The 72089-nt window shown below is 36.0% G+C and overlaps 1 protein-coding gene across 2 annotated transcripts; it reads left to right on the top strand.

The window, feature by feature from the left end:
- Nucleotides 1-35688: 35688 nt before the first annotated feature.
- Nucleotides 35689-70490, top strand: LOC129260477 (small ribosomal subunit protein uS11m-like). 2 transcript variants are annotated; one of them, XM_064099855.1, is made up of 7 exons: nt 35689-35927; nt 45870-45997; nt 47173-47198; nt 55091-55165; nt 65031-65096; nt 67149-67291; nt 69717-70490. In XM_064099855.1, the coding sequence occupies exons 1-6, from the start codon at nt 35914-35916 to the stop codon at nt 67254-67256; spliced, it is 417 nt and encodes a 138-aa protein (XP_063955925.1). In that variant the 5' UTR covers nt 35689-35913; the 3' UTR covers nt 67257-67291; nt 69717-70490. The 2 variants fall into 2 exon arrangements, with proteins under 2 accessions (XP_063955925.1, XP_063955924.1); XM_064099854.1 differs by having other exon boundaries at nt 35742-36042.
- Nucleotides 70491-72089: the final 1599 nt, after the last annotated feature.

The raw sequence follows: 72089 nt of genomic DNA, 5'->3' as shown, positions 1-72089 counted from the left end.
ATAACTAAAGACTTCCTTTCTCCCTGGTTCCCTCCCCTCTATCATCATTCATCCCTTATGACTGGGATGAGGGCATCCCATCTAAAACCATTTCATATTTTCACCAGGGGTTAAAAAACTTGATAATGAGTCGAGGCACCCCTCTGTGTGGTTTTGTGGTTGACGTGGTTTCTCTTGTATACAAGCCCCTCTGTAATACTACTTCCGTAATTTACAAGGTCCCTACAAGGTCTGCCTCAAGCATTGGGGGAATACATAACGGTATGTGTGTAAAAGCATGTGCCATGAGACATTGTCGACTGAAGAGCTTCGAGTGTAACAACAATTGAAAGCCAATACCATATATTATATTTGTGTACAGCGATTCACTTCCTAATAAAATGAACAATGTATCTATGTGGACTTCATTAGATCACATCAATCTCCGCACATTTCTAGTTATCACTCCGCTCATCATCCTTTTTAATTAAAAAAAAAGAACTATGGAATATTTTAGACTGGAGAGAGACATGGTGTAGATGATACATTCAACAGAACTTGTTTTGTTTTGTGTGATTTGATTGTTATACAGAAATCTTGATCATATTGGCTGAAATTATAATGGGGGGGGGGGAAGTAACAGACAACAAAGATGTGCTTGATATATACAATCGATTGTAACTATTGACCTAGAGTAATGTTTGACTGAGCAGTAGTTGTGTCTTTCTTTTATACAGGGCATATTTACAATCGATTTTAACTTTTCACATATGGGTAAATATTTACCTAGAATGATGCTTAAAGGACAAGTCCACCCCAACAAAAAGTTGATTTGAATAAAAGGAGAAAGATCCAACGAGCCTAACACTGAAATTTTCATCAAAATCGGATTTGAAATAAGAAAGTTACGATAGTTTAAAGTTTTGCTTAATTTCACAAAACAGTTACATATATGTGCACATTCTGGTCGGTATGCAAATGAGCAGACTGATGATGTCACCCACTCACTATTTCTTTTGTATTTTATTATATGAAATATGAAAAATTCTAATTTTCTCCTTAATGTCATGTGAAACAAAATTTTATTTCTCCCTGAACATGTGGAATTACCATTATTTTAACAGTTTATGGATATTAGTCAAGTTTGTCCTTATTGTCAAATCTGTAAAAATCGAAATATTGTGTAATTTAAACAATAAAAAACAAAAGAATTAGTGAGTGAGGGACATCATCGACTCTCATTTGCATATCATTGAGTTGTGCATATAACTAATTTGTGAAAAATAAGCAAAACTTAAAGATGCCATAACTTTCTTATTTACCTCGGATTTTGATGAAATTTCAGCGTTGAGCTATTTTTCTCTATCGATTCAAATCAACAATTTTCTGGGGTGGACTTGACCTTTAATTGAGCAGTAGTTGCATCTTCTATATTATACAGGGCATATTTACAATCAATTGAATTTTTTGCATATGGTTTACTAAAGAGTACTGAAGTGTGACGTCATCAATTTTCAAATTTGAATTTCAGCATTTTTTATACCATATTTTGGTAGAACATGAGGAAATACCCCCACTACCAAAATTTGACGCAAATCGGTCCATGGGGGCCTGAGATATGACCTCATGAATACATAATTAGCACCATTGAAGTCAATGTATTTATTGGCCTGGTTCCCAACTTTTAATAATAATGATAATGACAATGATGATAATGATGCATCAAGATTTGTATGGCATATAGTCATATATTTTTCTTCTTTAATGCAATGATACAATCTATATAAAGCCATACTGGTGTAGCACCATTTTCGCAAGTTCACAGGAGCAGGGACTGGCATTATATGTCCGACAAGAAGAGGAAAGTCATATCTTTTGTAGCTTGGGGGAGCAAGCCCATTAGAGAAGGGGAGATTAGACAAGAGATCCACAGAGATCCCCCAAGCATTTGTAATAAAGGGGGTCATCTCTGCGAATGGGATTTAATGACAACTGACAAGAAGGCATCACACAAAAAGGTCATATATCTCATCTTCCTTTAGGATGAATACAAGATGAAAATAAATACCGAGATCCCTTATTGATGTACATAGAGATGAAGAAATTGATATTTGAAAAAAAAATAGATATTGAAATTATCAGCCAAATATAATTTATCAAAAAGTTGTATGGAATACTCAGTTGGTGTTGTAATTAACAAAATTAGTTTGCATTTGGGATCTGCAAAACTCCAGTCTATTAAAAAAATGTATACATTGTTAAACCCATCGAAAGTTGGGGTCAAGGGTCAGTAATGTGAATTGCATTTGAGCAAACATTCCAATCAGAAAAATTTCACAGGGCTTGGGGCGAATTCCCCCACCCCCGAAACGCCCTATAAAGCCCTTGAAAACTTATAAAAGAGCCCCCCCCAAAAAAAAAAAAAACCCAAAAATTGCATAGAGTCCTATGTAAACTTTAATACAAATTTTGGCTGGTGAGCTCAAAAGCAGCCCTGGATAAAAAGGAAAAAATCCTTTATTTACTGATGGTAGACCAAATGATAGTAGACGAGATGGCAATTCGATGAATTGGCATTAGACCAAATGAAAATAAACCCATTTTACAACCACTCATGAGAGGAACAAATGTTTAGTCATCTTGAACCATAAAAATTTGAAATGTATGCATTTTATATAAGGAGGCTGCTCATACATGTATATGATATCACAAATCAAAAACTTCAAAGGACAAGTCTACCCCAACAAAAAGTTGATTGGAAAAAAAAGAGAAAAATCCAACAAGCATAACAACTGAAAATTTCATCAAAATCGGATGTAAAATAAGAAAATTATGACATTTTAAAGTTTTGCTTAATTTCACAAAACAGTTGTATGCACATCCTGGTCGGTATGCAAATGTGGAGACTGATGACGTCATCCACTCACTATTTCTTTTGTATTTTATTATATGAAATATGAATTATTCTATTTTTCTCCTCATTATTAAGTGAAACGATGATTGGTTCCTCCCTGAACATGTGGAATTAGCATTGTTCAATGTTACATGTATATGGTTCAGTCAAGTTGGTCCTTATTGTCAAATCTGTACAAAAAGGAAATATTGTATAATTCAAACAATAAAAAAAGAAATAGTGAAGGACATCATCAACTGTCTCATTTTCTGTCACTGAGTTGTGTGCATATCACTCTTTTGTGAAAAATAAGCAAAATTTTTAAACTGTCATAACTTTCTTATTTTACATTCGATTATGATGAAATTTTCAGCATTATGCTAGTTTGATTTTGCTTCATTTATTCAAATCAATATTTTTCTGGGGTATATTTGATGGATTCTCCTACAACTTCCACAAATATTTTATTCCTTTTTTTTCTGGTATTTTTACAATAAACTTTTGGTCTGGCCAATCAATCAAAAATATAAGATTGCATCTGGCAAGTTATTGAAAGTTCAACGAAAAATACATCAGTGAGCTGCTCTTGCACACTTTAATTTGAAATAATACTGATGGCATTTTGTCTCGCTTTGTTTATTAGATTTGAACCATCCTGAAAAGAATCAAAATGCACCACAAATTCCTTAAAGCTAAATGACAGTATTTGCAGTAAAACACTAATTTCGTGAGAAAGTCTGTAAAACCAAGGTTAAGTACATTGTACATGTATGACTATATAATCGTGGATCTAGATCTGGTACAGTTACATAAACTGAACTTTGTGAAATCATACAATCTATTAAGCTGAAAGACGATCACACTGAAGATCGCCAACACAGATAGGCACACGTGGGACAGTGTATTATTATTGCTGGAATAAAGACCCGACGGAAGTGACCGAATCCGCGCTTATTTTGCTTATTTCTCAGCAATTACACGATTTCTTCCAGAATCCTTTGGCACATATTTTTTATTCATACAAACAGACACTTGGGTGGTCATTATATTAGATTCTGTAAAAAGTCATTTTGAGATCGTTACCAGAACTGGAATTTACCTTTAAAGCATCAATAACAAAACAGAGAAGAAAAATGCAAGCTTCTCTTTGCTCTGTTTTCTATTGTCAGAAAATTGAAATAAGTGAAAAGAAATTACATAATTTTGATCACTAAATGCCTAAAAGTTTGTCTTATTTGTACAACTGCGCCCTAGAAATGCATATGCTAGGGAGTGTATTGACATAATTTCATTCCCTTTTCTTTTGATATTTCTTACACACTGCTATATAGCCATAGGCCATACATCATCATGAAATTTTGAACCCAATTATTTCCCCCACTCCAGCTATATCTCTATTTGTTCCTGTGTTTTTTGGCTTTTGTTGTTTACCCCTTGAGGCATTTATCTACTCAATTTTGCTCAATTTGGTAGCCGTCTTCTGAAAAACAAGGTGACGGTGCCTTCTGCTGCTAAAAGGCATGTCAAAGTCGTGTTTTTCTCCCCCTCACAAAAGCAATAATAGTTAAATGGTTTTGTCCAGTTTAATTAGTGCTCAGAATTTTGTTCGATTTGGAAGACAAATATGAATTTGAACGATATTGTAATTTATTAAAATATAATGCAATATGACTGCTTTCTTACTATAATTGCATACTGCAAGGCTTATGAAAGTCATATGTTTCTCCCTCTCCAAAACAAAAAATTATAATAGTTTTGTCCAGTTTTAGAAGTGCTCAGGTATTTGTTGTGCTCAGGTTTTTGTTAAATTTAGAAGACAAAATATGAATTTGAATAAAATTAAAAAATATTGTGCAATATATCTGTATTTTAGCTATAAATGCCTTGTGCTAAAAGGCCTGTTATAAATGCATTCTGCTAATATTTTATGTTTTTTCCAAAGATATCTACCTTCCCTCAATTTGTAAAAATGATTTTGTCCAGTGTTATTAGTGCTCAAGTTTCTTGTACGATTAAAGTAGACAAATATTCATTCAATGAAATTGAAGTTGCAGAAATATTGCAATATAACTGTTGGGGTTGTGTGATTGATGATAAAATCATTAACAACAAAAAGACAAGAGTTTAAGTTTTTAAATTTTGAGTAAAATGTACATGTATGTTAACTGGTAATTTCCTTTAAAAATGTTACTCCATCAATTTGATATGGCAATCAGATATTAATTTCCTGCCTTAGATTTCGGTATTCTGGGTGATCCATGCTTTGTAAAATCCTTTGCTACTGTGAAAGTTAAGAATGACCAAATTCATTCACCTATTTGCTGCTGACCATTGTCCATTTCAGAAGTTATTCACTTTTCTTGACAAAGAAAGGTCAACTCCAAAGACAGTTGTTTTGCCGAGTTGTCCTGGAGGCCATAGATAAATGAGGTCAATGTTTTCCCTTTATGAAAAGCAAATGGCCAGAGGAATATTTTGCCCCTTCATTACCATTTTACTATTCCGTCATTACTCTCTTAATGTCTGTATTTGCAAAGGTAAACTCTATAGTTATAATAAAACCGAGGTGGCATTGAAATTGCTTGAGAGTTCAAATAGTTTCAGACAGAAGAGCTTCTCTATTCAGCTCTGTTTTGTCTATCTTTATATCTGGTGCTTTTGAACTTGTTACAGTGCTTCAAAGGAACTTTTTTTAATGGGGGGAGGGTTCCGTGGCATTTGCTCCAGCGATGGAAAAGCTGCATGTTAAGCCAAACATAAAATCTTCACAACTAGATAAACCCTAATCATTATCTAACTATTATCCTGAACCAAAAGCTCTATAAATACAATCCTAACTCCAATCCTATGCTTTCTGAGATATCAAGACTGGAGCAAATGTCGCTGGAGAAATTGTTGTGTCAAGGGGGGGTGGGGCACTTAGCTATTTTTGAGACTGCAGTACTAGCATAGACCTATTGCTTGGTATTGTTGTGATGACCATCGGATGAGATCCACATTTTCCTTGAAATTCAACATTCCCTTTTTTCACTGTTACCCTATCATATTTTGATTTCTTCCATGTTTTGTTTAAATTAACTGCAATTTATAATTAAACCTTTAGTCAGGGAAATGCTTTTTGAAAGAATTTTTTTCTTTGCTGACCTATATTTTCATTCATTAACCCATGTGCCTATTCTGAATGGTATTGGTAATGCTTTAACTTAAAATTTAATTTTCTATTTTCATCAATTTAGGTCATTGATTAATTCTCATTTATATTTGATGTTTATATTGGAAGTATAAGAAGGAATGATATGAAATATATTTCAAAGGGAGACGCCCCATCTTAGGAACATCCTATGCATCTATTTTTTTTCTCTTTACAATGCATCCTGTCTGTTGAATCCATTGTGTGTGATTCTATAAAAGCATCATCTTGACCCGACAATCAACTCTGATTTTGTTCTTGATTTGAAGATTGATGAGATAATCTGTGCAAAAAAAAGTTGTTCTCAAACACATGTCCAACACTTGACCACTCATGACATTGACCTCTCAATGGTTGGTGGACAGAGTATGGTTTGAGTTTTTAGGTCAGTTGGAGTGGACAGGTCAAAAGTTTTGAAGAGGCAGTAAGACACCGTTCTCATTATACTTTCTAAAATTGGTTTATTGGCAACCGGTTCAGGAAACCAGTTTAGAAGATCGCTTTGCCAGCGTTCCCATCTGATCACCCGAAAGTGGTTTTCAAAACCACTTCAAGTAAAGCGGTCTTGTTGCTATGGGAACACTCTCAGTGGGGTGACATGTTCCGCGCAAATTTTGAAACCGCAGCATGGGCATTCCATATACAATGTGTAGAGTAGCACGCTTGAAGTGTGCGAAGATCGCTTCCCGAAGAACGGTTGTGTCCTCATGCTAAAACCAGTTTAACGAGGCAAAGCAATCTTTTCTGAACCGGTTTGGAAGATCGCTTCCAAGACTGCTTTGACCGCTCTCATTACACATTAAACTAGTTTCCAGTAAACTAGTTTTAGGGCGGTTGTGAGAACGGTGTCTAAGTCCCAGTTGCCCACTGTGGTAATGTATAGGGGAATGCATGAAGTCATGTACCTTGCATTACTTCAATCTTCAGTGAATTCCAGCGATGGTAACCACCACAAAGTGAATTGCAACAAATGGCCATTCAAGTGTGCAAATGTGCATGAATATTGTAAAATTATGAGCAAAGTGATTCTGGAAAAAAATGATTATTTGCTCAAATAACACATTCTAGTGCTGATCTTTTTTTTCTCTCCCGAGCAGCACTAAAACATTTGCCCATGTGTGCCTTTTTGTGTCGCAGATCTTCAGCATACTTGGGTTTTCAGCATCTAATTCTATAGATTTTATTATTTCACAAGGTTTTATAGTTTATAGGTATATTCATGTATAATCTATGTCAAAGCTTGATACAATGTAGATGTAGAACAAGTCTTGAAACTCTTTTAATACTGCAATTACCCGGTACCAAGTTTGATTTTGGTGTACAGGATCTTTTGTAGGCCCTTAGTAGTATGTAGTTTCTCTAAATAGATTGAAATAACTTTAATATCCAAATTGTTACATTCAATATCGAAGGAGGTATTTAATATTACCTGCTGACCAAACAGTCAATGCTTCCCAAATTTCTTGACAGTTCTTGTTACTGATGGATTAATATATTAGGGCCCTGTCTAACAAAGAGTTACGATTGATCCAATCAATCTCAACTCTATGGAAATCCATCCCTTCCATAATGTTTTTTACTGGAAATTTGCACTCCTTTAGTATTAAAACAAAGAGAATCACACTGAATCTTCAAGAGAACAATGAATGTATGCATATATACATCATATCTAGAAAATATTTTGAACAAATTTGCATTTTAGATGTTGACGTTGCTGGCCGTCCATAGTTGTGGTTGATTGGATCAATCGCAACTCTTTGTAAGACGGGGCCCTGTTCATGTCAATGCAAGAGCTACATGCATGTACAGTCCTACATGTACTTCCTTTTCACACCAAATTTACATTTAAAAATTCCTTTCCTTACATCTCATTTTAAGGATTTTTTTTCATAGTTATGCTTGTTTAACTTTCCTCAATTTGATAATGAACTACTCTGCAGTACATGTATCTTATTTGGCAATAAAGCTTATTGAGTTACATTACCTATTATAGGATAAGAAACTTGATATTGAAATTTGAAAATACGCTTTTTTGCATTCGATTTTTAATGAAATTTGCATTGTTATTCTTGATTAATTCTCTTTCCATGCGGACCAATATGATATTGAAATACACTGTAGTCTAGGCTCTGGAAATAGAGAGTTCTTTGATATTGAGAATCATTAACAAATAAAATAGAATGTACGTTGCCACATAAGTTTCTCATTTTGAGGTACCTGTATTCTTTCATTTTTCATATCCAGGAACCGCAATGTTCGCAAGACTGTTTCAGAAACGCATTCTGCAACTGTCCACTCGATTACAGAGCACCGACCCTAAGCTGTTGCTACGAACCCAGGCGCAGCAGACCTCGCCATGCACAGCCGTTCTCAGTTCACAACCTACCTGCGGACACCAAATGTGGCAGCAATCACCGCACTGTCGACCACAAGCAAGTGGGCGCAACTTACCTACGTGTTGCTTCCACTCTGTAGTTGGAACCAGGTACATGCAGGAAGACCCCTTGGTTACATCAGCTACAGAAGGCAGTTCTGGTATCCCTGACCCTTCTCTAGGAGGACTCTCTTTGGAGGATACTAGTACTGCAAGTGCTGAGGAAGCAGTGGAGGACAAGGAGGCCCTGTTTGAAGATGAGCGTGAAAGGTATCTTGAAATTTTATCTAATGCTTTCTCAACTCATACCTTTATTTTTCTTTTGTATCTGCCCACAATCTCTTCCTTTATTAGTCTATCTCTATCAAGATGCTTTTTCCATTCCCTACACAGGCCTTTCTCTGAAGTTTATACTTGAGCTATGAGAGTAGAGGACAGTAATAATGATATCCAACATTTATTTTGCGCTTTTTGCATAATGCGTATATGTTTCTAAGCACTTTGGTTTATTAATTATAATGGTAATAGGCTTTATATAGCACAATTTATCTAGAAATAATTTATTATGAGGTACACTATTACAACCCTAGCTTTGATAGCTGAAGCTGCCAATTCCAGTGCTGTGCATTTAAAGAATTAATCCTGCTAGGTACTCATTCAGCTCACCTGGGTTGAGAGTAGCACAATGTGGATCAATTTCTTGCTGAGGGAAATTTTGTTGGGGAGGCTAGGATTTGAACCCCTGACCCTCTCTTTCAAAGTCTGGAGACTTAACCACTGGGACACAGTGCTCCATAAAGCTACATTCATCTGGTTCTAGCACAGCTACATGGACCTAAACTGTTAAACAGATGGTCGTATCCCAGCCATGGTGTGATTTTCTTGTGCAAGAACTTGAACCACATTGTGCTGCATTCAACCCAGGTGATTTTAATGGCTACCTGTTTAGGATTGAGGACTAGCCAAACGACCAATAATTGGTGAGGTAGCTGCTGACGAAACTAGCAAAGTGACAGTATAGCTTCAATCTGTAAAGCAGAAACAATCTCTTTTTTGATAGTTTCAGGCTTTTTATCTCACTTTTCTTCTTTTCCTTTCAAAGATGTCTCTTTTACATTTCAATAGTCTTATTTATTATTACTTCACTTTTCTTCTATATATTCCGAAGATGTCTCTGTTACAGGTATTTCCAATGTTTGGGTTTTTTTTTTGCAAAGTCTGGGGTAAGCAAGTAATATCCACTCCTTGAAAGCTGACACCTATCTGACTTAAGATTCACCAGTGTTTAAGTTTCCCAAGGAATATTACTTGATAGTTCAGATTCCTTTCTTGACCCATTGTCTATTGGAACCATTTGATCCTGATCAGAAGCCTAAATGAATTAAATAACTCAATAGTCAACAGGTTAATAGATATACATGTAGTTTTATCTCAATGCCAACAATTCTGGATGCTCTTGACTTTAAAGATTCACCGAAGTATGAAATTTTCCCAAGGAACACTACTGAATACTTCAGATTTCTTTTTTGACCCATTGCCTGTTGGAACCAATCAATCGAGGTACAAAGCCTTAGGGAATCACAGAATTCGATAATCAACTGGTTATTATAGGCCTAATATGGTTTTATCTCAATTCCCAAAGTTCTGGATGCTTTTTATTCTAAAGATTCACCAGAGTGTAAGTTTCACAAGGAACACTACTGGATATTTTCAAATTTCTTTTATATACATGTATAACAACCTCTGAACCAGTTGATCCTGGTACGAAGCCTTGGGGAATTACAGAATTCAATAGTAACAGGTAATAAATATATACACTGTACATGTTTTTTTCTTCGATGCCCAAACATTTGGATAATTCTGACTTTAAGATCCACCAGAGCTTCCCAACATACTGGATAGTTCAAATTTCTATTATTTTTTTTACCCATTATATTGTCTATTTGAACCAGTCAATCCTGGTAGTGGTACAAAGTCTTTAGGAATTACAAAATTCAATAGTAACAGGTTAATATAAAATCTCAATGCCTACAATTTTGGACACTTTTATTTTAAAGATTCACCAGTGTGTGTAAAGTTTCCCAATGAATGTTACTGGATAGTTCAGACTCCTTTCTTGACCCATTCTCTATTGAAACCAGTTGATCTTGATCCAAAGCCTAAATGAATTATAGAATTCAATAGTCAACAGATATAAAATGCTTATAACTTTTATAGAAACCTCTGACTGGCAATGTGAAGCATGATACAACAGGTATTAAACAAGGTGGGAGGTATTCTCATTCAAAACAATGAAATAAAGGATTTCAGTCCTCATTTGTATAATGCTGTGTTTCATCTTCAGCATTCATGAAAAAGAAACCTCCAGTTAATTCCCATTCAGAAATATTTTAGAGGAAACCAACCAAGTACCAAAAATTCATGAAAGATACATGGTATACTCATAATCTCTTTTTTCTTTTCATTTGAGAGCAAAGTCATGTTGTTTTTGACAAATATTCACTGTGTGATTTTATCAGTTTATGTATGTTTGGTGAATGAGTTTGCAATAACAAGTAGCACTGACTAAACATGTTTTTTAAGTTACCTGATGGTATTAACTTTTAAAACCAGTGCTTTGAGACCATCAACCTTGTCCAGCTGATTATGTATATGAATTTAAAGTGCTGAAGTAAATTCTGGAACTGATGTTTAGACTCTAGAAGCTTATTGATAATTTTTTTCCACCAACATTTTCTACCTTTAGAATCGAATGTGAGCACATGGCAGAGAAAGAGCATTTCGTCATTGGAGCACACTGAACCTGAAAACTACCACGTATATTTAGCATTCATCAGTGGGCGGTCCTTCCTTTCTCAGAAATCTGACATGAATTTATTATTTCCTGTCTATTTTTATAACTTCAGCTCCTTTTTTTCTGTAATTGACTGTTCTCAGCGAATAGGCGCAGTACCTGCTGTTCCATCATGAACACCCAAGTAACGCTCTGGTTTGGCGGGTTTTTTTCTTCTTTTGTATTGTGTGGAATGTTCTCCGCGACATTGGATCGTTCAAATTAGCTTTGATATGTTAAGGCATTTCTCATAGTAGCATTAGCATGTGTTGTGTTGTGGAGTGTGTGCTAGAGAAACAGGCGGGGTATTGTCAAAGCTCAAAGTTTTCTGCAGGAACCTCTCTTTTGGCCCCTGTGACCCTTCCCTGGTAGGTCCATAGAGGAGGTCACCCCTGAGGTCATAGTCTTTCAGTTCCTCTGTTCTGCCAGTCTGATATACCCATGTAAGTTTAGGGGGAGTTTTCTGCTAGTGCCATGTGAATTCACACACATTCCACATTTCCACACTTTTCAAGGGGGGATTCAACTTGTTTGAATAATTAAATTCTGTACTCTATATCACTTTAAAAATAAGAAAGGAAAATAGGAAACTACAGGTGAATTTTTTTAGGTCAAATTTAGTTGGGACCACAATTTTTTTTTCAATTTTGATATTAGAAATTGGACTATAAAGAATAAGTAAAAGAATAACACATGGTTTGAACAATTTGGTTTGAAGAATTACTTTGACTTATGCAGACTTTGTTGTGATTCACATTTCAAATTGTATTTTATAATATTCTGCTAAATCCTGTTTCGATAAATGCTATCGATCTAGATGGGTGTCTCATAAAGCTGTTTGTCAGTTACTAATGACTTTATGCACGACTTGTGCCTTTCTTGTGCTCAAGTGTAAATGACATAGAAGCTCCCAGGACGATCCGGATGGGTGTTTCATAAAGCTGTCCATAAGTAACGATTAACGGCTGGTGGCTCCTCCTTCTGCTAAATGGTGTATTCGTATGTAGCTGACTCTACTATGTAGCAACTGAGAACTGATATTAACTTAACGAACAGCTTTATGAAACGTCCACCTGTTGTGTGTAAAGTCATGTGTAACTTTTATAACAAACATTTTGAACGAAACTCCCACCGGAACAGTTTTACTCCCTCATCCTATTCTACTTATCATACAAGATAGTTTGTAGCTTGAAAATTGACTTTTCTGGATAAAATCCCTTGTACCTTAGTCCTTACATTGAAATAAACCTCGAAGACTACTGTAGTTACAAGAATGTGACTTTCAGCTCAATACAACTTTTTCAATTAGATTGAATGTGAAAGATGTTATAGTAAACCTTTGTGACTAAAAATTAAAAGAGATGAAGATCGATTTGGTTTAGGTTTGTGAAGTAAAAATGTAAATCTTTGTGACTAAACATTGAAAGGGATGAAGATAGATGTGGGAGTGTAGGGTTGAGAGCATGGCTCCAAAACAGGAGGCTGATTAGATAGTAGCCAGAATTAGCAATGATGTAATATGAGGAGGTGGTTGTATCATCTACCTTTTTTTCATCAGATTGAGAAATACCAATTTTATCAATGAAGTTGGTTTGCCTAGTAATAGCAGGAGATAAACGATTACCGCAAGACTGATAAAAAGGGACAAATGACATGTGTGGGCATTCTATGATCATGGCTGTTCAGATACATGGAGGTAATATTTTTTGTTAAATTTGATATTATTGAAGTACGTGGGCCAGGGTCTCCATACTAATGTAGGTAAAAGTGAACAAATGCTAGTTTGCCTCCCGCTCCTTGTATGATGTCCTTTTTTGCTTGCAAATATTTTTAATCAGGTAGGCCTAATTATGAATTCCAGAATAATCAAAGTTTCAGGTTAGTCTTGATAGGCATTTGCATTGGTAATGACCACAATGTAGGTTTCCAATCAACTTCAACAACATGAGCACAAGGAATCTCTAGAGGTAGATATCATTCATGATTAATTGATTCTTGTACAAAACAAGTAGTTTGCGAAATAATTTGCAGAATATCATTGCGCTTTGTCATAAGAAGGGATTAATTATCTGATTATCTAACTAAGGTTTGGTTTGCGGGGTTTCTCAGCACCATCCGGCAATATATGAAATTGGTTGACACATAGATTTCATTATTTCATAACTTTGGCTGGATCGAACTATGATGATAAAGATGAATGACGTTCATCTTTATAAAGGACTTTCAAGCGAATACACATTTTATTTCAGGATTTGCGTTACAATTGATCAATCAAAATTCGTATATAGGCCTATATTATCGGGCTAGATAGAAAGACTTTGGAATGCCTAATCTGTTGTGTCGGTATGTAGGGGTCAGCGAGATCATGGTTTGAATGGAGTCCTGGCCCCTTTGGGGGGAAAGTTCGGAATGGCTTGTTTGAAGTTCAGCGTTTACATTAAATCATATCTAAATATGGCAAATTTGGACAAGATGGAGTTAGTAAAATTTACTTTCATGAACATTATCGTTTGTTTTAATGCAAGTAAAAAAATGTACATCCTCTCTTAAAATGTGGTTGATATGCTCTTTGCTCGTCGGTAAATATCATTAGCGAAGCTTTGACATTCTTTGCATTCAGAAATTCAGGCTTTGTACATGAAATACATTTTGGGAAGGTGCTTTCAGATGACCAATCTGTTTTATGTTTTACAGTCATTTTTTAGAGACCAAAGGGGAAATTAATCTCCTTATACTCTTGAAATAGCCAACAATTATTTTATCAAAATCGGATGTAAAATAAGAAAGTTTTGCTTAATTTCACAAAAGGGTTTTAATAATACATGCACAGCCTGGTATTCGAAATACAAAATATTTCAAGTATCTCCCCATTGTAATTTGAATGGAAAAAGTATGATTTCTCCCTGAAAATGTGGCATTGCCCTTCAACCTAGTGTGATTTGATGAAGAGTTTTCTTACTCGCAAATCAGCAAAAGTTGAAAAATTCTATATAATTTATAGTTTCAATGAAATAACAAGATAGTGAGGAGTTAAGTGATATCATCGACTCTATCTTTGGCATATCAATGTGATGTGCTCGTAAATGTTTTGATGTTTTGTGAAAAATAAGAGATTTTTAAAAATGTCTTAGCTTTCTTCATTATTCATCAGGTAAGAATTAAATTGTCAGTGTTACGCTTGTTTGATTTATCCTCATTTTAATCAAATCAAGTTTTAGGTCGGCTGGACTAACCCTTCAAAAATACAAATAATCATCAACACTTCTTTTGCATTAACAGAAGATAAGACAATTTTTCCTAATAAGAGTAAATTACTATGTAATGTTGCATATTAATTATCATTCAGTGGCATACCGAAGGGGGGCCTTGGGGGCGCTTGCCCCCCCCAAAAAAAAAAAATCACGACCAAAAAAAAAAAGAGAAAAGGAAAGAGAGAGAAGGGTGAAATCGTATTACTTCTGAATATTATGTCAAAATCTACATCAAAATTTGATTTTTGTAATAAATTTTTGCAGAATTTGTAATATCTTGCCCCCTCAAAATTTTTGGCTCATTATTATTTATTATTATTATATTATCACAATTATTTTCAATCATATATCAATGAGACCTTTACAAATTCTTTCTTGTCAGTTTATCTCCCAGATTTTATTGAGGAGTGAACCCGAACCCCAGTCCCCCCCCCTCCCCCTTGCTTTGCCCTTGGACTATCTGATATCCTTTATAGCTGGTATCCCATATAGAACCAAAGGGCAGCTTTAATTGCAGCAGGAAGGGTTCTTGTTTGCTCTCTAAAGGTCAGCATGGCCGGAAGGTAAACAAACTTGAAGTTGAGCAATTTTTATGTTGTTTGATGATCTATCAAACTGATGCCTTTTATAAATGCATATATGCATTCTTAAACATAGGGCTTGTAGCACAAAGCTTTATTAGCAATCGATCGTATAATTGATTATCATGCTCGATTGTGATTTTTTAACATTGTAATCAAGCCACTTAAGGGGCCTGTTTCACAAAACTAGTTATAACAAATTTCCAATTACAGTTAAAAGCTACTGAAATCCTTCTATCTGATTGGCTGATAGTAATTTTTTAAACAGATATTGGGCATTTGTCACTAAAACAAGTCCTTATGCAATGGGGCCCTGATCAGTTTCAGTGTTGGGCGTGATTAAACTAAATGGTGAATATATTAGTTTCTTTTGGTTCTCCTGCAACTTCTCATTTGTCTCTCATTCCCTCTTGTAAAATGAATACTTTAGATAAAACTGATAGCGATACACCTGCAAATTTGAAGTTGTACAGACTGTACTTTGCTTGATCAGTGTCTGTGCATGTAGGGAATTGGTAGTATGAGTAGGATTTTGTCTAAAAATGGAATTAAAACAGGTATTACGTCAGGACATTGGTGGTCTGCAAGGTACTCACGAGTGTTTTGGTTCAATGTTCATTTGGCTCCAACTCAAGAATCAATGGAAATTTTTATCATTCCTCGATTATTTGCCCAGTGTCAAACGAAACAGTTTGCAATGATAACGAGAGTAGGGGACATATTAAGATAAAGGTGTGTGTGTGCTATACAAATATTTAGGCTCTTGTGGGGTAATATGGTGTGGTTAAAAGGAGGGATTCTTATCTCAGTCACAAGATATAGAAGAGGAAGTAGGTGTTTACTCTTTCATTTTTTACATATGAAATTAAAGATATAAATACCAGTTATGGTAATAATCTAAAAATGAGTTTGAACTGAAATCCAATGAAATGATCACCCAAATGTTTGTATAACTCAGAAATATGTGCAATAATTCAGGTAGAAAATGTGAAGTTGCTGAAAGGTACCGTAAATATGGTATGTCCTGTCTTTTCCATGCCATAATTATACACTGTCCCACATGTGCGTATCTGTGTTTGTGATCTTCAATATGATAATTCTCCTGCTTATACATGTATTTCTTGTTTCTGGAAATTCCGCCTTGGCTGGGATCAGGACCCGCGGCCTTCTGTTTCAAAGTCAGGAGACTAATGCACTGGGCCACAACACTATGCTTTTAATAGTTCATTTAATTATATCTAGGCCTTACGCCTATATTGTAAATATCAGTCTCTGTTTACCAGCCATATATGGTTAATCGTATACAACAACCGGTACGTAGCATCTGGCTGCACCCATGGGATAATCATACCTTTTAACAATGCAGGTCATTAATTTTGTTTTTCTTCCTAATGACCCTCTATTTTTTATTATCCTTGTAAAGATCTGTGAAGATGATTAGCTCGTTTAATGATCCCAATTTAGCTGCAGATCTCACAAATGACTGTATTTTTGAAATAAAAAAACAATATGTTTTTTGTAACTTTTTTCCATCTATATTGTTCAATTAATTTTCTATATCTACATGTATATGTGCTTCTGTTTACTTTTATTATGATTTCATCAAGATGCACATTGTTCTGCCTTGAAAGTTACCATTGGCTTCTTTGGATTTATTTTTTTAATATAAGAATTATTTGACTCGTCCTCCACTAATACTTGAATGATTTTGTTGAACTCACCTTTTTTTATTACTTTTTGAGACATATATGTGTCCCATTGCATAAAAATTACTATTATGGTAGCTTTGTCATCAAATGTTAATACTTTCATAAAATCATTGATCTTGATTGGGTGTTGAGCATTGTCACCAATGGTAGTTGTAAGTGGATGGCGAAGTTAAAGATCTTTTATTGAGCTAAACACTTAAAGGGATACTCAAGGCTATAGATTTTTGAATTCAAAGAGCAATGTCATTGTCAATTTCATCTAATGAAAAATAATGAAGCAATTAAAGTTTGCAGTTTAGCAATATTTTGTTGATACAGCAGGCTGATATTCCTGATAATGTAATTTCCCCACTTTCCTCCTTTTTTTTTGTTATATGAAATAGAAAGGATTTCATATTTTTTATACAATATGTGCAAAAACCTTACCACAAAATCGGTTTTGAGCAATGTGTAATTTATTAAAAGTTTGTCCATGTATAACTTCAACAAATAGCACGAGAGATTGATATGCTTTGTAGTAGTAGTAGAATCACCAGTGCTGCTCTAGTTTGGTCTGTATGATAATTAAACTTTCAGATATGGCTGAGTGCAAATGATACTCTTAAATTTATTGTATTTTTTGTTTGAAATTCTTTTTTTGAAGTTTAATTGTTTGATCGTGATCTAGATTCATCAGTCACACATGCCTTATCAAAAAGGACCGACCCATTGTGCAGCGTGGGTCTCGCTCAGATGCTTGGCAAACACATGCATGAGTCCCTGCCTGGCCAGGAGGGCTGACCACCCCCTCTTAAAAGTGGAAGAGTTCAGTGTCATTTAGGAGGGAAGGAAAAAAGCAATTGAGAGCCTTTGCTCTCTGTCAAGTTTGTTATTCATAGTAGTTGTAGCTCACCCACCCCGCAGAATATATATTCGCCGCAGTTCTTTATTTGCCTGTGTGCTCAGTGGTGGAGAAAGATATTGAACTTGGCTGTCCCACTCATATTTTTTTGCTTGAAAAGAAGCGATGAAGATCAAAAAGAAAATTGATTTTCTCTTAGATGTTTTGGAAGAGGATGTCATCTTGGAGCACTGCCCGTTCATATTTTATCCCAGATTGGACCTTGAGTCCCAGTGAAACTGGCCATGTTTTGGAAAGCGTTTCGGGAGGGATGATGGCGGGGTAAATGTTGGTCGTTTGCTGCGACCGACCGGAGGAAAGACGAAAAGGAGAATAACGGAGGTAAGGGGCCCATTTGTGAGTGTTTGTGTCGTCATGTCCTCTGTAGTTATGATGTCCTTTTTTGGAAAAGAAATACTGGAGGCATTGCCGAGCATTGCTTTTATGGTAGGCTGATGTTGCCATCGTTTTTATCTCGAGCTCTCTATCAGCATGGTTGTGTGGATCTAATGGTTTTCTTCTCGTACATCTTTTACTCCTAGAATATACTCATTCAAAGTTTTGATTGCGTCCAGAGAGAGATTTTGTTGGAAAATAACCAAAGGCAAGCATTCAACTTGGCATTGCATTATTGATTTTAAAATAATTTATATTTTGTTCTTCCTTTTCTTGACTTTTCTGTTCTTTCAAAAAGTTTTAAGTTGATATACATGAAATAATATAGATCTGTGAAGGCTTTGTATACTCCTTACATTTTCAAATGCAGCTTGCAAACATTTAGAGAAGCATTCCTGTTGTGATGTAAAATATGTTTCTTTTATGGGGGAGAAAATGAAAGACAAAGAAGAGGATATTCAGTATATACTCACTTCAATGAAAATGTTTTTACCAATTAAGACTAGAGAATTATAGACATTTTGTCATGTTTGTATTGCATCATTAACTATAAAAAGAAACAGCTTTAATAAACGTGTTATAGGCCTACCTTTCTGCCTTCCAGAAGTACATGTAGCTGTATGATGATTGTTGGGGGGGGGGGGGGGCTAAAACGATCAAAGCCTTCAATTCTTGGATATGACATGACTTATATCATTTAGTACAGATTTAGTTTATATTTACACCAAATAGTCTAATATCAATTTGTAATACACCTTGTTTTGAACTAAAACTTGTTTATTTCTTGAGAGAAACTTTGAGAATTCACCCAAGCCAAGGCAATGAAGGTGACGTAGAACTGAAAGGGAATGAGGGGGTGGGGGAGTGGGATTACAATAAAAAGACATGTGTAAAGAGAAGATATTTACAACAGAAATAGGAGACCAGAAGAAAAAAATAAATAACCAGCAAATTGGGAGGATGCGATATGCACGGAATGGTAGGGGAAAATGGAAGCAAGTAGCAGAGAGAGGAGAGAGAGGAGGAGAAGAGACTCGGCGGCAGAGACTCAAGAGAAATAGAGGCAGAGAGGCTTACGTGCGAGCTTCCGATTTCCCAAACCACAAAAGACCAGGCCGTCCCCAAACCTTGGGCACAAACCTCGTGTGTTTTGCCCGCATGGTGTTTGGTGCCGGCGGTGGTGGTGGTGTTGGTGGTGTTAGTGTTTCCCCCTCATTGTTCCCCATCAGGATAGCGTACCCTGCCATTGCAGGTCTGGGCAGAACAAAGGAAAGGATGATAGATGCTTCTGGAGGCACCCCCGCTGAGTGATGAGCCCTTGTCCTTGCTCCTATTTTCCATGCCCTTTATTTTTATTCATCAGTGATATCAAAAGCTATAGGCCTATACCCATCCCACCATCTGCACCTCATAAAGACAATGCTCTTGAAAAAAAAATCTAGTATTATTCTTTGACATCTTTGGCTGTTTTCTCTTGGAAGCACAGCTGCAAATGTTATTACTGTTCCATGTATGCATCTTTAGGGGAAGAAATAATAATAACTTTCTTATATTGTACATGTTTCTTGATATCCACTAATCATGGACCTACCAGCAAATGTGAAAGAAAGGTGTGGGCATTATAATTCTCTTTGTGTTATTGCTCTTGAAAACATATCTATTTCATAACTCTTTTATGTAGGACTTTTTCAGCCCCCCCCCCCCAAATTTTTTTTTTCCAAGTCTATCCTCCTCTCTCCCCTCTCTTCAACCCCTTCGTTTCTCTCTGGGTCCTAAGACTTTTCTATAATAACAAATGCACCATATCTATAACAAGTTTATGACCAGCCAATCAAATTGATGGGTTTCAGTAGCTTTAAACCATTTTGCAAATATGTTATTATTTTGACAAGTTTTATGAAATGGGCCCCAGATCTCTTCTTTCCTTATTTTTTTTTCATTTTCTTTTTTTAAATTTTCTTTAATTTCTTTCTATCTTTTCTATTCTCGAATAATCTTGCATATATACTATTGATAAATAATCTGGCCATTGACATTACTCAGTTATATGAATAAGGTAGTTATTGGGGGATTTGCAATGGCCTCATGGTAAACATGCCAACATAATTGATTTTTTTTTTTTTTTTTTTTTTTTAAGTGTACAACTCTGTTATGTGGTACAGGGAAGTACTATGTAAGGATTAATTTTTACTTATAATTTTTTTAAAGATCTCCAGAATTATAGATTTTATTTTAAGTGTTGAATGAATAATTTATCATTTTATGCTTGTTTTCTTTTCTCAAATTCTGAGTTGCTTTTATAATTGGAGTTTATGGTGGTTATTGCATTCCAGCATAATTTAGGGAAAATGTTATAGATGTCCCGAAAAAATGCACTAACAGTGTGTTATGTACTCTCTTCAATAAAAGTGCATTGCACTGTTTACTATTTTTATAGTGAAAATTATATACGAACTATTAGTATCATCCGCTTGGCTTTAGACAGATAAATTTATTTCCTAATATATTGCACCATCATTTTGTCTATAGGACATGTTTAACAATCTTATTTTTTGCAATGAATTATATTGTCATTGAATTTCTCCTCAAACAAGATTTACCATTACTCTACCAAGATCTTATTTGTAATACAGCAATCTTTTATTTATTTTTTTACTTTGTATTTCTTTAAAAAAAAATTTCTTCTAAATTGTAGGTTTAACAGATTGTAGGGGAGTTCACCTGTCAAGGCCGGTCGTGAAATTCTAAATTAGCTGTAAATATATTAATTTGTTTGAAATATTCCATGCTTGTTATTTGAAATACCCCCTTGGAACTATGAATTATTTAAATTTTGTATTGTTTTGATTATATATACCGTCACTATGCGCTGCCCATGGTAAACCTGGCAAGTAATGCAATTACCATTATTGTACATGTTTGTTAGACTCCTTTTGCAATATTTAATAATGGAAATGATCTTTTGATTTGTCTTGATTTTATATCAAGAAGAAGTTTCTCCCCCTCATTTCATCATGTCGGTTTAATTGGAATATTTATTTAAAATATAACCAACCCACCTACCAGTTATCATAATTGATTAGATTTTATCGCCTAGAAAGTCAGAAATTTACCCAGCGCGCTCGCTATCGGCCAAGAAATTAACATTTCGGTAAACACCCTAAATTCAATTTTGACAATCAATTTGTTGAGGAGAAGAGTGGCGTAATGAAGAATCCGTCCAACACACGTAAATACGGCAGTTAGAAATTCTAATCAAGCTAGCCCAAGGGCAGAAAAGTTGGAATGAGGGAACGAATGAAGTGTAAATTTGTCTTCTCTTTTTTACTCATCTTTTTTCTACCTTGGACGATGCTTTGATGTTGGTGGCTCCGTTTCTTTCTTTAATTAATTCCATCTCTCTGTTTTCACCAATCAGGGAGAGGGAGTTTATTAGATTTGACATGTGAAGTGTGACCGTTTCTTGAGTAGGGCCTATCTTATTATATTTTGAAGGCATACGTAGCCAAGTCTTTTAACGAGTTAAATTTTTTTTATTATAATACTGTTGATAGTTCTTGTAATAGAGGCTTATTAGAATCCTCTAGATATATTTTCTTATCCAATCAAAATTGGAATAGTGCTAAATATTTGGTTGCGTAATAAAATGCACTTATACAATTGAAGACCACCAATGTTTGTTCATGATTCTAGCTGAGAATTTTCTTTTCATCATATAAATATTTGGTTGCGTAATAAAATGCACTTATACAATTGAAGACCACCAATGTTTGTTCATGATTCTAGCTGAGAATTTTCTTTTCATCATATTACATATAAGTGTTTTGAAATTGTAAATTTCTTAATTAAAAAAATTCTAATAATGTAAATTTTTAAACTATCACATTAATGAAATCATAGACTTTTATAAAAGAAAGAAAATGTGGTATATGAATAAACACCAAAAACTCAATTGACAACTACGGTACATGTTGTATATCATACAGTCAGAATGTAACTATTTTATATTTTAAAGGGTTTCCTGTTTTTAATGAAAAAAAAAGGTGTTTGAAATTATCAAAATACTTTCTTACATGTTAAATACCTATCTATGTAGACTTTAATTCTTATCCTTATCTATCAATTTGACACCTTGGTTTAAGACAAATGTGATTTAGTGAGAATGATTTGGCCTATTGATTTAATTCACTTTTCCGTTAAAAACGTTCATTTATTTTCCTGAAAAATTTCACAAAATCCTTTAGATTTCCTGTTCTTCCAATTGCATCAGTACACTTCAGGAAATTGTAATATAACAGGATATTTGTATCTAATGGCACGACTGCTGTAATTTTGTCCAAATTAATCATTCTTTGCGTTCATTCCTACAAAAGCTCGCATATTGTACCCCCAACATTCCTCTCTTCTTAGGTGGAATATTGATTTCCCGCGGATTCTGAAATGTCAATAATATCTCAGAAGCGCTATTTCTGACGTCAGCAGAAAATGGGGAAAAAGGGTCCTCAGAAAGTTCATTGCACTCGATTGTGCATTAGCTTATTTGAATAGCAAGGGGAGCACGCGGGTAAAAAAGAAAGAAATTGACTACAAAAAGAGAGAAAAAATGGAATGTGTGGGAGATACATTGTGCCATTTCTATTTTGGAATGAATAGTATGAAATTGATGACGAGTGACTTGAAAAAAGAATTGAAACCTGAAGCAAATAGTTGGTAATCTCTAATATCACTAAAAGCTTTTCCTGGGATAAATTCAGCTTTATTCTATTGATAGTCCATCCTATTAACCATAGATTCTATCGTTTTGATTATCTCTCCATTTTTTTTTTTTTTTTTTTTTGGGGGGGGGGGCAGGGCAGGGGCGGATTTATTAATGTGCAAGGCATTTTTTTTCATTAGGTATTAACCTGTTGGAGCTGAGCCTACATATACACGGGCTGGAGTCTATGGAATGTATGTGTTATAGCAAAATCATTCAGCATTCACCGGGTTAACAAGCAAGTTGGTTCTCTTTGATTTAGGATGAAACCTTATTGAATGATGTTGTAGATTTGTTTGCAATTCATCTTTTTTTTGAGGGGGTGGTTTCATTAGTTAACACCATCTGGATGCGTAGGCCCTTTAAGTGTCGGGAAAGGCACGCAGGAGCCCTGTTCTCTGGAATTGTAAATTTTTTTCAATCACAAATGTCGCATTAGAAAGTAGATCCCTTATCATACAGTGGGTACTTTCACTGAGTAGCATCATAAAAATATAAACTTGAAAAACACAGTATTGCTTTGATCAAATTCAAATATCATATCAAGCAATTATTTTGAAGTTCTTTGTTTGAAAGAGCTGTTAGGTTTGAATACTACCTTGTAATGTATACCCATGGTGGAAAATGAAAATGCATGCAGGTAATCCCGTTTGTTAATCATTAATTCCATAACTCCACTTATTGTAGTTTGGTTGATGGCGGAAGGAGGCCTATTGGAAGCAGGCAGTGCTATGTAAATTCATGAGGAGCGTCTAATTGCCTTTCGACCGTGTATGACCATCACAATCAATCATTCCGTTTTATGTTTACCTCTGAGATCTCTCGAGCTAGCTTTAGAAAGCTCACCAGTCTCCATACCACTCTATGTTATAATACATTTTAGCCGAAGAACAGAGCAATAACTGCTTTATGGTTCTTACGTAGATTATTCACGAATCGCATAAGGACATATTTTGGGGTGTATGATAATGTGGTCAAAAGGGTGTGGGAAAGATTTGATATTTGATTAATTTCCAAACTGCCTTTTCAATGAAAATGAGCCCAATAATCAGTTAGCCTTGATGAGCAGCTATTATTTCAATTTTTACGGAAGCCAAAATATTTAGAAATGATCATTAGTTTTTCACTAGTATGAAATGATGATGAAGGTCATAGAATTTTACGGATTACTTTGTGTAGAGGCCATTCATTGTTGCGGCTAAACGGAAGTGGATTCTTTACACACGGCTTATTCATGTGGAACTGAATCGCAGGTATGTTATTTTTCAATTAAAAATACTGGTATGCTGTACATGACTGCACAATTTAACCTTGGACTTGTGTGTACATAGTTCTATGAATACGCTGGAATGGTGAAAGGAAACGCAGTTGGGATGCAGTGTTGTTACTGAGAACTAGAGTAGAAACTATTACTGCATTGTTCATTGTATTCTACATTATTTATAGAGTATCTTTAATAAATTCTGATATTTTTAGGGCAAGGTGGCTTTTCTGTAGGGCACATTACTATATTACAAACAAAATAACCCAAAAGAAGCTTCTGAATTGCCAAGTATAACTGCACAAGTACAACATAGCAATTGTGCTAAAAATAAAGGTAGTCCTAGAAGAAAACCCCCCCCCCCTGAGCCATACACAGGCCTGCCGGATATTTAAGGAGAAGGGGAAGTTGACATAATGCCTGTTGCTGCCGGATAATTAAGGAGAAGGGGGAGTAGATATAATGCCATGCTCAATAGGCAAATGTGGGGGAGAAGAAAGAAAGATATGGAAGAAGAAGAAATAGCGCCTCCTGCTGTAGTTGACCAAGTTCTAGCTCATGGGTCAACCTTCATCAAGGGCATCATTCAGGTGCTGCGGTCAGAAATTTGATAGATTTGACCTCACCTGACCCAATTCTTATTGACCATTGATTGACCAGTGACTGTATCACATCCTCCCGCATATTTAGGTCAACCGTTTGTGGTCAGTTTGAAGGGTCATCTCTGTGGCTTCAGCACACAAAGACATTTCATTTTGCACATGGACAATTTGCTCAGTTCTTTGGCGTTAATAATGGGTGAGTTTCTATGTCAGTTGCGATTCCATATCTCTTTCTCCGTTTCTTTTTCTTCTGGTTTTGTTTGGATAAGTATATTCCCAGTATATTCAATTGGATGAATAGCCAAATCTTTTACTCTTGACCATTTTTGTGTTAACTCTAAATTTCCTGAATAGATCAATGACACTATTCAACACTCTGGATATGTCATGAGGAACATTAGCACAGCTGAATTTCTTACACAAATTTGATTTAGGCCTATAGGTCAAATATAAGAAAAGATGTTTAATCTTACTTTTGATTTTCTGGGTTCACAATATTTATAAGCATCTTTTTAGTTTTGCAGATCAATCTGTAGGCATACTTTATATTGTCTTCTCTCTTTTTTTTCTTTGAAAGGGGGGGGGGGGTATATAATTCATGAGATACCAATGAATTTTAAGATGTAGGCCTAATGCTTAAATTCTGTTTTCATATCAAACAATCTTTATTGAAGATGATTCCTGGGCCGTTATTCAATTATATACTGAACTAAAGCCAGAATTTTAAGTTATTTTACTCAGCATTTTGCACAAGTAAATTTCTCATCCATCTTTGGTATTCAATTGCATTTTTTTGCTAAGTACTTTGCTTAAATCTAAAGTCAGCTGCCTACCAGACCTAAGTCAGGCTTGCATGCTTTTTTACAAACGTGATACTGTATGCGCAGTCATACATTCTGCGCACAGATGGATTTACACATTGCATGTTATTTGGCTCAAACTTATAATGATGTCACAATGGTTATTACATCTAGTAAGTATAGCTTAAATTTGGATTGACAAAGTAAAAAACTTAGATGTGATCTGAATACTAGTTTTAGCGTTTTGCTTTGCCAAATAAAATACTAACTATGAAAGTAAAATACTTACAAAATCAATACTTTCAATTGAATACTGGCCCTGAGCTCTATATAATTTGGTCTACAGATGTAGCTATCAAATTTATGAATCTTTGTTTCTTTTTCCAAATTTTTTTAAAGATTTGATCATTATTAAAACATTCTAAGAGCTCAAAGTTATTTTGGAGTTGGAAATTAGTTTTGGACATGATTTTTGGGGGTATTTTTTTTTCCTTCACTTTTTCCCCTTTATGTTAGAGTAAAATAGAGCACTTTGAACTATATACACAATTTCTATAGTTATCAGAAGTGTATACAAGCTTCTGGCCAGCTAGTTCTGCCATTAAAGGCTGATACACAAACAAATTCTAAATCTGTCCTTGGGGGTTGGATTTCATTTATAAGTGTATCAGAAATACAGGAGATAGGGAAACAAGATTTCTTGAGGCTTTCGAAAATGTAGCAACTTGTTGTTTGTAGGGCATTATATGTAAAAACTATGATAAAACTGAACTTGGCAAATGATGAAGAGAAATCTATAAAGAGTTTTGTATTTCATGTATCAGGTCAACTTTGGTGGTTCATGGATCCTTTGATGCTGAGTTATCTACACATTACTGATTCCTGATGCAGGCCTGCTGAGTGCTGCCTGCAAAGCTTGAATCCTTTGTCAATTATTGCACCCTACTTAATTTTGTAATGACATTCCTAATCTTAAAATCACATATTTTTGAGAAATCCCAGTGTATTAAAGTCTGATTTAAGTATTTTGGGAATGTCAAAAGAATAGGCTACTTCTGTTCCAATCTCTTTTTGAAACTCCCATCAAGGTCTGCAATTGCGAGACTAGAATATGGAAGCTCCCAGTCCTGCATTCCAGAGTTAAGAGCAGCCCCCCTCTGGGTAAACATGTAGGTAAAGGTTTACTACAGCAAGAAGCTGAAACCCATTGGGGGAGGGAGGTCACTCATGGTGACTGCACAACTGGAGAGAAGCAGTGGTTTTGGGTGTCCTCAGGCTATGGCTGTGACCTCAAACGAGGTCATTGAAATGGAAGCTCAGAGTGGGAGGATCTGTGACCCTGGTATATAAATAGGTCACTTATACCACTTTCATACTGACAGCCGAAGTGGAGTTATTCTTGAGTCCAGAAGGAGTTACTCCATTTTTGGGGGCACTATGAAAATTCTACGATTATTTCGATCCGGATTCAAAGCGGAGTACTCAACCCACTTCGAGATGAGGTTTACAAACAGAGTTAGTCCGTACCGGAAGTGCGGTATCGCCTATCTCGCGCGTAACTTCATTCATTTCCAGATGGGGGAGTTTTCGCCTGCCACACATGTTGCGCGAACTCACTTGGAAACTGCGGATACACCGCTGCGGAGAATGCCAGTTTGACAGGGGGTGTAATGTCAGTCCGCAGTACAAGCTTATCAACTCAATCCGGAGTTACCCCGGAGTAACCCCGGAGTAACTCCACTTCCCCTTCAGTATAAAAACACCTTAAAGGGGTGTGTGAAATAGGGAGGGTTGGGTAGCAGAAAAGGAGAGGGGGAATTGAGATTGTTTTCATATTTTAGCCTTTAAAATAAAGGGAATGGGCACAACAGTATAAAGCAGATGCTATATGATGATGATGATAAAAGCCTGAAAGGGAAGGATCCCAGAAAGGGGGGGGGGGGCTACTTAGTATAAATGTATGATACATATGTGCCACGGTCGAGACCCCTATTTTCAGCCTAAATTTCTGTTCCAGAGCATCACCAATTTAGAAAGCCCTTAGAATTCCTATATTTTTCCCCAATTCAGAGACCCTCAAATTTGTGGTTTCTTGTGGTTCACCCTCTTACACTGCCAATGGTGCAAGCTGCTACGTTCCAGAGATCCCCTTATTTATGTGGTCATTTCCAGAGCTTTTACATTTTTAGCAATCGTTGATCCAAGATCTAGAGCCATTCTGGAGACCCCCCATTTTAAGACTAAGATTTAGTTCCAGAGCCCCCTATTTTCGACTTTGGTGTGGCACATAAGTATCTTGTTATAATCCGAGTAAACCCCCCGCCCCCCCCCCCCCCCTCGAGGGGAAGGATATGGAACATTTCTTGTTGTGAATCAAAATCATGAAATTCTTATTGTGTAGTAAGTGTATTATAAATAAAAAAGACCAAGATGGGGAGTTCCATACACGTTTATGCCTATACTACTGTAGTATTACACCAACCCCTTGCCTATTTGTAAGGGCTATGACTTTACATCAAAACAACAAACTAAGTTAGTATTTAAATCAATAATCTACTGAAGATACATTTGCATTGTGTGAAAATCCAAAGAATTTGTTTTGGTAGTGGTAATGGTGGTGCTGATATAGCTGATCAACCCCCCCCCCCCCCCATTACTCCATTTCAACCCAACATAGGAGAAGAACATTTCCCACAGGATTTCCAAAATTACTACTCCATTTGAGTAGGCCTCCAAGCTGCCTGGTGAGTTATCCTTGAAGTAGATCTTTGTTTTTAAATTGATAAGGCCTATTCATTTTTGTTGTTGTTGATCTTGATTTTATTATGTAGGCCTAATCAAAAGTCCTGCAGAGCACATTATTCACCAGAATTGTACTCCTGGTGGAATATTATTGTTGTTGTTTTTTATCTGTATTGTTAATGTTTCTGCGCTCCTTTTTTTCTTCATGTTCACATGTCGCTGTTGCTGATATTTATTGATATAGCCTATATATCATTTCCAACTTGCCCCCATAAACTTGCCTTTTTTGTATCCCTTTCGTATTATGTTATTCATTCACTATTTAATTTTGTATTAATTTTTCCGATAGAAAAGAGAATGTTGAATTGCCTCCCAGAGCACAATTTGATCATATTTATTCGCGACCTCTGCATCCATAGAGAATCAAAAGGGATCAAAGTGTTCTATGTAGATTTGGAGAATATGAAGGATGATATTTTGTGATCACACTGTCGCTCTTCTCCTCATCATTTATTCATGACTTATTCTTCAATGTGAAAATACTACTCAGTCTTCTAATCTTTAGATTTGTTTGATGGTGAGGTGAATCAGAACAGTTTTTGGAGGGGAAAAAAGTCGGATGAAGTGGACTTTAACATCTTTGCCCATCATTTTCTTGATTCCTTCAAAGATATTAAAGCAATATTAAATTTATCATATTTAGATATAAACCAATTGTCTTGTATTTCTGTTTTTAATGCTCTTACCCTATCCATCAACAACACCTCCACTCCTTCTTTTCATCCTCCTCTTCCCCTTCTTTCTCCCCATCCTCTTTCCCTTCTCCTGCTCCTCCCCTCTCTCTCTTCTCACGCTTCCCCTCCCCTTTCTCTTTGGCCCTCTTCTCCCTCCTCCTTTTCCTCTTTTTTCTTCTTTTCTTACCCATATTTTCCTTCCTCCTTCCCCTGTTCCCCTTCCTCCTCCCCCTCCCCCTCCCCGTCTTCTTCGTAAATAATTTATCTGACATAAGCTGTTAACGATGACCTTGAACATGATCTATCTATTCAACTATCTAATGGGACTATTGTGGAGCTTTCGCTTTCATGCGACTCCCCATCTCACTTGATCATCCCATTTATGGAATATTGAAATGCGACCCGTTGATGGCTCCTTTTTCATTTAAATTCATTTTACTCATGTGCATCTTTGTCATAAGTCTCTTTTGTTCCCATGGTGTTTGTTGAATGGATTTTCTCCCGAGAATTATGATCGTCATTTATTCTACACCCAAGAAGAAAACCGTGAGAGTCGGGTTTACTCCACCCATTTCTTTCGGCTGTCATTGAAGAAAATGAAAACTGCTATCCAATTATGTCGATTGCCATAAACTTCACTTTGTTGGAGCCATTGGATTTGCAGTATATTTAACATATATTGTGACGAAGTACGTGTTGTAATGTTGGGAAAGTGAGAAATTACATATATTTATTGCTTGAAACTCAATCTTGACGTTGGCATCTGTGGTATATCTTGTGAGGCTGCAGTAAGTACCAGCACTAGAAAGAGTTTTGAACTACTGATTGTTGTTTTGTTGTCTTATGATTTGGTAAATTTCTTCAACAATATTGTGTGATAACATAAACATTGGAGTGCCACTAACATAGAAGATACAATCAATATTGTATTGTTTGATTAAGCAAAACTGAATCTGTTTCTGATCACTTTTGAAAATGGAAAATTTACAAATGTGAATCTTGATTATCTCTTTGTTTTTCACCCTTCCACTAATAACATATAAGATAAAAAAATGCTTAAAAGGGGTAAAGAAGACATCTTCAAAAGATGGATACTCTTTTAAAACCTCAGGGATATCTTTAGCCAATAATAACCTGGTTGGTTTCATAATGATAATAACCCTGAACATGGATGCTGCCTTTTCAAAGCATCCGGCCTGTAGGAGAGGCACTGGTGTTTTATTGATTTAAGGTCTCGCTTTCTAATTTCCGGCCAATAATTATACATCTCTCTCTCTCTCTCTATCAATGACGGATGAGAGGGCGATAGCTGATACTATCCTCATAGTCTTATTCAAACTTCAAAGGGTTTGTAGGGCGATAGTTGATGCTATCCTCATAGTCACATTCAAACTTCAAATGCTTTGCAGTCAGTTGATTGTGATGATGTAATGAACATAGCTCTGTTGTCATTCTTTTCTATAAACTCTGTGTACACTTCGGTCTGCAGCATTATAAATTTGAGCTCTTGACTTATTCAGATAGTGAATGTTTCCTATCATTTCATCTCCTGGTTTTTTTTTTGTGGAGTCTTGATTTTTCAATTTTACTCTTTTATTAGGAGCCATATATCCATTGATACTGTAGCACACTGAAGCTTCAAAAATATATCATCTGTAAATAACCATTCATATTCCATGATCTGATAGATGCCTTACTTTCAGAGAAAATCATACTACTTCATATTCAATAATCCACTCTACACTTTTGATTACTATGCCCTTTCATAAATTTGACAGAATATTCACATTAAACGATACACATTGGCCTACGTGCACACACACCAGGAATGATGACGAATGCAAGGAGGGGAATCGTCATTGCACATTTGGAGCTGTACGGTCCCAAATGGAAGCATATTGCGAAAATAGGTCACGCATAAAAGCCGTTAGGAGGAGGGTGCCATTGGGTCTTTCTTGCAATCTCATGTACATGACAGAGTAAACATCTCAGGGGCTTTATTAACAGGAGCATAGGGAAGCAGAACTAACAAGCGTCCTAAAATAATACTCCTTTCCACAAACAGTACTTCATGCCATGATTGCAGATGTATGTGCTGCATTTATGTACATTTTAGGTGTTACCGCTCGAACTCTTTTTTAAGGATTAAAACATCGCCATTATTTATTTATATACAACATTTTTTATTCATTCATTTAGGGTCTAAAAATATTACACTTATATCATTTTTAATCAATGAAATTGTTTAAATAATCAATTATAACTTCACTAATAGTTGTTGCTTGCTCATACTCATAGATGCTGGGTTTTTTAAATTCTGGGTTACTGTTTAATATTTCAGAAAGTGTCATATTATAAATTTGCAAAAAAGGCAAGGGGACGAAAAGAAGAAAAATCAGAATATAACATGATAGTAGGTATTGTCTTTTAATAAATGTATAAGGCCAGTTGACAAACTTATTATGTAGATAAAAATTGACTCTCTCTGATGAATCAATATATTTCAGAGGTTGACATTTCTTTTATATTTTTTTTTTAAATTGGCATGTTGCGTTTAAGAAATATTTTGCAAGGTCTTTGAGTGTTTCACAATTAATCATATTACCCTTTTAGATTGTTGTTGTTGTTGAATATGATGGCGCTCTTCAATCTCTCCAGATTATACGCGCCTTTTAGAAAACAAGTTATAATCCTACCAATAGAGGGCGCTATAAGGCTTTACATGTATGCCTTAAAAAGTATTTTTGAAAGTATCATTGGAACTTCTAATAGCTCTTATTTTCTTAAAAATAGCAAGGCACACCAGGTACTTGTTATGTAAAAAGAAAAAATGTGGGCCATCAATGTTATCAATCTGCAACAATTCTTCTGAAAATATCCCTTATAAATAAAACCCACCAATGCATTAAATATAATCTTTAACTGTAATTATAAGAAACGGAAAGTAACAAATGCGTTCCTGTATTTCTTTTTTGTGGTGAACAGTATCATGATTATGATGAGCGTTAAATCCGGTTCGGTGTAAAGAGTTCATGAAGTGGGTGTACTATTATGTATACTTTCCAAGTGTTGTTGAACTCATTTCCTCCCCCCTCCCCACCTCATTCATCCTAGTTTGTGTGCAAACCCCCTCGCTTGAGGAAAGTAGTCTGAATGGTATTTTGCCAATTCGTCCACTCATCATATAGTCTACCTTAGTTTAGTCTAATGCCATTCCGTCCATCAACATTTTTTTCTAACAACCATTTGATCCAATAGAGTTTTAGTTCAACAATCACTTTATCAAATTACTAGTTGGTCTATGACCATTTCGTCTCATAACTAGTTGGTCTAATACCCATTTTCTTTTCATTCATTTCGCCCCCAAAACACTTAGTCCGATTAGACCAAATGGTATATAGACTAAATGGATATGATAATTGGACCAACTTGTTATTAGACGAAATGGTGAGTGGACGAAATGACAATTAGACCCTGTGGATAGTGGATGATCTGATGGTAGACCAAATGATAGTAGACAAGTTGGTAATGTTAGACCAATTGAAAATAAACCATCTGAATACAGCCTAATATCCTTGGCAGTGAGTTCTCTGAAGAGGAAGAAATAGCAAATTGCTATTGTCCATCACTCTATCTTCCTCTTCATCTTTCTCTCTCCCTCACTACCCTCCCCCCACCCCCTTTTCTCCCTTTCTAACTCTCTCTCTTGGCCCGGTCTTACAAAGAGTTACGATTGATCCAATCAAACGTAACTCTTATTTTGCAGGAAATTTACTCAATGTCTTTTGCAAGCAAAGAAAAGCACACTGAACTTGCAAGAAAAGGATGAGTGTATGAATATACAGCATATCTAGAAAATATTTTGAACCAACATGCATTTTAGATGTTGATGTTGCTGGATTTCCATATTTGCACTTTATCGGATCAATCGCAACTCTTTGTAAGACGGGGCCCTGTTTTGTTTTATTTAAGTTGTGAATGGGTGTGGATGAGAGGAAGGAAATGGACTCGTCTAAAACTGGGCAGTAACCATTTCCGCCTTTGATCTACATCCTTGCTCTAGCTGCTTTTGACGTGAAATCATTCAAGATTCCGCTGTCCAAGTAAACTTTGGGTTCTTGATGGATGGTGACGTTTTTGTAGCAAATTTTTAAAAAGAAACATACCATTCAAGTACATCCTTATACCTGCGATGTACACTGTGTTAGTGTATTCCACATGTAGCCTATGTCTTCAGTTGTAACAAGGAGATTTAAAATCTCCTTGGTTGTAAGCTGTAGGCAGTGATTTTGTGTAAGATTAAAAATAAGCTGATTCAACTGCTTATTCAGTCATCATAAACAATCACAATTGCAATCCTTTACGGCAAGCGGGAATGGTCCAATCCTTATACAGGTAGGCGTACATGTTTGATATAATTTAGAAAGGCAAAAAACGTACTGAAAATTTGGACACCGTTTTAAGCTGATTATTATGCAGTCCAGACTCCAAGTTCAATGAGCGAGGTCAACAACAAAATCACTGTTAAAATTAAAATGCAAATTTTTTGTTTTTATGTCGGTTTCATCACACAGTTTACCCATATCATATATGTACATCCATATTTTTTTTCAAAGTATCAAAATGAATGGAAATGGATGTAGGATTGTTGCCAATTCAATTAGCAAGAGCAGATTCGTATTGACCTGATGAAAATCATGTTCATGTACCGCTGTAGGATATGGTCAGGCCTTTCCCCCAGCCCCCCTTTCCAGGGCTAGCCTTGACACATTTCATCAAGTTTGGCAGGAGCATTAGCAGGCAGGAAGCCATACTTGGTTTGGGAATTGGACTTCCGCTCCTCGATCAATATTCATCAGTTTACCCCCTTCCTAGCTCATTTCCTATTTCTATTGTCCTTGTAGATGCAGCGATAAGTCATTTTCGCAATCCATATTTCTGTTGAGATAATTTGTAATTGGTTGTCGTTCCTCGTTTGATTGGAACCATCAGAGATGTGTGCGTAATTGTTATCTTTGATGGGAACATTATGGGGAATACCCCCAAAAAGGTCTTTTCACTTTGCCACCCCACTGTTGTTCGTATAAAAGCGTTTTATGTCCAACAACTTTCCTCTCATCTTCTTTTTATTTTTTATTTTTTATGCGAATACTTGAACTATTAAACTATAAAGATGTTTGAATTTCAAAGTAATAGGCCTACATAAATTATCAGATAATGTCAAACCTAGTACTGGAGGTGAGGGCTGCCACCCCCATTATGTTAAGTCATTTGAATTTCAGACAGAAAGTAAAAGATACACGCCATGACACACCTGACACCTCCCCCCCCTTTACCATAATTCCCCTTTGAATTGCAGATAGAGAATGTGTTAACAGAGGAGTCACAACTCCACTCCTCTCTCCTCCTCCATTGCCCCCTTTCATCACTTTGCCATATGTACTCTGATGGACTTCAAATTTCAGACATAAAGTAAATACACCCCCATCCTCCCCCCCCCCAAACATCCTTCCCCACTATACCATAAATCTACCATAAAAAGCTTGGGGAAAAACATAGACTAAACATGTTTGGCTAGTCTAAAAAAAAAGCTTTGGAAAAAAACATACCCTACATACGTTTGACCCTGCGATTGACCATTGACCAGTCTTTCATACCCACCCCTTTTTTTGTGAAAATCTGTGTTTTTGATTCCCTTAACGAGTGCATGCGCGGCCCGCGTCCAAAAGTGAAAAAAAACGCCCCTTTAAACACGTTTTGGGGGTCATGCCTGTGTACAACAATATATTTGACTGCCCCCATCAACCCCATTCTTTACCATATACTGTAAATCTCCTTTGAATTACAGATAAATACAATGAGATAATCATCTAGGGTTTACAACTCCACCCTCTCAGTGTCACCCCCCACCATCATTGCCCTTTCACTTCCCCCTTACCCCCCCCCCCCCCCACCCTTCCACTTTTCCATTCATGCTCTAATGGAATGCAGTTTGCACCACTGGCATTGGGAGGGGTCATCGAACTCCAAAATCTAACCTTGGTTTTGCTGGTTTCTGCCCTGTGGATTACCATTCTATTGTTCTTGCATGACCTATCATTCTCTTTTCCTCACTCACTCTTTTCTCTTTCATTATGAACACTTTTTACCATCTGTCTGCATTCATTCTCTCTTCCCTTTCCTTCCCTCAATCCTCAAGCTCTCCCTTATTTTTCTCTCTTTATTGACACAGTCAAAATGCTGTTTAAACTTTTTATTAAACACTGTTTACTATTTGAACCTGAAAGTTATTGTTTAAACAGTTTTTAGAAAGTGTTTGAAATCATTGACAACAAAGTTTAATTGTTAATATTTAATTCTCAATAAATTAAGTATGGTTGATTTGTCAAACAACTAAGGTTAAACACTGTTGTAAAAAAATTAAAAAAAGCATTGTTAATGTGTATATTTCTCCATCTACTTCTTTCCAACTTTATTTCTCACTCTTTCTCTTTATTTCCTAGCGTAGTAGCTCCCTTCTTGCCTTTCTACCTATTTCTCTCTCTCTCTCCCTCTCCCTCTCTAGAGCTATGTTCCAATGATAAGGTTGCTTTTTTTTATTATGATTCAAAATTCCCTGGTGAATAGGCAGAAAGTGTTGGCTCTCAAACTCATGGTAATGCATAGAACATGTGTGGGCGGTTACAATATGCAGTGTGTCAGTTAGTACACATGTGTATGAGGCACTGAATGAACTACACCTTCTTCCAACAAGCCATGTGGAGTCTTTGGAATCTGGTGGTTGTGGGGGAGTTTTGTTCTGAGAAAGTTTGGGGAAAAAAAGACCTTATACAGTGCTCATCGTGGATTTCATCATGTACAGCCTCAGTGGATCGGAATGATGTAGAGGAGGAGGTGCACTTGGAGGTTGATACTTTGGATAAAATCACAAAATGTTTTTAGATGGGTAACTCTGACTTCATGGATAGTGGATTATGGATGTGGCATGGTTTGGTGCTGGGAGAGAGCCATGTGCATGGCCCGGGAGGAGGGAGCATGCATGGCCCCAACATACAGTACATGTAGGTCCATGCCATGGTTCCAGCTAGCTGGAATCCATTGATGGAGACGCACTGACTGACACAGTGGTAGTAGTGGTGGACTGTAGTGGAAGCATGGATGGTTTGCTTTCTTCGCCAGGGATGCAGGGTTAAGGAGGCCCTGCATTTTAGCCTCTACTCTAGTCTAGAATTGTTGACCACATACATTGCTTTAGGAATTAGGATTGTGATCATCTGGTCATGCTGGTGGTGATGGAAGTAGTCATTAGTCATCTAATAAAGTGTGCACAGTTCTGAAGCTGCTTTATACCATGTGTAGATAGATTCTGGAAAAGTGATCCAATATTAAAATATGACTATGAAAGCCCTGTTCCTGGAGGTAAGCCAGCCATCTTGACTTCAGGAGGAAAAAAACTTAGAATTAGATTTTTTTAGGACTGAATACAGAGGCATAACAACATGCCTCTGACCTCTGTTCATAAAGACATAATCTTCCCTAGGTATCCCGAGGTATCGAGCCAAGCCTACTCCTCAAAATTTGATATGTGTCGGCCATCTGTACATAATTCTTTAATGTTTTGTTGATTTTATTCAATATTTTATATTCAGAAATTTGCTTGATTTCAGGTCGTTATGCACTTTTGGACGAAACTGGAATAGTTTTATTTTTTTTTTTGGGGGGGAGGGGGTGTTGAGGCATAGCATTGCTAGCACACATAATTGATGTAGAGTTCTACTCTGAGGCCCGTATTCTGAAGTCTGGTTTAATTTAAACTCTGGTTTTAAGTTGTGGTTTAACTATTGAAAGCCAGTTGTTACATAAATCTCTAACAGTAGAGGTTCAACGTATCAGCTCATTTGACTCCCAAAACATAAGGATAAGTATGACAATTGTCTTCACCATTAAATATTAGTAAAGAGCACAGTAAAGAATACGGGCCTAAGAGTGGAGTTGTACTTGTTGCGTTGTGCTGACTCTTCCCTGTCCATATTTGAAAACAAGTAGGTCCCTACGTTTCCTGCTATTGCCTGATTTTGCTTTGCCACTCGCTGTGATTCTTATGACTGATACACAAAATCTATTGAATAGCAATGCCTTTACTTCATGTACAAAGAACTGAAGTTATCTTTTCTCATACAACCGAAACCGCTCATCAGATTTGTGAATTCAGATTTTTTCCTGAGATGATAAGAAGTAGGCTGAACTAGTAAGAGGGTTTCAGCTATATCGCTCCCCTGCCCCACCCCTTTCCTTACCTTCCCCTGCCCCACCGCTGTACCACCCCCTTCCTACATCCATTGACGTTGTGGCATTACAACATTCCTAGCGTCCTTGGCTATCTACAAGGATAATCCTCCATGCCATCCGAAGAATGCAACTCCATATGTCATCCGCTAAACTAAACGCCATCTCTTCGCATTCATTTTATATGCAAGTCTACTGGCACAACAGGCCTTTAATTTCTGTTATTGTGCATGATTCAGGGTCTGAAGTAGTGAGACTAGATTAATATGTGTACTGTGGCTGCTTATTTGACACTCAAGTAGCATCGGAGACTAGTCTCCACGACTCCACCCTTTGGTATTGTTGTTTAAAATTGTCAAATTGGAGTCTGCTTGCAGATTAGCAATAGCAGGGTTAGTTATCATGAAGGCAATGTTTAGAGTGAAACACAGGGCCAGAATTGTTTTAAAGCATTTAGTACAGAACTACATCATATTGTTTGAAATGTTGTTGTCAAGTAGTTCTTATTAATCATCATGTATCAATTAAGAAAGGAATAAAAATAAAATTCCTGGGTGTGCTTGATATAATGGTGTTATCAATATATTGTTAGGTAGGTTTTCATATAATGTCACTATTCAATTAATTGCCTTTAAAACTCTTTGGTAATAATCGGCTATAACTATTTCAGCAATTCTTTAAGAAATGATTAATGTGACTTGGGAGTTGGGAATTGAAAATTAATCCAGTAATATTCAATGAAAACATGACAAATTATTAATCATTTAATGGTGACAATTTTATTGTCATTTGCTCTGGGGTTTTCATAAAGAGGAAATCGCTTTCAAATATTGGGGCAACTTGAGATAGAGCTCTTCAACATAGCTTAACATAGCTCTGTATGTATCTATAAAAGTGGTTACTTCAAATGTACAAATGTATTTCAACTTTCAGTATAGTCTTGGTATGGACTTGTCTCTTGAAAGCTGTTTTGCTTAAGTACACTAACTTGTCTTCTACAGATAAGCATCACTAGACCCTCGTACTTGTTTAGTAACTGCATGGAATATATAGGCGTAGATTGTGAAAGGTTATGGTGATTGGTGAACTCGACCTGCTTTGTTTATCGCCATCCTTCCTACTGCGTAGTTTTGAGCACATCCCAAACTGAAAGATACAGTTACGCTACAGAGTAAAGCAACACAGAGCTATGTGGTAAACTCATAAGCATGTGGTGTAGGCCTATGCATGAAAATGATACAAGAGCTGCTGTGTAAAACTATAGTCTGTGACCACAGACCTATTATCAATATCGTGAGTACGGTAGCGAAATGTGAGTGACAAAAACTATTTGACTACTTTTGTTAATTAGAAATAATAATGTGTAGGTGCAATACCTGTATTACGCAACTCTGTACTTTAATCTAAATAAAAACAAAAGCTTTCTGAAGTCTGAACTCATTCTCCAACCACCACCCCCCCCCCACCCCGACAACGTCACTGCAGTCTTTCTCCATCCTCTCCTCTCTTCATCTTTCCCTTTAAAATTTCTGTCATTAAAACATCTTTCTATCAAACATCTATTCAGTTTGAATAGTTCTTTTCTCTTCCCACATTTTGGCTCTCATTCTCTCTGTCTCTATTTTTATTTCTCAAGTTCTTTCATCTACTCTCTATGTACGTTGTACCTATCCCTCGTCAATTCAAATTGTTCATTTTAAAAGCCTTTCTTCATTTTAACCTTGTCATCACCGCTTTCATCGATTTTTCATCTTGCCTTCAACAAAACATCACCTCCCTCCTCCCCCTCTCTCTCTCTGTCTCTTTCTTGCTTCCCCTTTCTTTCTATATATGAGGCTGTTTTCGCTTCGCCTGCGTTGACATTTACTAGCATGCGTGAATAGCAGCTCAGTTCAATGACACCCACATACTCCGGATATACAACGTCATCGTTTCTTGTTTGGCTAAGATATAACGCACCATCGGAGATCGGCAAGCTCCTTTTAATTTGCAGCCTGGCAGTGTTGTGTTTTTGCCGCATCCAAACTCACCGACAACTGTTCTCCAATTGAATGTTCCCAGAAAATGTAACTTGCTCTGGCTATTTGTGGAGTATTGCGAGGACATGTGATAAAAATAGCTTCATGACTTTTTAAATTGGGTAGACTGATGATGTTGGTGAAAGAGGAATGGATATCATCGATCTGTCTTTTTAACTCTCCTCTTTTTAAAATTTTGATAAAAATATATGTTGTTACTCGTAAAATGTATATAGGATCTTTTAAAGGTAACATTTCGTTCAGACGAAAATACACAGTCAGCTTGGAAATTGAATTGTATAGACATTTACAGTCAATTTTCATTTGCCATAGGTATATTTTGTTATATTTTGCCAAGAGGATAGTTTGTGTCCATCACAAGGATATTTGCAAATTATATGTTCGTTTTGCAGAGTGGATCATACAATTATTGTATAAACTGGTTAACAGAATGATAGATTAATGGTTTCCTCCTTCACTGATCTGGGAACTAATCTGAATGATGGTGACACATTTGATCAGGCAAAAAAAAATTGTTATTTTTTCATTTTGGGGGGCTGTTTTCACAACCGACTGCCTAAATTTGCTACATAATAAGCAGTAACATTGCAGTGAATGGGTATTTCTTGGGGCTCTTATTTCATTTCCAGGGCTCTTTTCTTTATTTCCAGCCTCCAGGGCTCTTTTTAGTATTTCGTGGGCCCCCATGTATCTTTTTCCTTGCTTTTATCTAGAAGAGTCCAACAACTACTACTAGACATTATTCAAGTTTTTACTCAATGTTGCACCCCTGAAGCAAAGAAATAAATAAGAAACTTCCATTTTCAGCAGAAAATGATGATATATAGCTAGCTGAGGCCCTTTCATTAACCTGCACAAAAATCAAACAGATATGGTGCTAATCAGTTTTTGAAAAGCTACCCTGCTGTCTAGTGATCTACTCCCTTTAAAGGACAAGTCCACCCTAAACAAACAGTTGATTTGAATAAAAAGAGAAAAATCAAACAAGCATAACACTGAAAATTTAATCAAAATCGGATGTAAAATAAGAAAGTTATGACATTTTTAAGTTTTGCTTTATTTTACAAAACAATTATATGCACATCCTGGTCAGTATACAAATGAGGGGACTGATGACATCACCCACTCACTATTTCTTTTGTATTTTATTATATGAAATATGAAATATTTCCATTTTCTCCTTATTGTCATGAGAAACAAGGTTTCATTTCTACATGAACATGTGGAATTACCATTGTTTGAACATATCGTGGTCCAACCAAGAGGGACCTTATTGTCAAATTTGTGAAAATTGAAATATTGTATAATTCCAACAATAAAAAACAAAAGAAATAGTGAGTGAGTGACATCATCAACTCTCTCATTTGCATATCACTGAGTTGTACATATCACTGTTTTGTGAAAAATAAGCGAAACTTTAAAATTTCATAACCTTTTTATTTTTCATCCGATTTTGATGAAATTTTCAGTGTTATGCTTGCTTAATTTCTCTCTATTTATTCAAATCAACATTTTTTTGGGGTGGACTTGCCCTTTAAGTAGATGTAAATATTCAATGGATGGTACTATGATAGCCATGGTGTAGTTAAACTTGGGTTAACTTAGACCACACTTTTATCGAGCGCCAGTTGGCAACTCATTCACCTTTTTAAAAATCATAATAAATTTTCTCATCCTGCTCCAAAAAGATTCTTGAAATGGAAAGGATAGGAAAATAAAAAATCATGAATTTTAAAGAATTAATTGATACATAATAATTGTTAGGAGTATTAAAAAATATGAAACCCAGTATTATATAGAAGGGTGGTCTGAAATTCTATGGTAGACCTAGGTTAAACGTAGGTTTGATTATCATGATTCCATCGGATTGTCCATTTTCACATTTCAGTGGCATCGTCAGTTAGTCCACATCTAATGTAGATTACAGCACAGTAGCTCCATCATTTGATAAATTGAATTTAGATCAAACAGGATAACTCCTTAAACAGGATTGGTACCCAATAATTGGATTCAGATAATTTGGAGAGTCTAGTGATTAATTTGTCTAATGGCACTCATGCCTTAAAATTCTTTTTTTTTCAAGGCATGGCCACAGTCCATTGTAGTATAAGTCTATATTATAGCACAATTGGGAGATTTTTAAAAGGGACAAGAACTCTCCCTGGGCCAATGAATGGGGCAACAAGGCCAATCAGTATGGTGTCCAGTGACCGGTACTATTGGCTTCCAAATATCTGTGGCAATAGAATTGTTCAGTATCAGTTGGTATAAATTAGCTCAACGTTACCCAATTCAGTCATTATTGTCATCCTCCGGGTCAGAGACGAATGACCAGGGGCCCGTAACTCAAAGCTTAGCAATCATCGTAGAACATTTTTCTACGATCGATTCCATTGACTACAATGTACAATCAATCGTAAAAGTCAAGCGTACGATTAATCGCTTACCTTGGTGTTATGGGACCCTGGCCTTATAAAGCCAAGTGGTCAGTCATTCATTAAGATATCTACGATTTCTGGATATTAACAGGTACAACAATTAACTTTCCATTTATGGTTAGTGCAAATATTCGCTGTTGGTTTGGTGATATCCCATAGGATTTTTTTTTGTAAAGAAAGTCGATTTACTATCAGACTTACACTTCGGAGTTGAGATTTATTCTTGAGTAATAAATCCTGGAGGAGTGTGAATTATGGGAGCTAAAATGAGAGCTGTCCTCGCATTAAGGCCCGCATGGAAGGTTGCATTTTTAATTTTACACTCGAATGATCCCGCGAAAGGAAGGAGTGTTGCTGATGAAAGAGAATAAGATAATATGGTTAAAGCACTCAAGCTTACAGCCTTGTAGCCAGATCGTTTTATTTTATCCAAGCTCAACCAATCAATCATTATCTTTGATGAATTGTCAAGCTCCTTTTGAAAGGATTCTGTTTAATGTTCAATAAATTTTGTTTGGTGCATTTTGATGTGTCCTTGCAGTGGTGAAAATTAAGAACTAACTCAAGCAACATGCTATTGGGAGATTTTCCACATTTACACTGCATCAATTGTTTTCGCCGCCGCCCCCCCCCCCCCAAAGAAGCAATGAAAAGATATGTAATGTGATAAAAAGAGTTATAAAAATATCAATATTAACAGGAACGAAAGGTGATACAATACTGCCAGCATTTCTTATCAAGTGAATAGTGGCATACCCTATGCTAAGCTAGAGAATGGCTGCTAAATATAGACTATTCGTCAAGTATTGTAAACGATGCGGTTTACCGTACTCTTTGTAATTCCTAGTTTGATTATATTTTCTTATTTGTAGAACTGCGATATGTGGGTTTCATAGACCGGCACCCACACATTTAGTATTATGTTTCATGTACTATGAAGGGTGCTGTGATACAGCAATGTATATTGTTCCTGACTTTGCGATATACTGCGCGTTGTTGTACTTCATTAGTAAGAATTTTGCCCACTCAAACCATAGCATTTCAGCCATGTGAAAAGATGGAAGGGACGCACTTTTACTATTTTTATTTCATCTTGCGATGTGAAGTGTTGAAAAGAATGCCAAGGCTTGATAAACTTTTAAGGCTGAGTTCACCCATAGTTGAGTTAAATATTAAAAAACAGAAAAATTAAACAAGAAAACACTGAAAGTTTTCTCAGAATTGGACGTGACATAACAAAGACTTGAGTTCTGCATTAACAATTTCACCATAGGGTTTCAATGATGCCACACATACTAAATCTCTCAAAAAGAAGAATTAAAAAAATAAAGACTTGCAAACATTATTGACTTTTTCATATATCACCCTTGAACTTAGTAAAATGTTTCTCTCTTTATTTAAATTAACTTTAACTTGTTTGGGGGATGAATGTGGCCATTTAAAAAGAAATGACTTTGGAAGTCTGAAGTTTATTTTCTGGAAGAGAAACCTGGTTCATGTAGGCTGGAGGAGCATAAGATTGCAGGCTTCCAGGCCAAACGTAAGGCTTGACAACTATGTATTATGTAGTTTAGTATTAAATGCTTAATGTGTGAACAAGGGGCAGGGTCCCTATAAGTATAAGGGGCCAATTTTTCTCAAGATTCGTCAGTTGTCACTGTCTGTTTTTCATATTCTATATTTCTTTTATTCTCCCTCAAAGTAATTGCATTGGTGGGACTGACAATGCAACTACTTGTAAAAGAGAAACACTCCCGATGTCATCGTCATTGCAATTTCTCAATGTTACCGTTGTGCCATTGCTGTCATGCCTTGTTGCAAACTGGCCGAGTCCTTGGACCTCTGCCAAAATTGCTCCATGTTCATGTACATTTTCCTGCACCGAGTGAGTGGAAGATCGGTCCATGCATTCGAAACTGAAGATCGTATGATAATGCAAGCCTTTGTAAATATCTCTCGATGACGGCGCTGAGGTGGGCAGAGCGCCAGTTATTTTTCTGGGCTGGAAATTGCCGAAGCGAAAGCATAGGCAATCCCGTTGGTGAAGTTTGTTATAGGTCTGGGTGGCCATATTTTTTTGCATTGGGACATAGTGCAGTAGAAATATAGTTGTCTTGTTTTGTTCATTGTGTCTATTCAATGTTGGTAGGCCTCTCAGCCACCACTTTCTTGACTTAGTTATTAATTTTGACCTGATTATCAGTAGGCCTACTTGTCAAGTTTGAATTTAATCTATTAATGATACATTTTGGGCTTGTCCTATTTGGATATAGATGTACATGTATCACCACTAGCCCTTGTTCGAGATGTCATTTACATCAGTTTTAAAATGAATTGAAATTCGCTGTGAGCCACATCAGCTGCACACAAAATAGCATGTATGGGACTACACATAGAATTCTTTACCCATGTAAGGGTGTAATGAGCAATGCCTTTCAGTGGACCTTTTTTTAGAATAATTTTTACTATTCCTAATTGTGCAGGTGATTCTCTTGAAAGTCAAATTTTTAGTAGTAAGAGAAGTGGATAACCCCACCCCCACCCCTCCCATCACCATCCCCCTTCCACTAATACCCCTTCCTCTTTTACCACCTCCCCTCCCCATTTTACAACCTCCCCTCCCGATTTTACCACCTCTCCCGATTTTACAACTTCCCCTCTTTTACCACCTCCCCTCCCCATTTTACCACTGCCAATCCCAGTTTACCACACTCTCAATTGCAGGGATTTGAAATAAATCCAGCTTGACTGTAGTGAGGACCAATCGCATCCTGGATTAAGTTTGAATCCTGTAGATCTTTGTTTTTAATTTCAAAGGATTTACAACTAAATTTTTTGGATTCACACTAAATCCAGAAATCAATTGGTCTGTAACTACAGTCCATCTGGATTTATTTTACATCCCTGCAATTAGATTGCACATCCCCCCCCCCCCCTCAATCTTTTTTTTCTCCCAGCTCTCTTTGCTTTGCAGCATTGTTGACCTAATTTCCATTGAAGGTCACTTCAGGAATGTGTATGAATAGAAAGGAAAGTTGATAATACAAACCTAACCCAGATATCAAATCAATATACTCCATGTGGGCCATCAATGAATCATTGAAAATACATGTACTACCAAGGAGATATCTCCTTGGTACTACCACATACATGTACACATTTCAAGGTGGATAGATATTTGGAAAATGCCTTTCTTTTGTTATCAATGGAAAAGGGTGGATTCTTGTGATTTTAGCGTAAGTTCAAGTACGCGCGTCATGTTCTTCTGTTGTCATTTGTATGACATCATTTCCTGTCCTTCTTTTCTTTCATCTTTGTTTGGTGTGGTATTTCTTACTTGTTTATTCTTTCCATGATTGATGTGTTGATTAAATTGTAAAATGAATAAGTGATCATTAGCAATACACTGAGGAAATCACTACCCAATTTCATTTTTTTTCAAGTCATTATAAAAAAAATGATATAGAAGTTTATTGCAGTATTAGAGAGGGATATTAACCAATTGTATTATTTCTTTATAATGCAACATTTGACTAGTCAAGCTATTAATTGAAATAAGACTTTTGGTTCTGACATCGGCCTTTCAAATAGAGGGCAGTGAGCTCAAATATCAGCTCTGGCATCAGCCTAGCTTTAATCATGGACCTTTCATGCAATCAATTGATCATATTGTGCTGTAGATAATACCCGTGAACTAAAACGTTACCAAATTCAAAGCAGCTCGTAAAACTTACTTATTCAAATTGTACCTCAACTCAACGAAGAGACATTTATTGATAATTGTTAAATGCGCTATAAAAAAGCTACTACTACTACTACTCCTACTCCTACTCCTCCACCTACTACTCCTCCTCCCCTCCCCTCCCCCCTCCTCCTCCTCCCCCTCCTCCTCCTCCCCCTCTTCCTGTCCCCCTCCCCTCCTACTACTTCTGCTACTACTCAGCATTGATTACTTGAATGCACTGGGTACTTGATGCTGCAGCTGAAAACTAAAGGATAGTGCACCACAGAGTAGATATTTCTAGTTAGATAACACTATATAATTGCCTTATTTGATTACTGTGTAGGCCTATTTACAATCAATATAATAGCAACTTTGGTCTGTTTTGTTTCGTTTTCATGCAGTAAGACGTTCATTGCTCCATCGGACACCAATTCGTTGATCTTCAATGGTACACTATACGACCAACTACCCATCGTCAACATAAAAGCAACTTACAACAACACTCACATATCAGTTGCCGATCATACCGGTAAGAATTGAAATAATTATGGTAAATGGTAGTAATTTTTTACCTGATTGCTAAGAAAGCATGAATGCATATAAGCAAGCAACCAGAGGACTGACTGCTTAAGGTCCTCTCTGAGGGACCTGGTAATGAGGATTAATGCCTTGCCAAATGGCACTAGCACACCATGTGGGAATCGAACCCGGGTCACCGGAATCTGAAACCCCCGCTCTATCGACTGAGCTATCGCGCCTCCCTCATATTAGTTTGATTGATTTTATGATTTGAAATTTCTATTTGATTTGTGTTTGATATCAGTGGATCTTCAAAAGGCAAAGTACACCAAACAGCAATTTTGGTTTGAATGAATTGAGACGAATCATATAAGTTTGAAGCTTATAATTTATTCAAATCAGATGCCATATGTAGTAACTCAATAAATAAAGAAGAATAAGTCCACTTGGTTTTGCAACAGAGTAGAATGGCAGTGCACATGAATGTTCCATCATTGCACAAAGATAAGCCTCAAACTACCTGCAAATTGAACGTTTTTAAAGATATTCTTGAAAATGTTAACATGGTTGAATCTAATCGACCGTGGAGTTTCACCACTTTTTTGTTCAATGTTGCAGAATTAATTTCCTTTTTTTTCTAAACAGTGGCTTTGATGGTTTATACATGTATTTAGCCAGTAATCCTCCTGTGATTGTTAGTTTGCAGAATTTTTTTAAAATTAATGGATAAGGAATGGTTAATAACGAGGCTTATAGGCTTTTGGTTTCTATTTGAAAGCCCTATCCAAAACAATCCTTTATGAAATTGATTCACATTAGATTTATGTGTATATAATGAGGTAGAACTACAGAGGAGTTCTTCATTACTCTCCATTATTCTTGTACATAATGTAATGTTTTAAAGAGGTGGGATGCCCTAAGATCAAGTTAATTTAGGTGAATATTTTTATTATCAATCAAGTTAATTTACATAGAGCATTATCAAATTTTCAGAACAATTACAATTTGATCAAATTGTAATTGTTCAAAATTGGATTAAAAAATAAAGGTATGGAATCTTGTTAAGATAAATGATTAAATTTCTTGAAGTATTTGTCTATATGTATTGTTCTCATTTTTCTTTAATTTCTCTTTCATCCTACCCCCCCCCCCTTCTCTCTCCCTCCTATTTATTCATTCATACAGGGAGAACTGTAGCACGTACCTCATGTGTAAGTATTTTGCAATAAGTTAGAAAAGACCTGTTTAAATAACAAATGAAGAGTTTCTATAACCAATTTACTTTCAGCCAATCACTTTGAAGGATTACAGTAGCTTTCAACTATTTTTGCAAATTCCAGATTAGAGTTCAGTCACGAGCATTATTATTATCACTCATCATTGTCACTTTCTATAACAATGATATCGAGTTTCAATTGATGATGGATTTAAGGTCTGAATCTTTATATTGAAAGCTGCAATAGACATAACAAAATTTAATATGACAAATGAATTTACATTTCTATATCTCTTGACACTGTTATCGTCTATTTGTTTATTGCAGCGGTTCAGTGGTGTGTATTGGTTTGTATCGGTGCCCAGGACTAGTGGGCAGTCTCCAGTGGACCACAGAAACAAATTATTTTTAAAAATCTGTTAATTGCAAGACTTGAGTTTGCATTAATACAAATATTTGGTAAGATTTCCGTTGTTCCTTTAATCACCTTGGAGAGATGACCCACTTCTGTGACCCACGCTGAGATGAACTCCATGTCGTGTGCTGTACTTATTACCTCAGGACGTAGAATCGAGATGCTTTGGTCAATGTTTTGAGTGCAGGTGAAATAAGTATTGAGCTTAAAAGAAATGACCTGTTGTAATTAAAGGGAGCATAAAGTAGCAAATCATGGTACTTTGAAGCTTAGCCCAGCTCGGGTAACTTTCGGGAATCTTCGTACATGTTTGATTTGTGTGTACTTGTGTACGAAGACGAGCTAAACAAGCCATCTGACAAACTACCCACCCTCGGTGGCAATTCTGTTCGCTGCTCCAAGATCGTTGTGATGTACGGGCTTGCCGTAGGGATAAGCGAATGAAAGGATCGTACATGGATTTTGAGCCTGTGCTCCCTTTAAGAGGAAATTGATATTTGTGAACTTTCGAGTTCCTCTCATATCATTTTAGAAGAATGATATGGTAAACAGATTCTCTGTGAAGGATGGTTGTGTTTGATTTTAGAGTTACATTTGATTACAACTCCTGATGCAAAATGTCCCCCAACTGTTTCAGAAGAGATAGCTAACCCTATCACCACCAGATATTTACCATATGATAATATTAATATCCCCTTTATGAATGATAATGAGTATTCTAAATTTATGAATAATCAGTCGGTGTCATGTAGTAAAACATTTACTATTTCCTGGCAGAGCTCCGTATTGAGTATTTTTGGAAAATAATTGCTTACTTTAAATTTTCTCAAAGCCTGGCGCATTTGTATACATGTACATGTACTGTCCAAAGCTTAAAAAGGGATTTTTCCAGTGTTAAGAGGACATGGAAAAAAACAACTCAGACATGGATATTTTTCTGCAACCAGGTAAACTGGGTAATATTCACGAGGCGTAATCCACAAGAAAATTTGCAATATATGAGAATTCAGGGGCGGATCCAGGATTTTTCGAAGGAGGGGGGGCACATTTTCTTGAGGAAAAATTTGATAAGCAAAAAAAAGGGGTTTTTAACCAAAAGTCGAGGGGATTTCATTCATGAAAAAATTTGACAAGCAAAAAAAAAAAGGTCTTCACTTCCAAAACTGGGGGCACACTTCTGTTTTAACGGCATTTTTACATTACAAATTTTAATTGTGCCTCTCAAAAGGGGGGAATGGGCCGGCTGTGCGCCCCCCCCCCCCCTTTGGATCTGCCAGTGTGAGAATTGGATATATTAAATGATTTTTTTTTTGTAATGTTAGATTGTTATTATTTTCTATGATTTATTTCACATTACCACTGCTCTGTTCCATTTGTTAGCTTTTAGCTTTCGTGAGAATCAACACATAGGTGGGGTAGGATTGCTTTTGTGGGATCATATATCGAAGTAACAAGTTAAAAGCCTTCCCTGTCAGATGATTTATTATTTTTTCTTTATAAGAGCAAAGCCTGTTTCAGTTGAGCGAGTCAATTTTCATGGTTACGCGTCGTCGGTTCAAAATATGGAAAAATGTGTGCAGGGGCTAGTCATTTTAGGGTCTGTCATGGAGAAGCGATCACCGAAGTGGGTCAATGAATTCGTTTTCTCTGAGGGGATTATTGAGGGAGATGGAGGGAGAGAGAGAGAGAGGAAGTAAACAAGGGAGGAAATAAACAAGGGGAAGAGAGGGAGAGGAGAGGGGAAATTATATTTTGAGAAATGTATTTGATGTGGAATGGTTGTGGGAGAGGATCGTAGAATAACGGTGTGAAACTGCAATATAAGGAGGGAGGGAGAGAGAGAGAGAGAGTGGGAGAGAGATGGATTTAGAACAAGAAATCAGAAGAATGAGAAAACTCAAGATAATGATAGAGATAAAAAGTTCAAAATAAACGAGAAGGGAGTAAGAGTAGCTGCTAGCAAGTAGGAGGGATATAATGTTAAAGGTAGAGAGACTAAGCAAAGGTTTCCAAAATAAAAATGAAAGGATTTTAAGGGGGGGGGGGTATTCAGGCAGAGAAGAGTGGGCGGTAGAAGCAGTGTGATAGGGATGACAACAATATAGAGAATAAACCATAAGGGTGATATTTCATCCACAACAACGCAAATAGCCTCTCCTTCCATGCAAACGACATATGCTCCATTTACGAGGTATTATTTTTATACCATGACATCAGGAAACTGCTCTCGCAGGCTGTTATTAAGGAGGTGCTGTGGCGTAGGCCGGCTAGCGTGTATGTATTTCCCTTTTAATGCTCTATTTTCCGTCAGTTGCCAAGAGTTTAGAAATGGTGTAGTCATCAACCATATGGCAGTCTGTTTTGGTGAAGTGTAGGCCTAAAATTCATTAATCTTTCTTAATTGATAATCTGCCATGCATAATATCTAATATGTATTGAGGTAGAAATTGCAGGTAGGAACTTCTAGGATTTTTGTTGGGGTTTTGCATATTTCTTTTTTCATCATGTTCAATTTTAAATTATGATATTTGATGGTTGAGGAAAAAATCATTGACAAAAATAATTTTTATAATACACAAATGGATAAATAGGAGGTGAAATCGTCAGCCCACTCATTGCGTAATCATGCATTTAAAGGGAAGGTCCGGGCTGAAAGAATTTATAGTTTAATAAATAGAGTAGAATTCACTTAGCAATATGCCAAAAATTTCATTAAAATCGGATATTTAAACAAATAACAAAGTTATTGAGTTTTAAAGTTTAGCAATATTTTGTGAAAACAGTCGTCATGAATATTCATTAGGTGGGCTGATGATGTCACATCTCCACTTGTTCTTTTGTATTTTATTATATGAAAATAGGTTTATTCATTTTTTTTCCTCCAAGAACTAGAAAAATTGGATTGACATCTGATTTTAGATATTTATTGCTGCAACTTATTTCATTATAAGGGAGACATATTATTCACACAAGTGTGAAATAATGAAAAAAATATTATTTTATGTAATAACATAAGAAAACGGAAAGTGGAGATGTGACATCATCAGCCCACCTAATGAATATTCATGACGACTGTTTTAACAAAATATTGCTAAACTTTTAACTTCAATAACTTTATTATTTGTAATCCGATTTTGATGAAATTTTCGGCATTTTGCTCAGTGAATTCTACTCTATGTATTAAGATATAAATATTTTCAGCCCGGACTATCCCTTTAACTATTTAACCAAAATAATGCAATATTTTAACATAACTTTGTTATAACTTTATTTCTTATCTGATCTGAATTGATTTGTTCATACCATATTAATTTTCAGCCTTGCATCTAATTTTTGTCAATGGAGAGAGCAGCAGTGTGTAGATAGCACATGTGTGTTAAAGTAGATATATCATGAGTGTATTTCAATCCCAAATGCCCAATTCATCAGCTGGGTCAATCCAAATTAGCACAATGATAATGACCCTTGCACAACAGCTATGGACTGTCCACTTGGTCCAGAAAGGCTCTGCAACTAATGCATATATAATTACGCTAGCTTTGCCACCTGATCATGTTTTTAGAATAATCAAGAATATATATATACAAGTGGGACAGTGTAGCTAAAGACTTGCGTAGGGCGTAGGTCTTAGAATTCATACCTTGGAAGTACTAAAGCCTCCTTTTTGTTATGAAAAGTTATCCACACTCTATAAAAAAAAATAGTCAAACACTTTTGTGTGTTTGAATTTTTGACAGATTTAAAACTGTTTACCATATTCGCTTTGGACAGCACATGCCCAAGGTCTAACATACTCATAGAGTTCCGGACTGTTACCCTATGTTTTGATCACATAGTCTTGAAATATAAACCGCCTAGAATAATGAATAATTTTCTACTTAACTTTACAACATTCATACTACAATATTTGCCAGGAAAACAAATACTTAAAGTATGCTTCTAAGCACTTCCTTTTTTTCAAAGAAATAAAGATTGGATGACTATCGTATCTTTAACAAAAACGCATAATTTAGGTTTATTTGGTGATCAAAGGGTATGGTTATCAAGACTATCAGTATCCATACGCACATAGCCATATGGTTAGAGTTGTGAGCTACATGTAGATTTGAGTTTAGTTCTCTAAGATTAGTAGCAAAAGCAATATTAACATCTACAAAAGAATAAGGATAATTTGCTAAGTTTTTCCACAAGATTGGATTGGTATACAAAATGTTAAAAATTGTAATTATCCAAACTGTACCTTTTGTGGTTGTTTACATTCTAATTGGAGTGGGCTATACATGGGTCAAAAATACTTTTTTTGTAATTTCAATATGACAACAGTTTTTTTTTATTCCTTGTAATGTATCTCAACATGAAATGACAATATTTTTTGTCTCGGGTCCGAGAAAAAAGTGTGCCGGGCCAAAATCCAAAATGGCCGCCAAAACCCCCCAAAATCACAGTTTTGGCCACAACTTTTTTACTTGGTGGTCAATTTCTCTGGTTTTGGTGTCTATTCATATGTTTTGGGGGGCAGGCAATTTGTTTTTCCTATAATTAGTACTTTTAAACCATTATTTGTAGAGTTAAAAGGTAATTATACCTAAATTTTCCCATTTTTGTAGCCTTTTTTCAGCCAAAAAGTAGGTACTACCTGGGGTTCTGGGATATTAGATGGTACGAGGTCAACAATAGCAAGCAGCTTCATATAGCTATATTGCTTTTATTCCTCCACTTTGGGTTTTACGGATATTTGTGAAATATATCTTATTAAATAAAAAAAAATTCAATTATCCATTGGGGCTATACAGTATACATATGTACAATGTACTGTACATACATACTGCACTGCATAAATGCATTGGCCACCATGACAGATAACAAGGCTTGTATAAACTATAGTGTCATAGAAATGAGCTCTCAGGTTTAGAATTAGATGCCTCAGAAATTGAAGATATGTTTTGTCTCAGAAATTGAGGACATGTTTTGTCAAATATGCTAATTCAGGGGGCGGAGAGAGGTAATTTACACTGTAGCTATTCTGGGCCCCGTTGCATAAAAATTTACCATTATGTTAACTAACTTAATGGTAACTTGCATGCAATCCTTTATTCTGATTGGCTGTTGATCAGCGTTACCATGATACTAGTAGTTACCTGACCCCATAAACATAGGCCAGTTAGACACCAGAACCAGGTTTTAAAAAAAAGCCTCCAAATGAAAAAGATATGGCTAAAAATGTGATGTACGTATACATGTTTGTGATATTTACATGTAAGTGTAATTTACTTTGCTGGTTTCACCATGTACATCAGCTGACAAGGAATCAAATTCACAATCTAATTCTAAACCTTTGAAGCTCATTTCTATGACACTATAGTTTATATACAGGCCTCGTCATATGCCATGGTGGCCAATGCATGGATATATGCAGTGTAGTATGTACAGTGCATTGTACACCGTATAGCCCCTATGGATAAATGACATTTTCTTTTATTTGATAAGATATATTTCACAAATATCCGTAAAACCCAAAGTGGAGGAATAAAAGAAATATAGCTACATGAAGCTGCTTGCTATTGTTGACCTCGTACCATCTAATATCCCAGAACCCCAGGATGATAAAACCCACTTTTTGGCTGAAAAAAAGGCTACAAAAATGGGAAAATTTAGGTATAATTACCTTTTAACTCTACAAATAATGGTTTAAAAGTACTAATTATAGGAAAAACAAATTGCCTGCCCCCCAAAACATATGAATAGACACCAAAACCAGAGAAAATGACCACCAAATAAAAAAGTTGTGGCCAAAACTGTGATTTTGGGAGGTTCTGGCGGCCATTTTGGATTTTGACCCGGCACACTTTTTTCTCGGACCCGAGACAAAAAATATTGTCATTTCATGTTGAGATAAGGTAAAAGGAACACAAAAAAACTGTTCCCACAGTAAAACCAAAAATCACCCATTTATAGCCCACTCCTAATTCTAAGCAGCTTTTAAACGGCATGGTTGAATTTGGTCAGAATACTGGATTTAACTATGTTGCACTCCAACAGCAAGTGTCAAGTTTGCCATATCAAACAATTAATATATGATTGATCATTAATTTAACACATGTAATTCACACAAACACTGAAGCACACTGCAGATGTGTTTTTACTGATGCGTTATTCTGGGGAGGGGAAATCCCCACAGATGTCGGAAACAGTTGAATTGGCATTTGATGACGGGAAGTGTACCAATCTAGACCTATTAATAACAAATTCAAGTTCTTTACATACCTTTTCAATCAAATCATCAAAAGTTGCTCTTGACAATAAGACAGCTAGCCAGAGGCTTGCCAGCCATAGCATAGCAACAAGTAATGTAGACATCTTAATTGAATTTTATTCTCTTTTACTATTTATGCATCTTTCTTTCATGGAAACCTAGTAACAAGGTGTTCCTTTCAAACCTGTTAGTGATAGATATACAATCAACATTTGTTGTTGCTATGTCTTACAAGCCACTGACAAGACGGATACTAAGTACGTCTATCATTTCATACATGTAATGTTTTTTGCAGGGGGGGCTCATTTGCATACTGTCTAGACAACTTCTTTTTTTTTTAAGATGTTCCCCCAAACACCGCAAAACTGGAGTCATAGTTCCAAAGTTTTGTGACTGTAAATCATGGCTTGTGCCACAAAAAGAATGCCTTACAGGGGGAACTGGATATGCTTTCATCAACCCGCTGGCCAAATACAAAGAAACATGCATAAATTTGCATACAATATAGTTGAATGATGAAGAGAAGACTGATTGGTAATGCATAAGACTTTGTGTGTGCTGTAAAAGGAATTGATTCTTCATGTATTGATGCTGAGGTCAGCCAGATTCTCTCAGTATGTGATTTTGTTTTGATATATTTACATGTATGTTTTACCTTTGCCTTTATCACTATGCCTGGAAGAATACTTTGAGAGCAGTAGAGCTATAATGCCTATCATCTTTAAAAATCAGTTTCATGCCTTTGTAAGTCACATATTGATAGTAGTTGGTGATATGTGTCATATCATTAAGAACTTTTTTAATCCAATTATATGGGAGTATTTCATTGTGTGTGTCCTTTTTCTGAAGAAAGAAATTCCTTTGAGCAAGTTCTATTCGCTACAGGAATGTGGTTGTTACAATGTAGATTTTTTCACATGTTTTTTACAAAATGTTATATTCATTTTTGTGAATTCCTCGCTCTACTGGAGACAGAGAGTGTTGCATTAGCATTCGTCGTCTGACGAGTTTTCAGATCAGACAATTGTCCATGAATCTGATTGGCCGAGAATCACTGGTCTTTGACTATTCCTATGGAAACTGTCAGATAAAGCAGACTTTGTCGGATAAAACATCCATCTGTCCTTTCATAAAACATTTCCTTGGAGAACATATGTTTTAAGCTTTTGTGATGGAACTCTAAATATGTTGATGTGTCTTTTTTTATTATATCTTGTAGGGAACAGAAGGATTCAAGAATGCGAAAAAGGGAACCGCCATTGCTGCTCAAACAGCCGCTATTGCAGCTGCTACGGTAAGTACTGCTACATCTGGCTGACTTTGTAAAGAAAGGTCAAGGTATAGGAAGGTCCAAATGAAAAAAAAAAGTTTCTAATTTCTAAAGCTGGGGTAATAATATCCAAGTCCTTTGGAAGCGCTTAAAGACGTTATTACCAAATTGTGATATGCACTTTACAAGAGCTGTTTATTGTTGTTATTATATCTGTGCTTCCACTTGAAAAATGTGTTAGAATGGAGATGCCCTCGTTCTCGTGTGTTTTCTATGCTGACATCAACCCATGATATTGATGGCTACTTTTATACAGAAGGTAGCCAAATGACCAAGTCCGAGTCGAGCCAGAAGTAATATCTGAAATATCTCATTATCATCCTTCGAAGCTTTCTCTGCCTAATTGGCATCCCGAATCATGCATGCAACTCATCAAAGCTAAATATTATCCCCGCCATCCTAGAGCTCCTCTTTCCCCCTCAGTTTTAAGAATCTGTGCCATTCGTCACAGATGATGCCTGCTTTCCAAAGTGAGCATGACTCACGCTCCATATTTAAGGCCATTCTTCATCAGCCCAAGAAGTAAATTCCATAGAAATATCCACGTGAGATTTAATTTGAAGTTACATTCACGTTATTATTAATCAAAGTAATCCAAATATTCGTCCAAACCGAAATGCTATGATTTCGGGTACAGTCCAATGCATGTGTGTGCATGTTGCTATGCAAGGAATTGTCTAAGGAAGTGCAAGTTTACACAAATTTGTTTGTCTTCTGTTCTTAGGTCAAGAACACAACCAACTGTCCAAATGACTTGCGTTATAGCAAATTTCGGTGCAAACTTGTTTAGCACATTTTTACCAAATTCACACTTCATGCAACACTTCGACAATTCTTCTCGCTTTTAAGTTCCCCGAGTAGAACTTGCGCACAAATCTCAAACGTAAGGAAATCTCATTTTTGCTACATTCAATTGCTCTTTGATACCCATGCACAAGTCTCAGTCGCAATGTATAAAGATTTACAGATTTTAACCTTTTTCTGAACAATTTCACTCAAACACACATGCATTTGAAATCCAAGATCTGACATCAGTAGTCATTTTCATTCTTCTTGCTGACAAGGCAGTTAGATATCCAAAGCACAAACCGTTCCACTTCTGACCAATAACTGTAATCTCGATTGTTGGGTTAGAATCGCAAGATTGAGCAAACTCTGGGGCTGGTGGAGATGGAGCCCATACAATCAGTATTTTGTCATCTACGGAACAAGAAGTACGCTCTGATGAATGCTTTGGTCCTTGTCCAAATCAGCCATCTTGTATCCAGATTTAGGACACCTTGGCTGACAGCTCATGGCCCAGTTTGAATTTATCTTCTTGAGGTCAGCAGATATTGAAGGCCGTAAACATTGCATTGATGATCGTGAGAGTTCCTTTTACTTCCGTTGAGAGCTGCTATTTTCAGAGTACTTCAAGTTGCATGGATAGGCAGTGAAGTTTTGAATTCAGACACATTTTTGTAGCAGTCAATAATAGTTACATATAGCATTTACGAGGCGCCAATTATCAAGTTGCCTATTCAATGGCACTCTGTATATTACCCTGGCTGTAGCTCCAGCTGCTAAAGGCACTTGGTGCATTCAAGGAATTAATCCTGCTGGGTACCCATTCACCTCGCCTGGGTTGAGTGTAGCCCAATGTAGGTAAATTTCTTGCTGAAGGAAAACTTACCATGGCTGGGATTGGAACCCCCGTGCCTCTAATTGAAAGATGAGAATCGTAACCACCCGTCCACGATGCCCCCACAGTTATTGATATGAATTTCATTTTTAAAGACAATTTAAGAAGAAATTTATATGAAACAGCATGAAAACAAACTTATTCACTGCTTTTTATAAACTATGGGCATTTGGAAACAAATGGTTTTTGGTCGAATCTTTGAACCAGCAAAGGCAATTTGCACTCTGCAGTTATGAATCCATCATATTTACAGCAGACCTGCCAACCAGTACGTTTTAGCCGTATTTAGTACGTTTTTGCAACCAAAATACGGCAGTATGTTTTTTCTTTGAAAAATATGTTTTTTTACTAAATCATAATTTATTGAGAAAAATAATCTCTATATGTCTCTATTTCATAAAACGTACACAAATATGGTTATTAGATCAATGTGATTTCAGGTAACTTGGTTTTTTTTCAATCATTTTGTTAAAACCAGGGTGAAGATATACACATGTTTTAATGGTTTTTTTTCATCTGCAAGAGCAGTGCGCATTTTAGCTTGCATGCAGCTTGAGCGCCGCAATGAGCGAGTGCGCCAAGCATTTTATTATGAAATACACTTTTTTGGGGAAAAATACAGTTTTTTTAATCAAAGAATACAGTTTTCATTCCCAGAGGTTGGCAGGTCTGCATATTTATCTCACACGGTAAAAATACTGATTTTTTTTGTCAAAATACGGATTTGGGTGGATAAGAATACTGAAAATGCAAAATACAACTTGGCAGCTCTGTTACAGTGATGAATCAAGAATGATTATTACATACCATATCATTCCAGATATTTGATGCATCATTATTTCTATAATTTACTTAAAGGAAAATGAAACCTTTAAAACAAGAATGCTTGTGTGAAAACAGAAAAATCAAAGAAACAGATCAACAAAAGTTTGAGAAAAATCGGAAAAATAATGCCAATGGGAGGATCTCCATAGCATTAGTGATCACAATATTCAGATGCTCATAACTTTCTCATTATTTGTCCGATTTTTCTCAAACTTTTTTGTTGTTCTTCTTTGATTTGTCTGTTTCCACACAAGCCCATTTATTACAAAGGTTTCATTCCCCTTTAAATTTAATTGCTTTTTTGAAAAATGTTTCTTCATTTTCTCTCTTTAAAAATTCAAAACCATATTATTACGTTTTTTTTTTAATAGGTTCTATATCTTCAACTGTAAAACCATTGTTCTGCTATCTATATTCTGAAATATCTTTGTGTTTTTGGTGTTAAGCCAGAATTTGAAAGCGATATTACTCATTAAAACATCCTCGATGTACACATTTTTAATTTAAAAAAATGAATCTGCTTTCTGTATTCTGAATATAATTTCTTTTCACTTATTATCCAAATTGCAGTATTACTCCTTTTATTATTTTTTTTATTGAAGTTCTGCTTTCTTTCTTCTGAAATAGGCAATCAATATGCCCTGCCATTTGCTGGTTGCTGTTAAGCTTCTCATACATGATTAGTAACTATGAAAATAGGAATAATCCTGATATTACATGCCATGCTCTCCCTGATCCGGCTGATATTACATGCTATTCACTGCATTAGGATTATTACGTATTTTGCTCTGTTTATAAACTACCGCTGTAGCAGCTAGGCTTCCCTGCACACCCACTTTGCCATCTCATTCTCCCAATCCGAAATGGCAGAGGTCACATGACACCGCCCACTCACTTTTACGCCTGCCTCTGCCCCAAACGGGTGTCGTCTTCTCCCGCTTGACTCCGACCTTCTTTATTTTCCTCTCATATCTCTTTTTCCTTGGCTGTTGCCAAATTTTGTCTATGACTCATAGAAATGGATACTGGTTCCCTACTATTCACCAAATTAGTCCATCGTGTTATTAATAATCCAGGCTAAATTGTCATTTGGGCCAAGGCCACTTTAGGTATTCAGGTCTAGTTTAGTATGCTTCATTGCAGCAAAGATAAACATTGATAGAAACATCCTTTGTTAGGGAGTTTTCCCTTTGTTACTGATGTTTTGTAAACACCGTAGTTGATTTTGCAGTGCCCACTTTTCTCTATAGTAGAACATTTTAAAGGTGCCTTGTGTTTCTGCATCCATGCATTTTGGATACAGGTTGTAAAGAGGCAACTTCTCCTATATCATTCTCACTTTTTTGGAAAAACAGGAATTGATTGAAATATTTTCTTCTTTTTTTGAACCATTGTACTCTATTTAATTGACTGGAGTTTGTCAAAATGATTACTAGTACATGAGTATTCTTGATAGTAATTATCATGCTCTTGCTATTACTGCTGCCAGCTTGATGGTGTTCTTGTGAAACACCCCTTTCAGAGAATGTTAGGCAATTAATACCATTTGAAGTAACTCATGATTTTTTGTCCGCACCAGGCCTGCACTAGAATAGTCCACACAACAAGCGTTCAGTAACTGTAGCAGATACACGCTACTTTTAGGATGGTGCTGCACCAGGCATGGCACGGGCTATTTTAGCCCGCGCCATTCATAAACTCAAAATTTTACAACTTGGCCCAGGCCTGGTCTGGACCAGCGAGTTACTGAAAGTGGTATAAGTGATCATAGAAAAATTTACATATCCAGGACACTGTCTCACAAGGGAGTGTGATTAATCTATTCACTTCAGTTTATGGAAAGCCAGCGGTCGCATCATCTAGAGTGTTTGTTCAAAGCAAGTCCTCAAAAATATGACAAATAGTCAGCCATGCATCATTGTTTTGGTCCATCAATGTGGTGGTTGCAGTTATGTTGAAACAAAGAATGATGGTGTTGCTGGCTTTCCATACTTGAGATGGATTGGAGGAATCACACCCTTTTGTGATATTCAATTCAATTCAACAAATTATTTTATTTTCAAAATCTTTAAAACATCCGTAATCGCTAAAATTCAATGATGAAGGAAAAAAGGAAACAAACAGAAAGCAGAACTTGTAAATAATGCTGTTCCCTTTTTTCATAAAGATATATAGTATGAATAACAAAATAATAAAGCAAAAATATATTAATACAAAATACTTAACAAAACATAAAGTAATATGATATATCAAACAAACTAGGGGAGAACTGCAAGGGTGAAGGAGGGGGGGGGGGGTGTGCAGAATAACATAGTACACTTACTTGAGCAACTATATTAATGATTATATCTAGAAAACAGGTTGAGTTTCATTTTATATATGAATGAACTAATACTATTGAACGTTGTAATATTGTTGTTTAGAGAATTCCATATTCTAGGTCCAATTTGTCTATTACGATCTTTCGTTTAGTACTTTTGGATGGAGTCCCATGTAATATGAAAGTTACATAATGTATGCTGCGTTGCCTGAAGTGCAGGCAATGCATCAATTAAAAGGCAGTCCTCCAGAACAAAAATGTTGAGTTGAATAAATAGAAAAGCATAATAATGAGAGGGGTTATGATGTGTTATCCTATATTGTCTTCAGTTTTCATAGCCAATGGGGTTCATTTTTTTTTCAATGCACACCTTTTCAAATATTTAGAAAAGAAAAACATTTCTCTAATGGCATAATCAGAACATTAATTATTTCCAAGAGAAGGGATATTGATGAAATTCAGATTTCTATGCTCTTTTTGGGGGGAAGGGTTCAAATATATTTATTGAAAATTTGAATGGTTCCAATGACTTCCAACCAACAAGTTAAAAGATTTTTTTAAAGGATAAAGATGCACATAATTAATAGAATATAAAATCTACACTGGTAGATAGATGAAATAGTTGTAATTTTTCTAATGCTTATTAATTATTACCAAGAGAAGGAATATGTATCAAATTCAGATTTCTAAACTTTTTGAGGAGTTAAGAACATTTTTGGAGTCGTTGGTTCCTCCTGCAATGTCCAGACATACAATTAGGTAGGTAGATAATTATAAACTTGATTCCTATTTCAGTAAGGGTGTATTGGGTGTTTTTAATTGAATTCGAATGTGGGTTTGAAATTGTCATAAAACGTCACCCCCCAAAAAAAGCAAAGGGAAGCAGTGCTGCAAGCTAATGTTGTTGAAATGATATTTTTCTGCACAAAAAAGTGATTTAATTTTTTTTTATGTAAAAGGGCTGTGATCAGTGTTTAGGTTCACTTGTAAAACAATATGAGAATAAAGAATATTGTCTTGTTATTCCGGATAGAGCTTTGCAGGTGATGAGTCATAAAAATTGATTAGATGATTTTCTTTAAACGAAACCCTTTTTTGAAAATGAATGGTAATGGACGTGTGTACTCAGAATTGTGATATATTAATGACCAATTACAATGCATAAGATTTGCCAAATACATCAATTATTCCACACATGTGGTAATAGGGCAAACTAGTTCGCATACTGAAAAGCAGTAACGCAATAAGAGATGAAATTTGCAAAGTGCCCACGTAATTTATTTGTAGCTGAATAATGGTCCCTTGGGGCAAAGTGAGTTGAACGTATCGTGCAAGCAAACGTCCTCAGATTTTTTTTTCAAGTAGAATACAATAATTTATTGAGTATCATCTATATTCATAAATTTTTGTTTAGGAGATTGTATGGAGTGACCTGAGTGATATTGGTATTTGATAAATTTATATTAGAATGATGAAAAATGTAATTATTTGGTGGAAAACATTTGGATGTAGTAAAGATGCTTTGATTGGTTTTATGATTATGGAGTGGCAGTCATTGCTGCACAACAACATGGCAGTTGTGGGGAAATGAGGGGGGGGGGTCAGATCTATAGATGAATACAAATATTTACCCCCCTCCCCCCTCTTCCCCTTTTCCCTTTGCATTTTAGATACTCTGGTGATATGAGTAACATTGCTAAATCATTAAAGTGGTTAAACAGATATTGATATTAATTTCAACAGAATAATAAAGGCAAAGTCAGATTTATAATGCATAGACAATCCAAAATTGCAACTTTCACACTGAAAGCAGGTTAGCAAATAATGCCATTATGATGAGAGGAATGAATCATATCCAGTGGCCACAGAAGGGGGGGGGGATTGGGTGAGCTTCAGTGTATAAATGACCATCTGATTGTGATTTTTTGCATGGTCAGCCCCCCCCCCCAAAAAAAAAAAATGTTCTGCTGCCCCTCGTATCTTGTCCATACCATATCCAACAACTAAAGAGATATCTATGTAGACACTAAAGTCAAATTTAGCTTTGCAATGATTTTGTGCATGTCAGACCTTCGGGGGGGGGGGGGTACCATTTTGTGAAAATGAAAGATAATTATTGAAGCTTTGGACGATGAACCATATCACATTCAAAGAGCAAGCTAATGGAGTGTGCACGATTAATTACAAGTAATTGCATCAGTATTGCATGCAGTCTTATTAAAATATGGCAAATCTATTTTATTTTATTTATTTCTGCATTCACACAGTATCAGAATTACAAAATATATATATACAATATACAAAGGTAATACATATAACAAAATAATAATAGTCGTATAGTTTAAATAGTGTAAATAAATATCAACAAGATGTAATTTACATTTTTCAAAACAAGATTATTTAAAGGAATGCAGGAGACTGCCATTGTGAGCAATTAGGCTTGATGATGATGGAGGCCTCGTATTTCCTGTGGTATCTTTATAAAGAGTAAGAAAAAAGCGCTAAAATGTGTGCCCCTTTCCAACCTGTGATACCTTTGGCTTCTGTGATTATAGGATTTTAATTTTTCCCTTTATTTTTTCCTTCCCCTCCCCCCCCCCCCCGAGCACAGTCTCTTTCCCTTTGCTGCCCCTTTAAGTGTTGCTGGGAGTACATGCCCCCCCCCCCCCTTTAGATATGCCACTGTTAATAATGGAGCTAAAAAAAGTTGTTGCAAGTTGCAGTTGTGAAAAACTCTTTTGATTGGAAATAAAAACCAATACATTCTTGATTGTACAATGTATGACATTCTTCTAGCTCTTTTATTGATGGGTAATTTATTATTATTGAGCAATACATTTGTCAAGTTTCAAGGAAAAACATACCAGTATAAAACACTTCATAAATGGCTATACATATTTCTAACACTACTCCACGTATTGTGAGTTCGGTGATATATTTGTGCACGGAGTGCTTTTTGTAATCTTAGGCTAGCAAACATTGCTTTGTAGTTTGTAGGATAAAAGAGATAGCCTGTTGCTATTGTTGACAAGTTGACAACCCATGTGCTCCAATGTGATTTTTAATGTTCAACTCTTTGAAACAGAGCATACCGGTACTTTACTTATTAGTCCCATTATGATAGCAGTATATATGTGATTTGTTAATAATTATCTAAAAGTTAAAACATTTAAAATAATAAGAATAACAAAGAGTTTGTAAATTATATGCCAAGAAAAGATGAAAGCAATTTCATTACTTGGCTGAATCCTCAAAGGGATGGTCAGGGCTGAAAATATTTATATCTTAATACATAGAGTATAATTCACTGAGCAAAATGCCGAAAATTTCATCAAAATCGGACAACAAATAATAAAGTTATTGGAGTTTAAAGTTTAGCAATATTTTGTGAAAACAGTCGTCATGAATATTCATTAGGTGGGCTGATGATGTCACATCTCCACTTTCCGTTTTCTCATGTTATTAAATAAAATCATAATTTTTTTCATTATTTCATACTTGTGTGAATAATATGTCTCCCTTATAATGAAATAAGTTGCAGCAATAAATATCAAATGCACTAAATCAGATGTCAATCCAATTTTTCTAGTTCTTGGAGGAAAAAATTTGAATAAACCTAATTTCATATAATAAAATACAAAAGAACAAGTGGAGATGTGACATCATCGCCCACCTAATGAATATTCATGACGACTGTTTTCAAAAAATATTGCTAAACTTTAAAAAATTCAATAACTTTGTTATTTGTTATCCGATTTTGATGAAATTTTCGGCATTTTGCTCAGTGAATTGTACTCTATTCATTAAGCTATACATACTTTCAGCCCGGACCATCCCTTTAAGGATGAGAAGATAAGTCTTAGAATTTCAATTAAATCCAGATGTTATTATTTTAGTCCCTTGACTGAGTATAAGCCCTTATAGTGGAATTGATAATGCAAGTAGACTTTATGAAGCCTGCCCTCTACAGCTGCAATAGAAAACAGTCTTGTTTATCCTGGTTATTTAAATAGAAAGTATCACTCGTTGAGTCTATATATACAGGTGGAATTGATTGTAAAGGACATCCGCATTCTTGAATCTTTTCCCCCACAAATTGCAACAAGTTCTATATTTGGTCTTGCTGTTGCTTGAGTATCTGGTTAGTATTGTAGTGGGTGGGGGATCTTAAAGGAACCATTTTTTTTTTAAATTAAAAACAAGGGGGAACTTTGTTGGGAAAGACTACAATATGAATCCTGTTGTCGTGGGAAGATCCTATTTTGATAGTCAATATTAAGTTTTGGTTGGCATCGATATGCTGATAAATACCTGATCTAGTGAATTGCGGTTGTTATTTCTCTTGAAAATAAGTTTTGATTTGGAATTATGAAACTGTTCAAATGTGATTTGGAAAGTTTATTTGTATTTTTACCTCTGAATGGAAGCTTGTTCTCGTGTTTGGTGGCAGCAAGTAATAAACTTCATGCAATTCTGCAAAACTCACATGTGCTGCACACAAAAGTGAATGGATGGAACTACATTATGAGCTACCCAGTCCCCTCAGCCTTTTATGAAATTTTTTTTAAAATCATATTAGGCCATTCAAGCTTTTCTGCTATTCTCCTGTAATAAATATTTTTCATGTATTCCAAAACTGGAAAAGTATTTTTTTTTCATCTCCTCTGTTGATAATTCTACAAGTCAGCTTAATTGTGAGTTTTTAGGTTTTTCTTATTCCTTGATGCAAATTGCGTGAAAATTATGAAAATGAATAATGCACAGTTCACATCAGATTTCCTGACTTTTTTGTCAGATGTTGTATGAGATTTTTATTTCAAATGCCAGACACGTTAAAATTAATTGTTATATTTATCTGTATTTGTTCTCTCATTTTCTTACCTGTTCTTTTAACTTTTTCTTCACCTCCTTCACTTTTACTTTCTCCCCGCTCTCTCTTCTACTTTTTTTTTGTACTACCACCCCCCCCCCATACCTTTTCTATCTCTATGTACCCCCTGCAGAAAGCTTTGGATAAAGGAATGAACACAGTTCGAATAGTCATCAAAGGAATCGGACCAGGTCGTCAGGTGCGTAACCTATTTTCCATTGAATCCCAACATCGCATTACCATCTTTTTGCAGGCTTGTCAATCTACATTTTGCCCCCCTCCACTTGGATGTGGCGGGATTTAGAAAATACATGAATTTGGGTTAAGTAATTATAAGGCCCGCTTGATCTATTGGAAAACAGCAATAGAAGAACTCTGTAATTGTTAATGTAAATTAGAAAAATTATTATCATTCTAGTGGGCATATATTTATAGGTTGCATTGTGGGTACGAAATAATTATTCAGTTGATTAGTTGAGGGAAGCATTCTTGATTATTTTTAGTGGCCTGGGAACGATTAGGGGATGCTGGTCTGATATTAAAAAACAAATTGACAAAGAAAAAGAAAAGTTTTCCTCACTCAAATGAAGGTGATTTTGGCCTAGAAAATTTTGACTAGCAAATAAAAGTGTTTTGCTCAAAATGAAGGTGATTTGGGTCAAATTTATACATTACACCAAATGAAGGTGATTTTGGCCTAGAAAATTTTGACTAGCAAATAAAAGTGTTTTGCTCCAAATGAAGGTGATTTGGGTCAAATTTATACATTACACCAAATGAAGGTGATTTAGGCCTAGAAAATTTTGACAAGCAAATGAAAGAAAAAAAGATTTTTGCTCTAAATTGAAGGTGATTTAGGTCAAATTTATACTTTATGCTAGAGCATACCAACCTAATTTCCAGGGGGTGCGCTCCCACATCCCAGAGCTATGATTATTTCCAAGACAAGAAGTTGTCAGATCTCACAACTTCGTGTGGTTTTGATTGGTGTCTAACTGTTTCTACGGTAAATGTTGGATAATAACAGCTTTTCAGTTTTGCTAACTTTTTCATGAATTGGTCCCCAGGACGGGTTTTGATGTTTGATTGTGGCATACTGGCATATAGCCTTTAAATTTTCTGTTGGGGGGAGGTGTGATAATGAAACATACAGACAGTAGCCTTTTACAATATTCTCTATTGAAATATGTACTTGATACCGAAATTGAAAGTTTACCTTTGATAATAATTGGTAATATGCATACAGTGACTTTGCTGAATGCGAGTGTAATCCATCATTGGCATTTCACAATTCATCTTGCACCAGCGGAGCTTGGATGAAATCCAAACTGCCTGCAACCGTGTTGCCAATTTGAGTGAGCGTAGGGAGCTCCGTTTGGCTAATAATCCCTCGTTGTATAGAATGAAAACTGAAACTGTTGCGAAAGGAGAACAGGAACAAGCCTCTCTACATGTGATGCACTTGAAACTGTACATCCTGTTGTATGTTGCCAATTTCATGTACCGACTTTGCAGGGGTCTTCCTTTTTTCTTTTCTTTTTGTTTTTTTGGTGGGGGCAAATGTATTATGAAAAAAAAAAAGTCAATCCCCTGAAAGATATTTTTAGTCCAGCATTAGCCTCCCCTATGAGTCAATGACTAATATTCTATAATTTGGTTATTGTTTTTCGACGGAAAACAAATAGGATTTGCTGATCCTGTTTTGTGTTTCAATTATCAAGGCAGGTCTAAGTGTGTGGTTAGATAAATAGATGTTGTGAATACTTCCGTGAAAAAAAAAAACGATTAGTCAAGTTCATTGCTTTTAATTAAGTTGTTTGGAGTGAAAGGAAATTTAGCAGCATAGTTATTTTTAGACAATTCTATTTCTGTCGAGAGCATCTTTGATTAATTTTGTTGAGGGATGTCGTCCTGTCCAGAATAATCCCAGTGAGATGCTCAGGGAAATGTTGATGGGATGTGAATACAACAAAATTACCCTTTTTTTAGGGAAAGGAAGATTGAGATGAAGAATAATTTGATGAATAAGTAAATCTGTGTGGGTTTAATCACTCAGGGTGCCACAAATATCTTGGGGAATATATTTATTTTTATCCTCTTGCTCAGAAGCAGGGAAATTTGGACGCAAGAGGAGATAAAAGGTATATAAAGGGAGAGATATAAACCTTGGATAATAACTGACGTCCATTACACTTGTTAAGTTCATCCATGCCTCTTCTCTGATTATTACCTCTGTCAATTCTCTCTGTAGACCTCTATCAAAGGATTACAGATGGGTGGACTCGACATAGTTTCTATTACCGACAACACGCCTGTCCCGCACAACGGCTGTCGCCCTCGCAAAGCAAGGAGATTATGATCGGGGAATCGGCCGAAACTCTTCACGTTCTGCAGGTAAGGACCATACAGGGTGTATACAAAAAAAACAGCCCAACTTTTATATCTTGATGTGGAAAAAAAAAGTTACCTTACAAATTGCCTATTGAATGTGCAGTGGAACTAAAACCAACTTCTATTTTGCAGCTTTCTTTAGAACAAAGGTTATCAATCATAGTACATCTGTAAATCGCTTAGAGACGTCGTTCCGATGTATTGAGCGCTGTATAAAAGCGGATTTATTATCATCATTTCTGGTTATAGGAATCTGATCAAGGTATTTCTCAAATGCCAATAAAAGTTGTTCTTTCTAGTGATATCATCACCTCTATTGTCACCAATTTAACATTATTCTCATGAAGATAAATAAGAAAATTGACTTTTGTTGGGTTTTTTCTTCAGTATACTGTATAGACTATAATATGTATGTTTAGGATGAAAAAGATCAGAAGATCATCAGCTGTGTGTAAATTACATGAGATTGTGTCATTACTCATATTAGATACAGAAATAAGAAAGTATTCAATGGTAATACAGTGCCCATTATTTATGTATTGTACTTTATTTATATGGGTGGTAAGGTTTGCAGTAACACCATAGTGTAAAGTTAGTCCTGATAATAGTTTTTTTTAACTGTTAGTCTTGATGTTTTGGGCACGTAATCTCTGCTGTTCGTTAAGATATTGGTGTAACACATTTTTTTAGGGATTTGTCAGACTTTTGAATAATGTTTGCAGTGCAAAAAGGTTTGAAGAATTATTGATTTGATGAGACTTGCATCCACGAGACCATTTTTAATTTATGAGGGAAGGAGATGGGATAGAGAGATCTTTTTCAAATTTCAAACCGATGATAAGAAAGGAGTATGTGGGTCCCCGCTATTTCATATACCACAGGAATAAAGTACACTGGCGCTCCGGGAGATTTCGCCCCTGAAATGCTCACAAGAGCTCTGGAAAAATTGGCATTCATTACCATGTTAAAGCTTGTCAAATATTGCAGATTTTGACAGTAAGTTGGGAAAAGTAGCCCCCGAAAATATAAATAAAAATGATATATTTTTCTCTGATAAACTGTATTGGTGGTATATGTTTTAAATAGTTTAGATACAGCTCTATGTGTACTCCTACTTGCCAGGAGTGGGGATACCAAATTACAGGCCCTGGCAATCTATTTCAGGCCATAGTTTTAGCAGTTTGTGTACAAAATGTTGTATTCTAGATGATTTTCAGTCCCTCTGATCATTACCAAGTCCGATTTCTACTAAAGGTCTATCATTTATCGCTGCTTGGCTGATTAAACCTTGCATCTCAAAATTCAATTATTTTGATGACATATCAGAATAAGCTAGATTTTAGAGTTGTAACAGGGTAGCAACCTCGAAAGGGTTCTTCATAGGTATCAGTAGACCGTTTTCAGGCAATGTGAGACTGCGCCACAATTGTTATATTTTTGAAATACAGCCTTTTCTATTAAGCTGCCCTCAAAATGTTTAAATTTTGAGATACGAAGATTTGTCAGTCCAGCCATGTCAGTTGCCATTCTGGTTACAAATAACAATCAACTTTACATCTAGGAGAGTTAAGAAGAAGAAATTTGATGTTTGTTTGATTTAGTTTTATTCTGTGTTCCAACGCAATATACTAAAGAAATGACTACCTGGTATATGACGTAAAACAAAGCATTTAATAGTATCTGATGCTGTGTTTGTGTTATGATTAATGTTTGTGATTATACAATGAAAAATTAAACTGAACACACCATTAATAATTTTCATGTGAACTGTGAAGATTGTTTTTATGCGTAGTGACTGTTGTGGCAGCAAGTTATTCTGGGAAAAGGGGGCATAATTAGCAACTTACATGTTTGAGCAGATCCCTATGGTCAGGGCTGCCACCTTAGACTTTAAAGTCTGAAATTGAGGCACTATCATGGAATAGAAAATACAGTTTGTTTACTAATTCCATAAACTCTCAAAAGAAAACAATAATTATTCTGGTATGATTTATTAGATTCCATGAGATGTCCAAACTCCAAAATACATGTATGTATTTAACCACAAAAAAATTGAATAAAAGTATATGTTCGTATTATTGTAACAACAAAAGGAAATTGGGCTTGACACTGCTTGACCATAGATGAGGATAATGGTTATTTTTCCCTCCGAGATTTTATGTCAGTTTTGATTTAAAATTCATTTCCTTAAAAAAATCATATGGCTTTTTTGACATAATGTAACTTGTTGCTATGTCTGACAGTGCTCTAGCATGCTTTCAGTATAAAGTTTGTTTAATCAAGTAGTATTCTACAGCATGTACTTCACAATAATGAATAGAACTCTTGTTTGCATATTATTTCACTTTTGGTGAGCAGTCTGAACAATAAATAAAGTAGTGTATTTCATATTGGAAATGAATGAACTTCTCACACTTTATCTGCCCAGGTTTGGTTGTCTGTTGGGGGCCTTTAACCGTAATGAGCCCCGGAACGCCGTGCACCAATCGCTTCGTGACGAGTGATCGATGCTGGGTGTGATGCAAGAAACAGATGCCATACAGATGGGATGCATCAGACTGGTACCACGTTCCTGCCTTATTAGAATCGCCGTACATGCTACTGTGAGGGCTTATAAAGAAGAGTGGTAGAGACTGGTGTATTATCATCTTGAATCATTCGCAAGCAAGGTCTTTGGTAGTGGTGATATCCACCATTATTATTTTTCTTCACTTCTTTCATTACTGCATTGCGATGAAAAATCGAAATTGCCTAAACCTCAAAATGTCAGTTTCTTGAGGGATTCATTACCTCAGCCAGAATTAGTTATCTTTACGAGAAAGGTTTTTCCCACACACTGAGTGCATACATGAATAAATCAAAGATGGATTTTATAGCCCTCGGCAATGTATCAACATTATGTGGGCTTTTGTTTTAAAACTCACTTTTACACAAGATGTGAATCTGGATTTCTTCTCTCTTTTTTGTTATTTTTTTTTTTTTTCAAAAGCATAAAATCAATCAGATATCAGACATAATTATAAGTATTTTCAGAGGTATGATTGTTGGGAAGTACCTGAAATTGTTAACATCATTATATGTAGAATATATATTCTTTTGACCAGCACAATTCGTAGCAGATTCTGTTATTCAAGAAATGTGTAAATTCCCCCTTGTATATACTCAATAATAATAATAAATGAAAGATGAATCAAATATTGTATGTTCTGTCTGAGGCTGGCCTTCTCTTTCTTGTCAGAGTTACTTGCTAAATATTGACAATACGCAAACGTAAGTGATCCGCACATGTGAGGTATTCCTGCGAACCACATAATCTAACCCATTCCTACCCAAAGGAATAGCTAAAAAACATCTTTACTTCCTGGAAAAGATCCATTCTTTATGGAGATCATGGCCGTCTACTGGTTGGAGATCAAAGGTTTAAGATCCCTTGGGGTCGTGGAGCGGAATGGATTCTATTTATCTCTCTCTCCCGAGTCTTGAAGGAACACCACGTCTTGGCCAAGCTGATAGACTTCGCTTCCTGGTACCTGCACCACCAACCTGTGTATTTCCGAGAAACAATGGAGGGAGCCCTTCTTCAATATGCATCGTTATTTTTTTTTTCATGTCAGACAGGCTAGTAGGAATGCGGAATGGCTCCCAAGATGGCAGTTTCACAGACTGACATCTGTTTGTCTGGGGGTTTCATCCAGCCACCCCACCCCTCCCCAGCATTCCTCAAAGACAAATCTGTTGACACTCCTTGATCTTGGAGGGAGAGGGTGAAGGGTTTTTTTGTGGGGGGGGGGGTCATTTAGTTTACCTCATTTTGCTGGTTCAGCTTCTGGTCATCTCCATTAGTTTTTTTTTTCAATATGATTTCCAATAAAAAAAAGTGGTGCAATATCCAAGACTTCCTTTTTTTTTTTACCATCTTCGCTCCTGCTTCTATTATCATATGTTGGTCATGTGGTAAGGGATTAGGAAAGATTTAAGTTAAACTCAAGCAAGCATGTGACAAGCATTTGTGGCAATTTCTGATTATTTGGGATTAAGGGATTGGATTAGATTAAGTGGGATCAGCTGGTGTTGAGTAAAATATCCCAACATCGGATGCCGCGAGTCTGAGATTGGGACGATGGGTCAACAAACTCTTCTACTCTCATCCTAGCCTCACACCTAGTTCATCAAAACAGTACTGGCTGGTGTTTCATGAAGCTGTTCATGAGTTTTATACACACTGCAAAAACACCGGTGTTGATTTAACACCAGCCTGGGATCTATATATATGTCCACACCAGAGAAGTGTTAAACTACACCAGTTTGGATTTGGTCTAACACCAGATAGGTGTTTATACAATACCAAGTAGTATTAAAACAGCATCGGTTTGATTCTAAACTGGTGTTGTTTCAATACTTCTCTGGTGTGGACATATATATATTCCGGGCTAGTGTTAAATCACCACCTGAGTTTTTGCAGTGCACTAGCCTTTGTGCATGACTGGTTACCTGCTAAAGCAATCAGACTCTTGGTCAATAGGAGTGTAATCAGCTACCGTGAAAATCTGATATTTGTTGATTAAAATTCTGTATAGTAAGGTGTATGGCATATCACCAAGTGATAATCATCAAAAGGACTGTTATTCTTTTTGTTCTTTCACAAATTATTGATAACTCTTGTTCAGTGACTACTGAGCTACCAGTGACTACTGAGCTACCAGTGTCTCGCAAAAGAATTCAAACAGTCTATTTCAGGGCTATCATACGGTGATGTAAAGAAGTATAAACCCCTTTATAGTCTTTCCATCATAAAAACATT

This window comes from Lytechinus pictus, chromosome 5, assembly GCF_037042905.1.
Source record: "Lytechinus pictus isolate F3 Inbred chromosome 5, Lp3.0, whole genome shotgun sequence".
Classification (NCBI taxonomy): domain Eukaryota; kingdom Metazoa; phylum Echinodermata; class Echinoidea; order Temnopleuroida; family Toxopneustidae; genus Lytechinus; species Lytechinus pictus.
Note: the sequence above shows the minus strand (reverse complement) of the source record. Positions and strands in the feature narration are given on the sequence as shown.

Excerpts from the sequence above, each read along its gene's own strand:
- LOC129260477 (XM_064099854.1), top strand. The coding sequence starts at position 35,924 with ATGGGTAACTCTGACTTCATGGATAGTGGATTATGGATGTGGCATGGT. Across the intron at positions 47,199-55,090 it reads CTGTAGCACGTACCTCATGT|GGAACAGAAGGATTCAAGAA; the intron begins GTAAGTATTTTG and ends TATATCTTGTAG. Across the intron at positions 55,166-65,030 it reads CCGCTATTGCAGCTGCTACG|AAAGCTTTGGATAAAGGAAT; the intron begins GTAAGTACTGCT and ends TACCCCCTGCAG.